Source organism: Myotis yumanensis, unplaced genomic scaffold (genome assembly GCF_028538775.1).
Source record: "Myotis yumanensis isolate MYYU_CA2020_CCGP unplaced genomic scaffold, mMyoYum1.0.hap1 SCAF_2, whole genome shotgun sequence".
In the NCBI taxonomy this organism is placed as follows: Eukaryota; Metazoa; Chordata; class Mammalia; order Chiroptera; family Vespertilionidae; genus Myotis; species Myotis yumanensis.
The window spans coordinates 27,395,170-27,453,660 of record NW_027223753.1 but is presented as its reverse complement, the minus strand read 5'-3'; the positions used below and the strand labels follow the sequence as shown (position 1 = coordinate 27,453,660).

The 58,491-nt window shown below is 44.5% G+C and overlaps 3 protein-coding genes and 1 non-coding gene across 9 annotated transcripts; 2 read left to right on the top strand and 2 right to left on the bottom strand.

Moving 5' to 3' along the window:
• Window positions 1-227: 227 nt before the first annotated feature.
• LOC139004558 (U6 spliceosomal RNA) lies at window positions 228-329 on the bottom strand. Its single transcript, XR_011470435.1, has one exon. It is a non-coding gene; the product is annotated as a U6 spliceosomal RNA (small nuclear RNA).
• Window positions 330-2,323: 1,994 nt separating this feature from the next.
• Window positions 2,324-15,661, top strand: AKR1A1 (aldo-keto reductase family 1 member A1). Of its 2 annotated transcripts, none has more exons than XM_070404865.1 (10): window positions 2,324-2,551; window positions 4,881-4,952; window positions 9,962-10,051; window positions 12,347-12,466; window positions 12,651-12,802; window positions 13,429-13,624; window positions 13,927-14,126; window positions 14,599-14,671; window positions 14,811-14,897; window positions 15,518-15,661. In XM_070404865.1, exons 3-10 carry the CDS (start codon window positions 9,968-9,970, stop codon window positions 15,581-15,583), a joined length of 978 nt encoding a protein of 325 aa, XP_070260966.1. In that variant the 5' UTR covers window positions 2,324-2,551; window positions 4,881-4,952; window positions 9,962-9,967; the 3' UTR covers window positions 15,584-15,661. The 2 variants fall into 2 exon arrangements, with proteins under 2 accessions (XP_070260966.1, XP_070260967.1); XM_070404866.1 differs by lacking the exon at window positions 2,324-2,551 and adding an exon at window positions 3,478-3,602.
• An 8,928-nt stretch (window positions 15,662-24,589) lies between these two features.
• On the top strand, window positions 24,590-52,112 carry NASP (nuclear autoantigenic sperm protein). 2 transcript variants are annotated; one of them, XM_070404863.1, is made up of 15 exons: window positions 24,590-24,765; window positions 33,172-33,222; window positions 35,127-35,237; window positions 40,213-40,293; window positions 41,067-41,176; window positions 42,018-43,010; window positions 46,679-46,758; window positions 47,013-47,098; window positions 47,413-47,486; window positions 48,261-48,449; window positions 48,557-48,723; window positions 50,046-50,102; window positions 50,205-50,282; window positions 51,309-51,437; window positions 51,926-52,112. In XM_070404863.1, exons 1-15 carry the CDS (start codon window positions 24,707-24,709, stop codon window positions 52,004-52,006), a joined length of 2,346 nt encoding a protein of 781 aa, XP_070260964.1. In that variant the 5' UTR covers window positions 24,590-24,706; the 3' UTR covers window positions 52,007-52,112. The 2 variants fall into 2 exon arrangements, with proteins under 2 accessions (XP_070260964.1, XP_070260965.1); XM_070404864.1 differs by lacking the exon at window positions 42,018-43,010 and having other exon boundaries at window positions 24,594-24,765.
• A 1,473-nt stretch (window positions 52,113-53,585) lies between these two features.
• Window positions 53,586-57,949, bottom strand: CCDC17 (coiled-coil domain containing 17). Of its 4 annotated transcripts, XM_070404860.1 has the most exons (13): window positions 57,560-57,949; window positions 57,400-57,477; window positions 57,074-57,296; window positions 56,823-56,985; window positions 56,522-56,605; window positions 56,315-56,433; window positions 55,924-56,040; window positions 55,543-55,688; window positions 55,346-55,443; window positions 55,001-55,204; window positions 54,645-54,855; window positions 54,465-54,575; window positions 53,586-54,200 (listed from the first exon to the last, which is right to left on the bottom strand). In XM_070404860.1, the coding sequence occupies exons 1-13, from the start codon at window positions 57,731-57,733 to the stop codon at window positions 54,042-54,044; spliced, it is 1,887 nt and encodes a 628-aa protein (XP_070260961.1). In that variant the 5' UTR covers window positions 57,734-57,949; the 3' UTR covers window positions 53,586-54,041. The 4 variants fall into 4 exon arrangements, with proteins under 4 accessions (XP_070260961.1, XP_070260959.1, XP_070260963.1 ...); XM_070404858.1 differs by having other exon boundaries at window positions 54,465-54,855; XM_070404862.1 differs by lacking the exon at window positions 55,001-55,204 and having other exon boundaries at window positions 54,465-54,855.
• Between the last annotated feature and the right edge of the window lie 542 nt (window positions 57,950-58,491).

Sequence of the window (58,491 nt, the reverse complement as noted above, 5' to 3'; positions counted from 1 at the left end):
CTTAATTACTCCTCCAACTATCATCCATTTTGCTATAGCAGAATTCTTAAAAGGATTACCTATATCACTTTGTCTACTTCCTTACATCCAATTCTTTTCTCAGTTCACTCTAATCATTTTTTGTCTATACCATTTTACCTAAGTCTCTATTGTCAAGATCATTAATGGCTGCCATTATGCCAAATCCATAGCAAGCCTCAGTCATCATCTTGTTTCTTTTTCACTAATAAAATATGGAATGCTTCACAAATTTGCATGTCATCCTTGCACAGGGGCCATGCTAATCTCTATTGTTCCAATTTTAGTATATGTGCTGCCGAAGGGAGCACCTCAGTCATCATCTTAAATGACCTCTCAGCAGCATTTATCTTGGTTGCTCATTCTCTCCTTAAAATGCTTCCTTTAGCCTTAGCCGGTTTGGCTCAGTGGATAGAGCGTTGGTGTGCGAACTGAAAGGTCCCAGGTTCAATTCTGGTCAAGGGCACATGCCCGGGTTGTGGGATCAATCCCAGGGGACTTGCAGGAGGCAGCCAGTCAATGATTCCCTCTCATCGTTGATGTTTCTATCTCTCTCTCCCTCTCCCTTCTTCTCTTAAATCAATAAAAATATATTTGTAAAAAAATGCTTCCTTTAGCCCTGGCCGGTTTGGCTCAGTGGATAGAGCGTCGGTCTGCGAACTTAAGGGTCCCAGGTTCGATTCCAGTCAAGGGCATATGCCCAGGTTACAAGCTCAATCCCCAGTAAGGAGCGTGAAGGAGGCAATCAATGATTCCCTCTCATCATTGATGTTTCTATCTGTCTCTCTCCCTCTCCCTTCCTCTCTGAAATCATTAAAAAATATTTTTTTAAAAAATACTTTCTTTACCTGGCTTCTGGATTTGACACTCTCCTGAATTTTCTTTCATTTTATTGGTTGCTCCTTCTGTGAATCCTCTGAATTCTAAACGTTGCAGGGTGCTCCAGAACAGAATCCTTGGTCCTCATTTCTCTAATGTCTCACTTATTCCCTAGGTAAGTTCTTCCAGTTTCAGGACCTTAAACATTTATACAGCCCCGACCTCACCACTGTGCTCCAGGCTCATACTAGTGTATCTAACAGCCTACTTGGCTCTCTTTTATGTCTTGTAGGCATTTAAAAAAATATTTTTTTATTGATTTCAGAGAGGGAGAGGTAGAGAAAGACAGAGAGAGAGAAATATCAATTATGAGAGAGAATCATTGATTGGCTGCCTCTTGCACACCCTACACTGGGTACCCAGCCCACAATCCGGGCATGTGCCCTGACCAGGAATTGAACCTGACCTCCTGGATCACAGGTGTAGGCTCAACCACTGAGCCATGCCAGCCAGCTTATGTCTTCTCTTTTCATTGTAATGTATAAAAACAAGGTGCAAAACTACTATTCTCTTGAGTTTTACCTCAATGTTATGCTTCCCACAGGTTGGCTCATATAACCCACAAAAAATCTTTACAGGTTTGAAAGTTTCTTACATTGACACATACAAATGCAAGACACCTCTCAGCCTAAAAAGCAGGCTCTATTTCAAATTTCAAATCTGTAACTTAACAGCGGTGTGACTTTGGGCAAGCTATTTTACCTTGCTGAATCTGTCCCATCTGTAAGACAGCGAATACTTCTCACAGGCTTCAAGTATTCTGGTAATATCTGTTATCCTCACCTGGATGGTAATTACATTCCCCAAAAAATCAGAGCTGCGAATTTAAGATTTGTACATTTTTTGTACGTATGCTATAATACATACTTCAATAAAGACTTACAAGAAGTAAAATAAAGAACATTCCCCACCCAGGGTTGTTATAAAGATTCGATAAAATCACGCTTATAAAGTCTAGCACAGTGCCTGGCACCTAAATGCGTGGCTAGGATCCAAGTCCAGCAGGAACCACGGACTCCACAGCTCCCAATTCTCCGTTTGCCGGACCAAATACCGGGCTCAGCTTAAGAACGTTCTGGGAACCCGGCCAACCTGACTGTAGGGGAGAACGGAGCGAGAGTCAGATTAATGAATCAGGAAGGTGACCTGACACCAGAAGGAAGCGGCACTCGGGACCCTCCTTCCTCGGGCAGGAGTCCGAGCGGCGCAGAGCCGCGGCGCCCTGGCGCGCGGTGCACTGTGGGCCAGCAGAGGCGCGGCCTGGTCCCGCCCAGACCTCCCACGTGACCACAGCGCAGGTTTCCCTCTGCCCGCGCCTCCTCCAAACCCGCGTGGCCAATTGTATCTGAGCTTCGGCCAATCCGACCCTCCGCACCCCGAGGAGGCGATGGCGCGGGCTCCCAGCTCTCCGCCCCCAAGTCCCTCCTGGGGGCTGGGGCGGGGTCCACCGCCGTTAGAGAGGCCGAATGCCCAGCCCTCGCCCCTCCTCTGGGAGGAGTTCGGTCAGACTGGGACCGGGTCCCTGCCTTCTCCATCAGGCGGACTTCTCTTGCAGCCCTCCAGTCCCGGAAGCCGAGGCTCATTGGATCCCTAGCTGGGCCCAGGACGGAGCCGAGGTTATACCACCTTCTTCCCGCTCAGCGCTCGTGCGAGGGTGAGCTGAGGCCCCATCTTCCATACGGAGGAGTTGGCCTTGACCCTTCACTGCCGAGGTGTCCGCCGCCGGACAGAGTGGAGAGCGCGGGTTCTGGGGGCGGCCAGCCTTGGTTTCAGATCTGAACTCTTCCTCTTACTCGCTGTGCGGTCTAGAATACGTTCTGTTTCTCTGGACCTCATTTTCCTCCGTGGTAAAACGAGTTCCTACATCAGAACTGTAGGGAGAATTAAATGAGATAAAGCTTTTAAAGAGTTCGGGGCATATTAGGTGCTCAGTAAGTTTTGGTTGCCATCTTCCATTTTGTTTGCTTACTAACACGATTTTTTCTAGGAGATCTGGCCTTTCTATGAAATTGTAGACATGCTTCTCAAAAGTAGCAGAGGAGGGGTTACAGTTTGCTTGCTTAGGCACCTGCCTTGGGTTTGGGGAAGCCAGGGCGGGCTTTTTGGTTGCCTCGGAGCTCTGCTGCAGTGAGACGCCAATCTGAACCTTCACCGGATGGGGCTGTGATGAACTCTTCCCTTCAGTTTGACCGTACGCAGGGCTGCAGGACCTGCATTAGCAGAGGCTTTATGGTTCTGATCAGGCCTCTTATTTTCCCCAAGGTCTCAGTTGTTTTTGTTTTGTACAGGAGTAATCTTGATAGCATTCTCTCTGGAGCCCTTGAGATTTTATTGGGGGGTGGGAAACAGAGATAGTAAAGTTCTTTGATATTTGCCAGAGATGATTCTTTCCAGGTTACCCAAGAAGGGCAAGGAAGAAGGCAGTGACTTTCTCAAATACCCAGCTGTCAAGATCTCTCCCCTTTGCCTCTGTATGTATGTGTTTAGTGTGTGTGTGTGTGCGTGTGTGTGTGTGTGTGTGTGTGTGTATGGCGGGCAGTCTAGGAGTGAGGGGTTCAGACAGATGACAGGCGCTGACCTCAAGGAGTACCCAGGTTTGTGGGGAGAAACTTACATGAACAGACAGCTGTGTGCATTAGCTGTCAGTACATGGAAGGAGCCAGAAGTTTAAAGTGCTAGCTGAAGGATGAGCAGCAATTAGCCAGGTAAGATTGGGACTTGGGGAAGGGAAGTATGCAGAGACCTGGAGTCAAGTAAGTGGTGGCTCACTCTGCAAACTCAGAAACATGGAGTCCGAAATGAGGAGGAAAAATGAGGACTGTGGGAGCCAGGTTAGGAAGGGTATACAGTACTAAGGAGCCTGGACTTTGTCCTGGGTAGGAGAGAGCTGCTGGAAGAGTTTGAACCTGGGAGTCACATGGTCAGATGAAGTGAATGGATTGTGGGGAGAGGGGCCACACTGGAAGCAGCGAGATCCCTGGTGCAGGTAGGGGTGGTCAGAACTAGAGCAGTGGCAGCAGAGGTAACTATGGATAGACTGGCGAAAGGTTTAGGAAATGTATTTAAAGTTTGTTGTTTTTTTCACATCAAGAAGTATGTGAAGTATTATTGTAGTTTAAGGTTTTACATTATAGTTTAGAGCAAATAATATCTTCCTTTATATATACAAGTGCTAACAGGTTTTTTTTAACCCGACCACATAGACCAAATCTTGGTCACCATTACATATATTTGCTGGCTTATTAGAAGTACAGGAGAAGATATGTTCTCTTCTTTGTCGCCCATCAAAATCATAATCTGATAATACTCAAAAATACTTCAAATGAACTGAAATACTTTATTTAGGTGGCTTTTTAAAGACCCAGTGAATTAAATGAGATAAAGCTTTTAAAGAGTTTGGCACACATATTAAATGCTAAATAAGTTTTAGTTGCCATCTTCTATTTTGTTTGCTCACTAACACGATTTTTTTCCAGGAGATCTGGCCTTTCTATGAAATTGTAGACATGCTTCTCAAAAGTAGCATGTTGCCAGGTTTGTTTTCTCACTAAGGGCCTGAGTCCCTGTTGAGAAAAAAATATACAGAAAGATCATGGGGAAGGCACTGTGTAAAGTGCTTTAGATATAGTATCTCTTCACAAGATGGGGCTGAGATTCAAACCCAGGTCTGTGGAACCCCAGACCTTGAATTGTTTCCTCTGTGCTCTGCTGCTGGATTTGACAAGTACAGTTTGGACATGTTGAGTCTCAGATACCGGTAGGACACACTTGTGGAGATGAACAGAGGGAGTTGAATATACAGTACTGGGGTGGGAAGAATGAGTACTTAAGTTGATAGCTGAAGACATGAGCTCTACTAGGGAGTGAGAAGGGGACTGGGGACACAATCTCAAGGGACACCAACATTTATGGGAGGCTGAGGAGAGGCCCATAAATGGAACACTCATCCAAATACTGCTTCCTCTTTTTCCTGTGTTTTCTAGTTCCCCACATCCAGCCAGCAACTGTAGAGCCCTCCTTTGAGAAGGGAAGACTGAACCCCAGTGTGAAAGAACGTAAGTTCGAATAAAACCTGACTCCCAATGCTACCCTCTTCCACATCTCCTCATACATACACAGCTCCTCTCTCTTGAACATTTAGAACCTCTCCCAATATAACATGAGGGTTTCTGGGTGCTGCCGAGGTCCAGTGAGGCAGTTCCTGACAGGCTCAGAGCCTGTTAATGCAGGGCTAGGCTGGGAAGCTGTTGCCTCAGGCAGAAGATGAGGAAGTCTAGAACTGGAAGAGGATGACTTCCTGTCCTAGAGAAAAACATCTGTCTTCTGCTGGGGCCCCTCTACTTATTTCTTTGTAGTTCTTGTTCTTTGCAGATCTTTGTTAGGTCTTCCTACCTCCATTATCTACCCCCACTCCACTCGCAAGCCTCAGAGCTTTTGGTTTTCAGTTTCACCAACAAAAGAAGCAAGCATCAAGTTTCTTCTTCCTTTTACCCTTAAGCATGGTTTTTGTTCAAGCTCTCAGCCCAGTTGTAATTTCAGAGCCCTCCCCTGTGTGCTGGGAAATCTTAGAGAGGCCAACAGGTCACTTGTTTGGGGATCAAGCCCAGCAAATCAGCCACAGACTCCGATGTTAAATGGAAGGCTAGTTCCTCCTGTGAACTCCAGGCGTACTTGCCTGATCCCTGGAAAGTTTGGTAACAGAGAATTGCTCTCAGCAATCTCTGGTTTGCTTCCCAGATTGACCATTCTTGTTTTAGCAGAAAGAAACGATCTCCATAACTGGTTGTGCTAGACCAGTGATGGCGAACCTATGACACATGTGTCAGAGGTGACACGCGAACTCATTTTTTTGGTTGATTTTTCTTTTGTTAAATGGCATTTAAATATATAAAATAAGTATCAAAAATATAAATCTTTGTTTAACTATGGTTGCAAATATAAAAAAATTCCTATATGTGACACGGCACCAGAGTTAAGTTAGGGTTTTTCAAAATGCTGACACGCTGAGCTCAAAAGGTTCGCCATCACTGTGCTAGACCATCACTTCTCAACCTGTGGGTCGCGACCCCTTTGGTGGTCGAACAACCCTTTCACAGGGGTCACCTAAGACCATCCTGCATATCAGATATTTACATTACGATTCATAACAGTAGCAACATTACAGTTATGAAGTAGCAATGAAAATAATTTTATGGTTGGGTCACTACATGAGGAACTGTATTTAAAGTGCCAGAAGGTTGGGAACCACTGTGCTAGACGGACTGTAAAATTCTTCCTGAGTCAGAAGTATTAGGAAAGACAATTTAGGTATGTAGGTTGTACACACAACATCCCTTATTACCTGCTTTACCATAATCTTTTTTAAAAAAATGTTTTTATTGCCCTTGCTGGTTTGGCTCAGTGGATAGAGCGTCAGCCTGTGGACTGAAGGGTCCCAAGTTTGATTCCGGTCAAGGGCACGTGCCCGGGTTGCGGTCTCAATCCTCAGTAGGGGATGTGCAGGAGGCAGGCAATCAGTGATTCTCTCTCATCATTGATGTTTCTATCTCTCTCTCCTTCTCCCTTCCTCTCTGAAGTCAATAAAAATAAAATTAAAAAAAAAGAAAGAAAGCAAAAAAATAAATATAGGCACTTCTCTATGAGTGTAAACTTTTTTCTTTGTATAAGCTTATATCAGTTAACTTTTAAGATTCTCGTTTACAATATTTTAAATTGAAATGTGTCAATTTAAGTGGTCATTTTAAACTATATTTTTACTGATTTCAGAGAGGAAGGGAGAGGGAGAGAGAGAGAAACATCAATGATGAGAGAGAATCATTTTTTTAAAATTTTGTTTTATTCCTTGAAGTATTACAAAGAGTATTACATATGTCTCCTTTTTCCCCCCCTTGACATTCTCCTGGCCTCCCCTACCCCCCAGTGTCTTGTGTCCATTGGTTATTCTTATATGCATGCATACAAGTCCTTCGGTTGATGAGAGAGAATCATTGATTGGCTGCTTCCTGCTCACCCTATACTGGGGATTGAACCCACAACTCAGGCATGTGCCCCTTGACTGGAATTGAACCTGGGACCCTTCAGTCCACAGGCCGACGCTCTTCCCACTGAGCCAAACTGGCTATGGCAGAAGTGCCTATATTTTTAAAAAATGTTTTTATTGATTTCAGAGAGAGGAAGGGAGAGGGAAAGAGAGATAGAAACATAATGATGAGAGAGCATCATTGATCTGCTGTCTCCTGCACACCCCCTACTAGGGATTGAGCCTGCAACCTGAGCACGTGCCCTGACCAAGAATTGAACTAGTGACCTCTTGGTTCATGGGTCGACACTCAACCTCCAAGCCACACCAGCTGGGCAACAATAATATTCTTGATGTCCTTTCAGAACTTGGAAACAAAGGTTATATTTAAAGGTATTGCTGACAATGAAATCAATCCTGAGAGAGTGATACTTATAGTACTGATGAGATCAAATGAAAAGCTTTCTACCTTATTTACTTTGGGGGTAAGCATTCTTTCTCCTTCCCCTTTCACTTGGATGACTCCCGTTCATTAGGACTTGACTCAGCACCTCCAAGAAGCCATCCTAGCCAGCGTACTCTTTTCTTATAGCACTTGTGCAGATTTTGGTCATATTTCTTATATATTGCACCCATATTATCTGCCCTCCCCCCTCCTCCACCAGACAAAAAGCTCCAAGAGGGTAGGGACTCTATTTGAATATCTGAGTCTAGCACAAGGCCTAGAATATTCATCATTTGCTGACTGAATGAGTATTCATTCTAGAGCCATTTGGAAACTTCTGATTTTCATAGCTCTTCAAAGGGGTTGCTCCAATCACCCACCTGCTTTTGTTCAGTTGGAAATTTTCTTGCATCTGAAATTTTTTGCTGTCTGCTGCACTGAAATCCTGTGTCTAATTCACCTTCCTGGAAAGACTCTTCCCCTTGACTCCAGGGAAAATTCAACTCATTCTTAAAAGCCCATGTCAGTATTCCCTGGTTCTTGCCCTGCAGAAGTCACTTGCTTTCTGTAGCACATTGTATGTACATTGTCTACTGTCAGCACATATATTTTTATATATATACTAGCGGCCCGGTGCACAAAAATTTGTGCACTCAGGGGTAGGGGGAGTCCCTCAGCCCGGCCTGTGCCCTCTCGCAGTCTGGGACCTCTCGGGGGTGACCACTTGCTGGCTTAGGCCTGCTCCCTGGGGGATTGGGCCTAAGATGGCAATCAGACATCCCTCTGGCAGCCCAGCAGCCCTCGGGGGATGTCCATTTGCCAGTGGGGAGCAGACCTAAGCTGCAGTCGGACATCCTTAGCACTGCTGAGGAGGCGGGAGAGGCTCCCACCACCACCGCTGTACTGGCAGCCATCAGCCTGGCTTGTGGCTGAGCAGAGCTCCCCCTGTGGGAGCGCACTGACCACCAGCGGGCAGCTCCTGCATTGAGCGTCTGCCCCCTGGTGGTCAGTGTGTGTCATAGTGACCAGTGATTCCCAGTCCTTCTGCTGTTAGGGTCAGTTTGCATATTATCCTTTTACTATATAGGATAGAGGCCTGGTGCACGGGTGGGGGCCAGCTGGTTTGCCCTGAAGGGTGATCCGGATCAGGGTGGGGGTCCCACTTGGGTGCCTGGCCAGCCTGGGTGAGGGGCTGATGGCTGTCTGCAGCTGGTCACACCCCCTTCAGGGTGGGGGTCCCCACTGGGGTGCCTGGCCAGTCTGGGTGAGGGGCTGAGGACCATTTTCAGGCTGGCGGGTGACTGAAGCTCTCGGCCTCTTTTTTTTTATTTTTATATTTTTTATTCTGGGATTTATTTACCTTCTATAGCTGTCACTGGAGCTGAGAGCCAGCTCCAGCTCTGAGGCTGTTGCCGGCTGAAAGCAGGTATCTAGGTTTGTTTAGCTTCTGTAATTGAAACTCTGTTGCCATCACTGGTGCTCTAAGCTCTGAGCCCGCTGCTGGCTGAAAGCAGGTATCTGGGGTTTGTTTAGCTTCTATAATTGCAACATTGTTGCTTAGACTGGAGCTCAGACCTGGGCCGCGGCAGGTGGGTAACCTTGGCTTCCTCCATCACTGGAGCAAACAAGCCTCATGTTCGCTTCAGCTGCATGGCTGCCGGCCGCCATCTTTGTTGGCAGTTAATTTGCATATCCTGCTGATTCGCCAATGGGAAGTGTATCGGAGGTATGGTTAATTACCATGTTTGTCTATTATTAGATAGGATGTTTTATTGATTTTTTACAGAGTGGAAGGGAGAGGGATAGAGAGTTAGAAACATCGATGAGAGAGAAACATCGATCAGCTGCCTCCTGCACACCCCCTACTGGGGATGTGCCCGCAACCAAGGTACATGCCCTTGACCGGAATCGAACCTGGGACCCTTGAGTCCACAGGCTGACGCTCTATCCGCTGAGCCAAACCGGTTAGGGCAGCACATATATTTTATAGGTCTGTGTTTACCTGCCTTTTCCCATCAGTTCTTGGATCCTTGGCTCTGCCACTTAGCTGTTGATTTGGGGCAAATAACTTGATCTCTCTATGCCTGTTTTTTCATCTATAAGATATACTTCCCTTGTAAGAGCCCACTCAGGCCTAGCAGCATGGCATATCAGACCTCTGTGAGAGGAACTCAGAGAGTCTCTGTCATTCTGACAAACTCCTGGGAATGTTCATTTCATCCTCAGAGAAGTAACCCTTTCCTGAGCCTGTTCTGTCACCCCATCTCATATTGACTCATAATGGCTTGCCTGTCTTACACTGGCTTGAGACCTTATGTAGTCAAGGCTGGGCACTTCTGGAGAGCCATCCTGCCTTTCTTTTTAGGTATTGGAGCTCTTTAACACAGACCTTTAGCCTGGTGAAAGGAAGGGCGGCCAGGCTGGTGGTCTGGTTAATGTTTGTTCAGGAGCTACTGGCTTTGGTTGCTTCTGGGCGTATACACACAATTACAAGTTTGTTCTCTCACCTCTGTGCCTCCTTTGTCACCCATGATTTACAGGAGTCTTGAAGCCCAAGCAGCACTGATCCCCACATCATTCTCTTCCCATTTCTGTTTCAGGAGGCAATGGCGGCTTCCTGTGTCCTCCTGCACACTGGGCAGAAGATGCCCCTGATTGGACTGGGCACCTGGAAGAGCAATCCTGGCCAGGTGAGGGATGGGGGAAGAGGAGGAGGGCTTCCTGCACCCCTGCTAGGGAAAAGGCAGTATTTGGGAGAGAGTCCCTGCATTTTCCCTAGCAGCCCCATGCCTATATTCCACTTAAAGTGGAATGAGCCTGGAGGGCAATGGGAAAGAACCCTTTCCCTAACTGGATCGACACTGAGTCCTTTGGCAGATGTGGGAACCCTCTGTATCTGGCCCGTTGCTGACCCCTAATATGGCATCACCTTGTGCTGTGATCTGATCATCATTGGGCTCCTTGAGGGCTGGGCCTCTCTCATTCCAGAGGTAGTCACACAGAAGGTATCAGTCAGGGTTTGAAGAATAACTAGGTCAAGACCAAGGGTTAACAAACTTTTTTTGTTAATCCTCACCCTAGGGGAAAGAGAGAGAGAGAGAGAATTTTTTAAAAAATATATATATATTTATATTGATTTCAGAGAGGGAGAGAGAGATAGAAACATCAATTATGAGAGAGAATCACTGATCGGCTGCCTCCTGCACACCCCACAATGGGGATTGAGCCCGCAACCCAGGCATGTGCTCTTGGCCAGAATTGAACCTGGGACCTTTTAGTCTGCAGGCTGATGCTCTATCCACTGAAACAAACTGGCTAGGGCCCGAGGATATTTTTCCATTGATTTTCAGAGAGAGGGTAGAAGGGAGGGGAAGAGATAAAGAAAAACATCAATGTAAGAGAGACACATCGATTGGTTTCCTCCTGCACGCAACCCAACCAAGGCTGGGGAGCCAAACCTGCTAGGGTGCAAACTTTTTCTTTAAAAAAAAAAAATATTTTTTTTTAAATTTTTTTAAATTTTTGTTGTTGTTGTTGATTTCAGAGAGGCAGGGAGAGGGAGAGAGAGATAGAAACATCATTGATGAGAAGGAATCATTGATTGGCTGCCTCCTGCACACCCCACACTGGGAACTGAGCCTGCAACCTGGGCATGTGCCCTGACCAGGAATTGAACCGTCACCTCCTGGTTCATAGGTTGATGCTCAAACACTGAGCCATGCTGGCCAGGGCAAACATTTTCTTGATGAACCAGATAGTTAACAATTTAGATTTTGCTGGACAGATTGCAAAATGGAGGTGATTATGTACTTATGTAACCATTTAAAAATATAAAAATTGTTCATAGCTCAGGGCTGACAACAAAAGGCCGCTATGAGCTGGAGTTTAATGACCCCAGATGTAAACCCTTCCTGCCACGGGGGGCTTGGGAATGAAGACCCACTTTCCTAGGATCGACAGCTAGAAATTCAGCATCCACCTAGTGTTGGGCATCTCCCCAGCACTATGCCATTGTTCCTTGGTCATCTGAGTCAGAGTTTGGAGAAGTTTGAGGATTAAGTTTGGGAGGGGCTCGGGCAGCGAGAACAGCCTCTTCTTCTGAGATTTTGGCTAGTGTTTGTGGTGCGGTAGGGTGACTCTGCCTTCTTCCCCCTTTGATTTCCTTCCTACAGTTGCCTAGGACTGTGGAGCTGGGGTCTTTATGCTCCAGGCAGGCACTGACATGGCAGGACAAGTCCAGCAGCTAGATGAAGGCAAGGGGTGGAGGTCAGAGCCAGGGCCAACAAGGAGGCGGGCAGAATGAAGCAGCAGGGGTAGGGCCTGGGCTTGGGGAATATGTCTGGATAGTAAGAGCTGCACCTAGATGGGGATCTTGAATGCCAAGGACCTGGCATCTGGTTCTGCTTCTGATGCCATGTTTCTAGTCGAGTTTTTAGCAGATTAACTGGACCTGGCCTCCTACTTGATACCACCTTTTTTCTCTTCTGGCAGGAGACTCTGGGCCAAGCTTCCATCTCACATCTCTATTTCCTTAATTTTCTCCCCCCTCACCTCTTTTGCTTGCCTCATTCCCCAGAGCGTGCTTGGTTATATGGCTCCCTGAGCGTCTCTCTCAAAATGGCCTTGGCCTAGGAATATTCCCTAACCAGCTCCTCAGGGTAGAGAACCTGTCTCCATGATCTATACTTCTGACCTCTGTCAATGTATTCGTCTTCTGAGCAGGTAGCTAGGAACACGTTAGTTTTGTGCTGGGCACTGCTGAGATTGTTGGGTAGGAAGGAGCTTTGGAGGTTAGTGGGATGGGGAAAAGGGTTTGAGGGTCTGGTCCCTTCCCCTAGACTAGAACCACCTTCCATCGTCTCTCCCCCACTGCATGGATGACTGCAGTGGTATGTTCCTGCCCCCTCCCGCCACCAGTGACCTTCCAAAGGGCAGTTTCTGGCCCAGACTAACAGCTGAATCCCTCTGCTTCTCTCACCTGGCAGGTAAAAGCAGCTGTGAAGTATGCCCTGAGCGTAGGCTACCGCCACATTGATTGTGCTGCTATCTACGGCAATGAGACTGAGATTGGGGAGGCCTTGAAGGAGACTGTGGGGCCCGGCAAGGTGAGGACTAGGGCTACAGAGGGATGGGATGAGAGATCTAAGAGGTGGGGGGTGGGGAGTGGACTGGGGCCTGGCTGGAGGAGACTGGCATCAGCTCCCTTCTAATTCCTCTCCCAGAGGTGAGGGTGGGTAAGACTGGGTGCCCATTGGCTCTTCTCATGATGGGCCCTGCTTCCTGCACCAGGCGATGTCTCGAGAGGAGCTGTTTGTGACTTCCAAGCTGTGGAACACTAAGCACCACCCCAAGGATGTGGAGCCTGCCCTCCGGAAGACACTGGCTGACCTCCAGCTGGAGTATTTGGACCTGTACCTGATACACTGGCCTTATGCCTTTGAGTGAGCTTTGCCAGTGTCTTTATCCAGGGAATTAGGGGTTGGGGGAGTCAGTCATGTTAGTAACTTATCGGAAGTCACAGTAGCGGAGCAGGATAGGAACACTGTCTGTGTGGTGAGCTGAGGAACTTGGCATGGGAACTCAGCCCTTTCTGCTTCGGCAGCCAGGAATTCAGCTACAGAAAAAGGAGTGCAGCCTCACATGGCTTCTATCTTAGGGTATGCCTGAGGGGTTCTGCTCCCTGTATTCATTCAGAAAAGGTACTAGCTCCTGCTGAACTAGGCCCAGGTTGAAGTAAATAGTAAGTTCTCGCCGAGGGTATGAGAGGGACTACCATCTGCTCTGTGCCCTGTGCCAGAAGAAGGCTGCAAGATCATGCAACTCTTTGAGGAGGAAGGCAATAAGGAAGCCTTCCTAGAGAAGAGGAGATATAATCTGCCCCTGGGATGAAGAAGAGGGGAAATGGCCATTCCATATAGGGTAAACACCTGGGTCACGATCTGGAAGGGTGTGAAACCATGCTTTCCCCTTTCTGGGCTTGGAGTATGGGACATAGAGTGGCTGGATGGGCAGGTAAGGCAGAAGCCTGGCATTTGTGCCCACTCTTAAGAAGCTGTCTTTCACTCAGGCGGGGAGATGACCCTTTCCCTAAGAATGCTGATGGGACTATCCGCTATGACTTCATTGACTACAAGGAGACCTGGAAGGCTCTGGAGGCACTGGTGGCTAAGGGGCTGGTGCGGGCGCTGGGCCTGTCCAACTTCAGCAGTCGGCAGATTGATGATCTTCTCAGTGTGGCCTCTGTGCGCCCAGCTGTCCTGCAGGTGAGCACAGCATAGCAGGTCAGTTGTTTGGGGATGAGGTGTATGTGCAAGAGCATGAGTGAGCAGATAATGGGTCTACTTCATGGAGATGGCTAGCAAGTTGTCAGAAATGTTGGTGTAGGACTCCTCTACATAAAGAAGGACATTGAAGTGTGGGACAAGAATGAAATGGACAGTGGAAAACAGTGATAAAAGAGGACTGAAGGGAAGTAGCGGGGTCAGCAGTGCAGGTTGGTCCGGATGGCACAGCCAGGCAAGCTGGATGTCGCCACCCCATGGTGATAGGTTATTTCTTGGCTCAGGTGGAATGCCACCCATACCTGGCTCAGCACGAGCTGGTTGCTCACTGCCAAGCACGCGGCCTGGAAGTGACTGCTTACAGCCCTCTGGGCTCCTCTGATCGTGCTTGGCGTGATCCTAACGAGCCTGTCCTGCTTGAGGAGCCAGTGGTCCTGGCACTGGCTGAAAAGTATGGCCGGTCTCCAGCCCAGATCTTGCTCAGGTGAGGGCGATCTTGGGGAAAGAAGGTCAGGTCAGAGAAAGGGCTCCTGGGTTGGGAGGTAAGGGTTTCAGCGGTTCTCAACCTGTGGGTCCCGACCCCTTTGGCGGTCGAACGACCCTTTCACAGGGGTCGCCTAAGACCATCCTGCATATCAGATATTTACATTACGATTCATAACAGTAGCAACATTACAGTTATGAAGTAGCAATGAAAATAATTTTATGGTTGGGTCACAACATGAGGAACTGTATTTAAAGGGCCAGAAGGTTGAGAACCACTGGTTTAGGGGTTCCTTATCCAAGTGCCTAGATGAGGCTGAGACTCTTGCCATGTGATCTGGGAGAGGCCACTCTGAATCATGTTCCCCATTCCAGCGAGGCTCAGGAGCTTAAAGAAAAGGCTGCATGGAAGACAAAACAATGCTTATGAGTACTGACTCCTCTTCCTCATCTGCCTTAATCCCCCATCGCAGGTGGCAGGTCCAACGAAAAGTGATCTCCATCCCTAAGAGTATCACGCCTTCCCGTATCCTTGAGAACATCCAGGTACTTGGGGATGGGTCCTGTCTTTAGGCCATTGGGACACAGTCTGGCCCCAACTCTGCCAGGCTAAGAAGGCAGTGTTCTGGAACCCCGACTTTCACTCACAAAGCTGGCTTTCCTGACCTCTACTACCCATCCCCAGGTTTTTGACTTCAGCTTTACTCCAGAAGAGATGAAGCAGCTAGACTCCCTGAATAAAAATTGGCGATACATCGTGCCCATGCTTACAGTGAGTATGTTTCACACCCTCAGAGCCGGTGAATGTTAGATTTGGAGCAGGATTCTGACCCAAGCCTGGCCTCAACATTGCTGATCAGAGAGAGGCAGAATGGTTGTTGGTAGGATGACTGCCCTGGACATAGTGGGCTCTTTTTGTTCAGTTTGGGGGGAAATAGTGGCTCAGGGATAAGAAATATAACAAGTGAGGCCCAGTCTTGCTTTTCTGTATCTTGTAAGCTAGACTTTATTTAACTTCTCCAAGCCTAAGCTTTCTATTTTCAAAATGATTCTAGTTCCTGACACATAGAAAAATCTTAGTAAATGATATAAATGAGGGGAGCCTACAAGGCATGCTCGGCCTTCTTAGAGGGCTTGAAGTTGGATTGAAGCCTATTGCACATAAGGAAATAAATAGTTCCTTCCCAGCTGAGACTGCAAACTTTATGTACCAGCTTATGGGTTTAGTGGGAATGCTGTTGATACTGTGGCATTCTATGAGGCTGGGGCCCTGTTATTGCCATTTGGCATCATGCTGTACACAAGTGAGGGTCAGGAAGTTTTGGGAAAAGATGCCCTGCGTCTTTGAAATATTATCTCCTAATAGGGTCATATGTCTGTCTCTTTTTTCAGGTGGATGGGAAGAGGGTCCCAAGAGATGCCGGACACCCTCTATACCCCTTTAATGACCCGTACTGAAACCACAGCTTCCTTTCCATCTCCAGCTGTGAGGTACTGCTACCCCCAGAAAGATTTAATAAAGCCATTAAACATCTACACTGCTTATTGTGTGATTTGGCTGGTAGGACCTGGGATGGAACCGCTTCCCTTGGGGATATTGAGTACTACCTGCCAGGAGCCCAAACTCCCTTATCATTCTTCATTCTGGAGGAATCAAGATGGAACTGAATTCAATTTGTGCTTTTCTGAATTAGGTACATTAGTGAACTGGTCCGCCATCTACAGGCAGCTCTGAGCACTGCATGCTACCACCCAGTGGCCCCCAGCTTTCTTACTGAGAATCCATAAAATTGGTCACCTTGGGGTGGAATCTAATGAACAAAATAAACTGATTAAAAAAAAAAAAAAAATTGGTCACCTTGGTATTGGTAACAAGGCAGTGAGAGTTCTGTGCATTGTTGACCCTGAGTCTTGAGTTCCCACCCCATTCCCTACCCTGGTCAGTGCCCAGGCTTAGGAATATGAAGAGCCAACTTAATAGCTTGCAAAATTATGGAAAGGGGACGCGGGCTTTTTCTGTCACACAGGACAATCTGTGTGGGACAATCTATGTGCATAGGACAATCTGTGTGCATAGCCTACCGAAGGGGCAGAGTCAGCCCCAAAGCTTGTCACTCTGCACCTAAAGTCCTATTTTTCATACTTAATAGTCCCATTAAAGGGCACTGGGATTTTTAGGAGGATTTTATGAAAATCCCTGTAGCCCTAGCTGTTTTGGCTCAGTGCATAGAGCCTTGGCCTGTGGACTGAAGGGTCCCGGGTTTGATTCCGGGCAAGGGCATGTATCTTAGTTGCAGACTTAATCCCCAGTTGGGGGCATGCAAGAGGCAGCTGATTGATGTTTTTCTCTTGTCAATGTTTTGTTTTTGTTTTTTTAATATATTTTATTGATTTTTCACAGAGAGGAATGGAGAGGGATAGAGAGTTAGAAAAATCGATCAGCTGCTTCCTGCACACTCCCTACTGGGTATGTGCCCGCAACCAAGGTACATGCCCTTGACTGGAATCGAACCTGGGACCCTTGAGTCCGCAGGCCAATGTTCTATCCACTGAGCCAAACCGGCCAGGGCTCTTGTCAATGTTTTTATCTCTATCCCTATCTCCCTTCCTCTCTCTAAAATAAATAAAAATATATTTGAAGCCCTAGCCGGTTTTGCTCAGTGGCCTGCGGACTGAAGGATCCCAGGTTCCATTCTGGTCAAGGGCACATGCCTGGTTTGTGTGCTTGATCCCCAGTAGGGGGCGTGCAGGAGGCAGCCAATCAATCTCTCATCATTGATGTTTCTATCTCTCCCTCTCCCTTCCTCTCTGAAATCAATAAAAATATATTTAATTCACCATAGCTAAGATTTGGAAATAGCCTAAGTGCCCATCAGCAGATGAGTGGATTAGAAAACTGTGGTACATCTATACAATGGAATACTATGCTATGGTAAAAAAGAAGGAACTCTTGCCTTTTGCAACAGCATGGATGGAACTGGAGAGCATTATGCTAAGTGAAATAAGCCAGTCAGAGAAAGATAAATACCACATGATCTCACTCATTTGTGGATTATAGAGAACAACATAGACTGATAAACAGGGACAGATCCAAAGACAGAGCAACAGCGATCAGACTATCACTCCCCAGAGGGAAAGTAGGGGAGGGAAGGGGTAAGGGGAAGAGATCAACCAAAGGACTTGTATGCGTGCATATAAGCCAAACCAATGGACATGGACAACAGGGGGATGAGAACATGAGTGGGTGGGGGTATGGGGGTTAATGGGGGGGGAAAAGGACACATTTGTAATGCCTTAAGTAATAAAGAATTTAAATATATATATATATATTTAAAATACATATATTAAAAAGAAAAGAAAATCCTTATAAACTCCAGTCACACAAAACTCATTTTGGGTTTCTAGTCAAAACACTGTTCTTCACTGAACAAATAATTATTGGGTACTTATGTGGGTTAGGTACAATGCTAGACCCTGGGGATATAGGTATAACCATGACACATGGTCTCTGTAGTCTACTTCAGAAAAGACTTTAAAGTAATTGCATAATTAGTTTAATTACAGTTGGAAGAAGTGCTGTACAAAAATACAGTGAGAAGCCTGTTTTTATCATGTGAGATCTGAAGGATGAATAGAGATTAATTAGTTAAATGATGTGAGAGTAGGAATAGTGTTCTGTGCAAATTGGGTAGCTTGGGGGAAAGGCCTTGAAACTGGAAGAAGTGGGAAAACTTAAAGAAGGCTTCTGTGAAAGAAACTGAAGGTGAGCAAAGGTAGGATGACACAAAGTAATGCTGGAATTAGGCAGAGGCTGGTGAGTGAGGGTTTTTTTAATCCTGAATGCTGCGGGAAGCCATGGAAGAGTTTTGAGGGAATAACATGGCGTGATTTATGTCTTTGAAACAACCCTGGTGCAGTGGTTAAGTAAATGGAGGGAGGCGTTTTGAAGTTAGTCTTTTGTCTCTGGCCCTTACTACCTAGAATATTGTACCCCTTGGCCCATTCTATGGGCTAACACCTATTACTTAAATGTTCAGTTTAGCTGTCACTTCTCTAGGACATCTTTCCTGACCTCACCCTTCCCAGATGGCTTACTATGTGATACCATGGCTCCCTTACACTTTCATGATCCACATTTCCATGATTATGAGGTAAACTATGATGTGTATTAGTTTGTTGGGCTGCTGGAACAGTGCCACAGAATGGGTGGCTTAAACAACAGAAACTTATTTTCACACAGTTCTGAAAGCTAGAAGTGGAAGATAAGGTATTAGCTGACTTGGTTCCTTCTGAGGGACATGAGGGAAGGAAATGTTCTAGGCCTCTGTATTTCGCTTATAGACAGCCATCTTCTCCCTGTCTTTACATTGTCTTCCCTGTGTATGCATCTGGTAAGAACACCAGTCATTGGAAAAGGGCCCACTCCAAATACAATCACATTCTGAGGACTAGCATATAAATTGAGAGGGGAGGACAATTCAGCTCATATAAGGAAGCAAAAAGTTATAACATGATGCCAAGCTGGTGTTGCTCAGTGGTTGAGGGTCGACCCAGGAACCAAGAGGTCGCCAGTTCAATTCCCAGTCAGGGCACATGCCTGGGTTGCGGTCTTGATCACCACTATGGGGCGTGCAGGAGGCAGCCAATCAATGATTCTCTCTCAATGATGTTTCTATCTCTATCCTTCTCCCTTCCTCTCTCTCAAAATCGATTAAAAATATATTTTTTAAAAAGTTATAATATGAAATTATTCATTCGCCCTGGCTGGTGCTGTTCAGTGGTTAGATTGCCCATACACTGAAGGGTCTCAGGTTTCCATTCTGGTCAAGGGCATGCACCTGAGTTGCAGGTTCAATTGCAGTCCTGGTCAGGGCACGTGCAGCATGCAACTAATGTGTCTCTCACGTTAATGTTTTTCTCTCTCTTTCTCCCCCTTCCTCCCTCCCTTCCACTCTCTCTAAAAAGAAATGAAAAAATATCCTCGGATGAGGATTTTTAAAAATTCACTAAAACTAACTACTTAAAAATGGTTCTTGATTCAGATATCTCATCCTCATTAACAGCATTGCTGTATAGACATCTTTGTCTAATCATTGGACTGTACGTTGCACATTCACTATAAAGTGAAATTGCAGATCTTAAAAAAAGATGCAATACTTTATGAAGCAATTAAAATGTGATGTTGCAAAGTGAGGACCTGAAAGTTAAACTTAAGAAAATGGAAGAGAGCCGAAACCGGTTTGGCTCAGTGGACAGAGCGTCGGCCTGCGGACTGAAAGGTCCCAGGTTCGATTCTGGTCAAGGGCATGTACCTGGGTTGCGGGCACATCCCCAGTGGGACATGTGCAGGAGGCATCCCCAGTGGGACATGTGCAGGAGGCATCCCCAGTGGGACATGTGCAGGAGGCAACTGATTGATGTTTCTCTCTCATCGATGTTTCTAACTCTCTATCTCTCTCCCTTCCTCTCTGTAAAAAATCAATAAAATATATTAAAAAAAAAAGAAAGAAACTGTTTTGTAGACTGCAAAGGAGGAGGGGCTGTCTCACACTCAAGTAGGAAAAGGGAGACCTTCCGACATTCTTCAAGAGAGAGATTGTGAGCTGTAGTCAAAGGCTGACAAATTTTAAAAAGGCTACTTGAGAAGGGGGACTGATAGCACACATTGGAAAAAAGTCACAGTATTTGTTTGGGAAAAGATGATCTATGAAGGACTCCTGTTTCCCTCTGAAACAATGACAAGCAATGCTCTATATTTTTAAAATCAAAGTATAGTTAACATACAATATATTAGTTACAGGTGTACAACAGTGATTTGACATTTATGTACCTTATGAAGTGATCACTGCAATAAGTCTAATAACCATTTGTTACCATGCAAAGTTATTACAATATTATTGACTATATTCCCTATGTTATACATTACATCCCCATGACTTATTTATTTATTTATTTAAATCCTCACTGGAGGATATGTCTTTACTGATTTGAGAGAGAGAGAGATTGATTGGTTGTCTCCCACATGCACCCTGATCAGGGCCGGGGATCAAGCCTGCGACCGAGGTATGTGTCCTTGACCAGAATTTAATCCCGGACCCTTCAGTCTGCAGGCTGATGCTCTATTCTCTGAGCCAAAACGGCTAGGGCCACACACAATTCTTGAGCCTTTTGTGGTTTTTGTATTGCTAATCTGGTTGCTTCATGGCTTTCCCCATTAGGATTCTTTTTTCTTAGTCTGCTGGGTCAGTTACTACTTGTCCATCTCTTCTCCAGCTTTTAAAATTTTGTTGCTGTTGCTTCTTCCTTCTCTTTGATCTTGTGAGTTTTACCTTTAAAAAAAATTCCTTTATTTTTATGTAGACAGGTTTCAAAAGGAAATGGAATAGCCCTAGCCAGTTTGGCTCAGTGGATAGAGTGTCAGCCTGCAGACTGAAGGTTCCCAGGTTCGATTCCAGCCAAGGGCACATACCAGGGTTTGGGCTTGATCCCTAGTGGGGATGTGCAGGAGGCAGCCCATCAGTGAGTCTCTCTTATCATTGATGTTTCCATCTCTCCCTCTCCATTCCTCTCTGAAATCAATAAATATATATATATATATATATATATATATATATATATATATATATATTTTAAAAAGGGAATGGGTGTAAATGTATTTGTTCACCCCATACATTTAACAGGAAGTCCTCTCTAAATATTGCTAAATAGAACTTTAATTTTCCTCCCAAGATAAAGTCCCATTTACCCTCATTACTTACAATGAAATACTGGTTTGTATTTTTTTAAAAATATATTTTATTGATTTTCCACAGAAAGGAAGGGAGAGAGACAGAGAGTCAGAAACATCGATGAGAGAGAAACATCAATCAGCTGCCTCCTGCACACTCCCCACTGGAGATGTTCCCGCAACCAAGGCACACGCCCTTGACCGGAACCGAACCTGGGACCCCTCAGTCCACAGGCCGACGCTCTATCCACTGATCCAAACCGGCTACGGCTGTATTTTATCTTTAAAATTGATCTTAGAGGAAGGGAAGGAGAGAGACAGAGAGAGAGAAAGAGAGAGAGAGACATCGATCAGTTGCCGCCCACATACATGTGCCCTGATGGGGGATGGAACCTGGTATGTTCCCGGACCAGGAATTGATCCCATCACCTTTGGTATTTGGGACAATGCTCCAATCAACTGAGCTACACTAGCCAGGGCTATTAGCTTTTATTTTAAATAGATATACTTTGAAAATTTTCCAGTTCTAATTATGATTACACTATTATTGCTTTAATCATTCATTCAGCAAGTTTACTTTGAACAAGTAGTATGCGTCAAGCACTATTGTATGCATTGGGGATTTAGGTGTAAACAAAACAGAAAAGGTCACATGGAGCCTACATATTTAGAAGGGTGAGAGATTAAAAAAAACAATAACAAGTAAATTAACTTTAGATTTTTTTTTTATATATATTTTATTGATTTTCCACAGAGAGGAAGGGAGAGAGATAGAGAGCTAGAAACATCGATGAGAGAGAGACATCGATCAGCTGCCTCCTGCACATCTCCCACTGGAGATGTGCCCGCAACCCAGGTACATGCCCTTGACCGGAATCAAACCTGGGACCTTTCAGTCCGCAGGCCGACGCTCTATCCACTGAGCCAAACCGGTTTTGGCATAACTTTAGATTTTGATAAGTATAATGGAAGACATAAACAAAGGGAAGCTAATATTGATTAGGTGAGTAGGGAGGCCTGATTTCAATCAAAATTAGCTTCCCGCCCTGACTGGTTTGGCTCAGTGGATGGAGTGTCCGCCTGCGGACTGAGGGTCCCGGTTTCAATTCCGGTCATGGGCATGTACCTTCGTTGCGGGCACATTCCCGGTGGGGAGTGTGCAGGAGGCAGCTGATCGATATTTCTAACTCTCTATCCCTCTCCCTTCCTCTCTGTAGAGAATCAATAAAATATATGTATAAAAAAATTAGCTTCCCTTTGTTTGAAATGAGGCCTAACAGATGAATTCGAGGCTATCACTCAAAATATTGGGAGAAGACCGTTCTAGGTAGTGAGGCAGCAAGTGCAAAGGTCCCTGGATATGAAAAAGGGCTTGGGAATTCTGAGGAACAGAAAGGAGACCAGCATGGTAAGAATATGGTTGTGGATGAAAAGGGGCCACATGCTAACCTGATGAGGTAAGGCCTTCATGGTGGCCTTGCAAACTCAGAGACCTAAAGTAACCATAAAGGATGGTCTGAAATTAAACTTTTTAACTGAAAGCAGTTTATGGAAGGTAGTCATGTCCTAGGCTAGAATCTTCCCTGAAAAAAGTCAATCTTTTCCTTAACCTATTGCCCTTTGGAATGTCAGTGTAACTCCCCTTTTTCTAGGCCCCTCAGGGCACAACCAGTGCACCCAGGGTAGAGACCATAAATCCTTTCATTGTTATTATTACCCCGTTAATTGTTGACTGTTAGCTATCCTGTACCCACCTATGTAAAAGATGTGTCTATCATTTTACTTTTCATCCAATCCCAGAGGTTTCCCTGCTTTGCTTTCTCCTATCGCCCAAATCTACCACCAATGCATTTGATGTAATCCAATTATATATTCTCTTTTGATTGTAATGTCATCAATTGGCTGCCTCCTGCATATCTCCTACTGGGGATTGAACCTGAAACCCAGGCATGTGCCCTGACTGGGAATCCAATCGTGACCTCCTGATTCATGAGTCCATGCTCAACCACTGAGCCATATCTGCCAGACCAGGCACATAATTCTTACAATAATCTTAAGGGGTGGATACTAATGTGTCCTCATTTTACATTTAATCTTTAAAATTTTTTAAAATTGATTTCAGAGAGGAAGGGAGAGGGAGAGCGAGACGGAAACATCAATGATGAGAATCATCCATCAGCTGCCTCCTGCAAACCCTGCACTGGGGATGGAGCCACAATCCAGGCATGTGCCCTGAGGAGAATCGAACCTTGACCTCCTGCTTCATAGGCCCACGCTCAACCACTGAGCCACACAACCAGACAGGCACATTTAATCTTTTTAAAAATGTATTTTTATTGATTTTTAGAGAGAGAGGAAGGGAGAGGGTTAGAGAAGCATTCATGTGAAAGCAAAATATCCATGGGTGGCTTCCTACATGCCTCCAACCTTGTGATCCAGCTTTGAGAGAGAGAGAGAGAGAGAGAGAGAGAGAGAGAAACCATCGGCTGGCTGCCCCCGGCATGTGCCCTGACCAGGGATTGGACCCACAACCCGGGTTTGTACCCTGACCGGGAATCGATCCCACCACCTTCTGGTGTACCTGACGATGTTCCAACCAACTGACTCATACCGGCCTGGGCTACATTTAATCTTAAAAGGTCACACGACTTGGCTCAGTTCACCCAGCTAATAACGGAAGAGCCCATGTCTCTTTACCCATCAGGAATCTTTACCAGTGTGCCTGAACCTGGACGTAAATAAAATCCTATTCTGATCACTGTAGGCAAGGCTAAGGTGGCACGCAATGGATGATGCTCCAGGTGTGGGTAAGTGCAGCCATTTCAGTTTGCCAGTAATCTTTCCAATCAGTTGCAGAAAATGAAGCGCACTCCTTTCCTGAACCAACTTGGCTTGCAACTTTCTGAGCAAGTGCCCCCTTTCCTGAACTGTGGTTTCCATTTCTACCAAATGTAGTTGATAACACCGATCTGACTAGTAGTGTTGTTAAGATTACGTATGTATGACTGCTAAACGCTTTCTTTAAGTATCTAAGCACAGTACCCTCGCTTGTAGCAGGCAAACAAATCTTAGCGCTGAACGGAGGGGACAGAGCTGGGACCACTAAGCTAGTTAGATTTGGAGTCTGGGTCGGGCCTCAGCTGATGGCGGCAGCCGATTGGGCCAGCCGGAGGGGGCGGGCCCGGAGGGTGGGGCCAGCCGTGCGCCACTGCATAACTGAGCTTTGAATCGGGCGCGGTGGTTTCCGCGGTAGCCAATCCTAGACGAGCATTTCCTTCGGTCAGCTGTTGCTGAGGCTCCCAGCCACGCGTCTCACGCCGAGATCAGTTTTAGCCGTTGCTGCTGTACCCGTGCTCGGCTCTTGCGTGTCCATCCGTTACGACTGCGAGGATAAAGTCTCAGAACCTCCCGCATTATCCGGGCCGGAAATAGACCCTAGGCTCTTCACTCCAAATATGCCGAGCAGCACCAGCGTCCCTTTCTGTGGAAGCCGCTGGCTACCGCCCACTCAGGAGTTGTAGTGCCAAGATTCCAGTTCTTATGCGACTTGCTAGAGAAGCTGGAAGTTGCTTTTTGGGGCGAAAACAGTTCAGGGAGAAAAGGTACACCGAGAGTCAGAAGCGAGAATGGGGGTGTCCTTGGGCTAGACTGGGCTGGATTCTGGTCCTTTAAACTAGAGGGGGAGGATCCGGAAGTGGATGGGCGGGGCGAAGGGCCCTGATATATGAGAGGGCCCAGCCGCGCGGGGTCTCCAATCTGCCATTTTCTGTCCCTGTGTGAGTCTTTGGCGTCCCAAATTCGCTGTTCTCTCACAGGCTGTATTTCGTCCGCTGGACCGCCACCTCAGGGGAACGATGGACGCAGAGTCCACAGCCACTGCCGCCATCTCTGCGGAGCTGGTTTCTGCCGACAAGTAAGCGGGACCGCGGAAAGCTTGAGGCATTGGCCAGTTCGCGCGGAGCGGGGGGGAGACTGGGGCTCCCCGGGAGGGGAGACCAGTGAGTTGGAGGGCTTGCCTCCTAGTGAACAACCGTCGCTGTTTGGGGAGGCCTGGACGCTGGAGAAGCCCACCTCTGGCATAAAGTCTCGCGCGTTAGCAGTTACGCCGGTTGGCTGGCGCCCCCTGCCCCGCTTTTCGCGGCCGCCATCTTGCCGGGGGCAGCGGCGTCTGTCTGCATCGCCAGCCCCTCTCCTTCCTCCCCCGGCCCGGGGCTCTCGGCGGGGAGGCGGGGCCCAGCGCACCCTTGAGCCTTCACGGCGCTGCAGCTTACTGCCCCCGCACTCCTGGCGCGCGCCTCCGGTAGGATCCCCAAACAACCTGAGAGAATATAACCAATAGAGATTTGGCGCCAAAAAAAAAAAGAAAAGCCCTGCAGGAGAAGCTGGACCGGTGGGGCCGGTGGGCGGGGCCTCAGGGGCGGGATCCCGCGCCCGTGTTCGCCGGCCTCCGCCGGCGCTGGAGCAGGGGGCGGGGCCCTGAGGAGGCGGGAAAACTTCCATTGTTTGGGGCTGCGCGGCCGGAGCCTGTGATTTCCGCTGTGGGGCACCGGGAGGCTGGTTCCCCGCGGTCTCCTCGCTCACCTCGTGCCCTCCTACCTGCAGCGAGCCGGTTCTGGGCCTGTGGTGGAGGGCATCGTGGTTCTTTGGACTGTGGGAGTGTCGGCGAGAGACGCTGTTTCTGGGGCTTCTCGGGGATGTGAAGCATCTTCACCGAGAGCTGCCGGGAGCTTTGCTCGCTGGCGGCGGTGTTGGGTTGGTAGGTGAATGCGCAGTAGGAATGCACCGAAGGACGAGGGGATGATGGAAGACACGATTGCTCTGAAGGTGGCACCATGCTGCTCAGGCCTGAGATATTTCTTGAATAGTGAGGAAACGTGTTTTTAATGGTTTTTATTTATTTGTTTATTTCAGAGAGGGAGAGAAATAATGGAAACATCAATCATGAGAGAGAACCATTGGTCAGGGAATCGAACCCTGACCTCTTGGTTTATAGGTCGACGCTCAATAGTGAAAACATTTCATTAAAGAGAACAAGTGCTCTTTCCCATCTAGTATGTCCAACTGCGCAATCTTTCCTTTTTCTCAGGGGCTTTGTTATTTTTTTCTTGGTGCATTTTTTATTAACTTTTCTTGGTGCACTGTACTGAGAGAGGTTGCTGTGAGGTTTTTATGAATTTATGGAGCCTTACACTTTGTGTTAGTACACTGACAGTTATCAGAGGTTTACTTATCTCTACCTATGCTACCTATCACTTTTCGGGTCTTTGAATGTTTATATTTGATCCACATGAGTATACTATGAAGTAGTTCTCCTGTAGGTGAGAAAAGTCAAGATCAGAATGCAGAAATTAGTAACTGGTAGAGTCTGCATTAAACCCAAGTTCTTTTTCTTGTGTGTGTGTGTTATTTTTATAGCAAAGGTGGAGATTTATTGAAGAACAAGTACAGACTCCCAAGTGGGGAGGGGGAAAGAGTCCCATAAACCCAAGTTTTTATTTCGTCATTACCTACCCAAAAGCTTATCTGAGAGGAAATGAAATTGCACGTAAACCTAATTAGCTAGTCTGAAAGAACAATAAAAGGCAGCATTCAGAAGTTACATCTTGGTTGAGACTATTCAGAGGTCAAGCCCCTAAGGCGCTTTAAGGGGAGGGTAAAGAAAATGCTTCTGAGTTTAGATTTGAATAAGAATGCACATTGTAATTCCAGCATAACCACTGAAAGGATAAGAATATAACTTCCAAACCGGTAGAGAGGAAAGGTGGAATGAGAAATAAACCTCAGTGCAGGGTTGATTTTATTTTTTTGGATACCAGCTTCATTGCTTAAGCCTTAAGCAGTGATGTTGGGCCACAATTTTGTCTTCCGTAAAAAGCTTCAATTTGGCTTCTCTTCCTCTTGCCATTTAAACAACATGGCTAATGGTAATAATTGTCTAAATGCTAAATCAGTCCTCATTATAGTTATTTTTTAAATTAGTTTTTACGGCTTTATGTTAGAAAACATAAAGCATATAAGAGTCTGTACTGTAGTGGTGAGAAGGAATGAGAAAGTTAAAAGAAGTCTTAGGTGGAGTCATTGAATTTTGACTTCCCTGTCATAATTCCTGAGCTGCTTATCCAGGTAGTTTAGCTCAGTAATAAAGTTCTGGCATTTACATGCTAATTGGCAAAATCACTTGCCCTAATCCTACCATAGTGATTCAGAATTGCTCCTTTATTTTTTCAATTGATTTTAGAGAGGAGCGGGGGAGGAGGGAAGAATGAGATAAATATCCATCAAACCTACAACCTGGGTATGTGCTTCACCAGGAATCAACTTCAAGCAACTTAGCGAAACCATCCAGGACCATTCCTTATTTTAACAAATACTGATTTAGGTGCCAGACCTTGTGCTTGGTGCTAGGCTACAGCTAGGATAAAATACACATGGTTTCTTTCCTTAGAATTAAGTCCTGTATCAGGGGTGGGCAACCTTTTTGTGAGTGCGTGCCAAAACCAACAAAATCTCTGACTCAAAATTCTTCTGCGTGCCAACCCTAATTTTTTGAGAACATGTTACGCCTACTTGATATTTCTTAAGGTGTACGAATGTGAAGAACCTTGAAGAAATAATAAAATTCATTTGAGCGACAAAAACACAGTATATGATGATGAAAAATACATTTATTTTTTAATGTATACATGTACACTGATAGTCCGACAGAAAATTTTATGACTCTGTTAGATATTATCAGTGGGACTTTTTGCTGCTGCATCACTGATGACAGATTTTACATCAGGTTTATATTTCGTGACCTTCAGAGATATGCACGAGCTACTACTTTCATCCATCAGGCTACTCCTATTACGAGACTTAACAGAATTCATCACTGAGAACAATGTGGATGAAAACATGGAGAGTAACGCTGTTGCAAATTTTTTCAACAAAAAAATTTTCTGGAATGGCATTCCAAGTCCTCAATAGTTCGTTTTCGACACTATTGAAATTGCTCTTCCCCTCTCTCGTCAATCCATGTCTATGGTCTTTAAGATAACTTATTATGTAAAATTAGTTATTTATCTAAGATGCACTTACACTGAATTTATCTGAAAAATAAAGTCGATATTAAGAAAAAAATTGTAAATGGAAGATTATAAGAGAGGGTTTCACGTGCCAGCAAAAGTTACTGGCATACCTTGTTTGGCACGTGTGCCAGGGGTTGCCCACACCTGTCCTATATTCTGGGGAATACAGCAAGTCAATAGGAAATTGGAATACAGTATGAATTAGAGAGAGATAAGAATGTGAGAGACACAGTCATCTGTTGCACACGTGCCAGACTTGGGGCTGGAATGAAAACTGTGACCCTTTGTGAAGACAGATACTCTAACCACTGAGAAACACCTGACAGGACATGGGTGTTTTTTTTTTTTTTTGGTGAGAGCACTAAAAAATGTAACAGGCACTGCATATGCTATGTCTGTTAGTCCTATGTTTGCTCTGAATTGCCTTTTGAATGTTATTTGTGCTCCGCAAACACCTCAAATCAACAGGTATTAATGCATAAACCCCCAGTTTTCACTAATGAATCCTGTTTTTATACCTTATTTTAGTTGGATAATACTGTTTCCAACCTCAGAAATAAAAATATTCTGGACTTCCTCTTTTCTAATTTCTAAGTAGTCACCAATATTTAGCAATTTGGTATTTTGTTGCAGGGCTTAGGCATATGGACAGATAGGGAAAAATGAAATGGGCAGGATTACAGTGAACTCTTCCTTAAAGAAGAGGTTGCTGTTTAAGTAAAGCTGTTTGCATGAGAATGTAGGGCATATTGGTGGATAATTTTGATTTTTGATGGACCATTGAAGTTTAAAAAAAATAACCTTTCTGATTCAAAATCCAGAATGGAGGTATATAGTGAGATTTCCCTCCAACCCTTACTCCCTAATCACACAGAGTCAACCAGTGTTAGAGATTTATTACATATTCCTCAATGATACCTTATGCATACATATATATATGAATAAATTGTAATTACTTTATATTGCTGTATACTTGACACTTTGGTATATGGACAACAATGCCCCAACCATCAGAGCCACACTGGCCAGAGCATTTCCTTAATTTTTTTAATGGCTTCATTGTATTCTATTCTCATAACAAGTTCACTGTGGCTGGACAATTGAGTTGTTTCAGTATTTAGTTATTATAAACAGTGCTATAGTGAATAACATTGTAATGAACTGTACTGGTATAGGATTAGGCACAAGTATCTTTATGATTGTTTGTATAGAAAATAATATAATAATTAATAAATCCTATATAATAAAGAGCTAATATGCAAATAGTTAGACTCAGACACTCAACACTGGGGAGAGAGGGATGGGGACCAGCCAGGCTGTGGCCTGGGAGAGAGACAAGCTGCCCGCCCTGCAGTCCCCTACGGCTGGCGTAGGCGAAGCCAGCCTGGGTCCCGGTTGCGGAGCGAGGCAGAGGTGGTTTGGGGCAGGCAGGCAGTCAGGTGAGTGGTTAGGAGCCAGCGGTCCCGGATTGGAGAGAGTGCAGGCCAGGCTGAGGGACAACACCCCTCCCACCCCCCTGCGGGTACATGAATTTCGTGCACCGGTCCTCTATTAATAATATAAAGTAATAATCCCTATTTGAAGGATTAGTCCCCTGCTCCTCACTGGTGATGGAACCTGTAACCCAGGCGTGTTTCCTGACCGAATTGAACCATGACCTCCTGGTTCATAGGCTGATGCTCAACCACTGAACCACAGCGTCTGGGCCTGTGATTCTCTTAAGGAGCCTGAACATGTTTTCAAATGTTTGAGCTATTCATGTTTTCTGTGAATGTGTTTGTATCCTTTAATCTTGGGCTTTTTTTCCATGTTGATTGCTGAGATTCTGTATATATATGCTAAGTTGACCTTTTAAAAAAAGTTTTTATTTATTTTGAGGGAGAGATAGAAACATCAGTCAGCTGCCTCATGCATGCACTATCAGCTGCCTATTGGGATCAAGCCAGAAACCCAGGGCATGAACCCTGACCAGGAATCGAACCAGTAGCCTCTAGGTGCATGGGCTGTTGCTCAACCACTGAGCCACACCTGTGCTAAGTTGACCTTTTGTAAAATTAACTAGGTGGAATAGAATTAATCTTTCATGGTTTCTGAGTTTAAAAAGGCCTTCTCCAGGTGCATCACAAAGTATTTCAACCATAATTTTCTCTAGTACTTTGCTGGATTTATATTTTACGTGATGATTTTTCAAGAGAATCAGACATCAGATTTCTTTGTGATATCTTCATAGTTTTAAACGTAGAACTATTATAATTAACATAAAAAACACTGGATAACCTGTCTCTCTGACCTGGATAGGACATGCACATGTCTGTCTGTCTGTCTGTCTGTCTCTCTCATAATAAAGGGCTAATGGCTAATATGTCCCCTCCGGGGTTTGACCGGGAGTTCGATCACTCGCTGTGATGTGTGCTCACCACCAGGGGGCGGCGTGGAATGAAGGAAGACCCAAGCAGGCCCTGATCGCCAGCCAGGCCTAGGGACCCTACCCATGCACGAATTTTGTGCACTGGACCTCTAGTCAGTTTATAATTTTTGTTCTGATTCAATCAATGATTCTTAGAGTGAGAGTCTAAAACCAAGGAGTATAGGGAAGTTGTTAGAAATGCAAATCCTGGGCCTCATCGTAGACCTGCTGAATCAGTCTGGCTGGGTGGCCCAGTTAGTTGGAGTATAGTTCATTACACTGAAAGGTTGTGGGTTTGATTCTCGGTCAGGGACATACCTAGAATGTGGGTGTCCTGGGTCTGTGTATGTACTGGAGGCAACAGATCAATGTTTCTCTCTGTCCTCCTCCTCTCCCTTCCTCTCTCTCGCCAAATTAGGACTCAACAAATGAATGTTCTGGGAAACTGCTTCTTTATTTAAAAACACAACAAACAACTTATCTTTAGTGAGCAGTTTTGTAGAATGTGAGGCTTGCCAAGAATGCATATATCACATTATAACAAATACTGCACTCTCTTTCATCTGATTGTAAACTCGAATCTACTATGTGGCTGTCTTATTTATAGTATGCCTCATACCTAGCAAATAAATGTTTAACAGAGATTTGAATGAGTAGGATTAAATTTGATAGGCTGCAGTGGCTCAGTGGTTGAGTGTCAACCTATGAACCAGGAGGTCACCATTCAATTCCCAGTTGGGGAACGTACCAGGTTGCAGGCTCCCCAGTGTGGGGTGTGCAGGAGGCAGCAAATCAATATTCTTATATGGTTGATGTTTCTATCTCTCTCTCCCTCTCTGAACTCAAAAATACTTACATAAAACCAATAGGAATATATTAAAATAAAAAAGATTTTAGTATCATGCTGAGCTTTTTAAAAATAATTTTTACTGATTTCAGAGAGGAAGGGAGAGGGAGAGAGAGATAGAAACATCAACGATAAGAGAGAATCGTTGATCGGCTGCCCCCTGCATGCCCCCCACCGAGGACCGAGCCCTCAAACCAGCCATGTGCCCCCAGTCAGAATCAAACCCGGGATGCCTCAGATAGGCCGAAGATCTATCCACTGAGCCAGACCAACCCACCAGGGCCCATGCTGGGCTTTTAATGGTAGCTCATATGACTATATTAAATTATACTAGAGGCCCAATGCACAAATTCATTTACAGGTGGGGCAGATTGGGGCCAGGCCTTTTCAGGAGGAGGAGATGGTGGGAGGTTGGCCAGCCAGCCTGCCCCATCAGGGCCAGGCCAGCACGGAGGAGGTGCCGCAGGCAATTGGCTGGCAGGCCTAATTGCGGGGGGGGGGGGGGGGGCGGGGGGGGAGGGCTGTGGAGGATCTGTGTCTGTGGGCGATGGGCCGGCTGCCCCCCAAATGGGGTGGAGGGCTGAGCAGGGGTCAGCAGCCAGGAGAGGGGCCATGGGAGGTTGGCTGCCCAGCCCCACTCCCAATTGGTGTTAGGGGGCAATTGGGGTGGAGCTGGCTGGGGAGGGACCGCAGACAGATTGGGGTGGTGGGTGCTGATCAGGGGTGGGGCCGGCTGTGGGGAGGGGCCATGGGTGGTTGGCTGACAGGCCTTGCCCCTGATCAGAGTGGTGGGGCAGATCAGGATGGAGCTGGCTGTGGGGAGGGGCTGTGGGCGGATCAGAGTGGTGACCAGTCATTCTGGTCACTGGCTTTTTATATATAGATTTGTTTCTGTTAGCTTTCTTAAATAGAGAAACATCAATTTGTTGGCCCACCTATTTATGCATTCATTGGTTGATTGTATTTTTTAAATGTTTTTATTTAGCCCTAACTGGTTTGGCTCAGTGGATAGAGCGTTGTCCTGTGGACTGAAGGGTCCCGGTTTTTTTTTTTTTTTTTTTTTTTTTTTTTTTTTTTTTTTTTTTCAGTTGATCAGCATAGCGAGGTTCTCCAGCCAGGTTCTGTCGGGTCCCGGTTTGATTCTGGTCAAGGGCATGTACCTTGGTTGCGGGCACATCCCCAGTAGGGGGTGTGCAGGAGGCAGCTGATTGATGTTTCTCTCTCATCGATGTTTCTAACTCTCTATTCCCTCTCCTTTCTTCTCTGTAAAAAATCAATTAAAAAATATTTTGAAAAATGTTTTTATTTATTTTAGAGAAAAAGGGAGAAAAATATTATTAAGCTGTCTCCTGCATGCTCCCCTGCTGGGGTGATCTAGCCCCAAACTCAGGCATGTGCCCTGACCAAGAATCAAACCAGTAACCTGGTGCATGGGTCATTGGTTAATTATTTTTTATAGAAAGTCTAGTTTATCAATTTCCCTTTTATTGTTATTTTTTTAAGCTGTGACATTTTATTTTTTAAACCTCACCTGAGGATATTCTTAGAGGAAGGGAGCGACAGAAACATTGATCAGTTCCCTTATGAAAGTGTTCCAACCCAGGGATCAAACCTACAACTCAGGTATGTGCCCTGACTGGGGAACCCAACCAGCAACCTTTTAGTGCAGAGGATGACACTTAACCAACTGAGCCACACTGGCCGGGCCATTGGTTGCTTCTTGTGTGTGCCCTGACCAAAGATGAAACCCACAATCTTAGTATATTAGGATGGTGCTCTAGCCAACTGAGCTACCTGGCCAGGGCCTACATACATATTTCTTTTCTTTAAGTTATATTTTTATTGTTTTCAGAGAGGAAGGTTGCCTCCTGCATGACTCCTACTGGGGTTTAATCCTGAAACCCAGGCATGACCAGAATCAAACCTGGGACCCTCAGTCTGTGGGCTGACTGCTCTTATCCACGTATTTACCTTTCCCTCCTTATTTTTTCATTACAGAATTGAAGATGATGCTCCTGCTCCTTCTACCTCTGCAGATAAAGTGGGGAGGTAAGATTATTTACCTGGTACAGTTAGGTTTGTATCTAATTAAATTCATTATTGTGGGGTTTTTTGCAACTTACACATACTTTATTTAGTGGTTTGAAAGCCTTCTTAATAGTATGTATGATGTTTTACATAGTTGATCTCAACTTTGTTCACATTGATGTCAGTTGTGTTTGGGTTTTTATGTTCTAGGCTCTGCTCAGTTGCTGCTGTTGCTATTTGTTTCAGGATCTAGGGTGGATACTCTCACATAAAATCCTATTTTTAATTCCTTCTCTGGCTGTTCTTTTATGGATTCTTAGCTTTGTGTAATTATACCTACAATGGAACCTGTCCTAAAGTCACCAAGATACTCCAACATCACATGAGAGGAAGGAAGAGGAGAGAGATAGATACATCAATGATGAGAGAATCATTGATCAGTTACCTCCTGCATACCCCCTACTGGGGATTGAGCCCGTAACCCGGGCATGTGCCCTTGAACGGAATCAAACCCAGGACCTTCCAGTCCGCAGGCCAACGCTCTATCCATGGAGCCAAACTAGCGAGGGCTATATGTGCATATTCTAATTATCCTAGTTAACAAGAGATGTCCAAGGCCAGCCACAATATATACTAATGAACTATATAATACTGCGTAGGTACACAGGGAATGTTCTTGACATCTAAAATTCCTACGAGCTTAAAAGGGCTTCCCCTTCCTGGTCCAGGCAGCCATGGGGAGGAGTCAGTTTCATTATGTTTAATAGGTAACAAATAAGACCAAATATTAAGGTACTTACTTGTAAATCAGACTATGGTGTCTAGACAATGATGTGGTTTTTTGCATTTGAATAAAATACTAGGATTGAAAGTTTAGTTATGCTTCTTATTCCTTATACAACATGACTAACAAAAGTTAACCTATTCTTTTTTTTATTTCTGCTGATACAGATTTCTTTGTTGTAAGGTTACTATTTTCTATTTTGTTGTCATTTTAGTTTAAAAGTTTTAAATTTTATTTTGAGCCCACATCTACTTCCATATAACTTCCCCATCTTGATGAGACCATGATTCTTAAGCAGAGGTAATAAGTGTAAAGCTTATCCAAAAGGTAGGTGCCTGAGTTGCATCCCTAGAGATTTTATTTGTTTAGCTTCAAAACACATTGTAGGAAAGGAGTGACCAAGGACCAATAGTATTTTAGGGTCTTGGTGGATGCATTCGTGGGGGAGGAGGTCTCATTCCAGGAGGAGACATGTCTGTTGGTGTCCCTTACGCAGGGGTGGGGTGAAGGGATGGGGCTAGCCTAATTGATGGGCTCATGGGTGGTCTCATACCAGGAAGAGTAGCCATAATGCCTGGAGGGGGGTGTTGCCCAGCCCACAAATGTGTGGGTAGTCCCCTGGACCCATGGCTACTGAGTTGGGGTTCCAGCAACGCTGGCAGTGGCTGCAAAAGGTGTGACAATACCTTTTCCCTGTGGAGTCATTATCTGCTTGGAGGGTCCTCAATCACTTTGGCAGGGCCTGCTAGTTCAAAAATTGGACCGCTAGCTGGAACACAGCAGCCAAGCCAACTCCAGGGCCTCCTACAGCTCCTGCAATGCCAGTATCTTTTGGGGAGGCTTCCCTCCACAATCATGGAAACCAAATTTATTTGTTGGTAGTGAGTAGATAAACCTTTCAGAGGAAATATCCTAGTCGAATTCTGAGAGTGTTGCCTCAGAATCTTACCAGAATGTTTTTTCCCATTTAAGGAAAACTTTTAAGATAACTTTTGCTTTTGTAGTGATAAATGTGAGTTAGCTTAGCCTTGCAGAGTAGTTCACAGGCTTAAAGAAATTACTATGGTTTAAATGTAGAAGGTTTTTAAGAAATATTGACTTTAAAAGTATTTAACACATAAAAAAATTTTTTTTCTGGCAGTTTGGATGTGGATAGTGAAGCCAAGAAGCTATTGGGCTTAGGACAGAAGCATCTGGTGATGGGGGATATTCCAGCAGCTGTCAATGCTTTCCAGGAAGCAGCTAGTCTTTTGTAAGTACTGTGTTTTGCTAAAATGTAATCCTATGTTTCTAATAAACTTGAGTCATAAGAAGTTGTTTTATGAGAAAAATCAAGTGTAAGAGTTTAAAAAGATTATTTTTCATGTACAAATTCTATAAATACAAAATCTACATATAACTGAGCAATTGTAGCCTTTGATTTTCCTGAGTAAGGTAATCTGTTTTCTAGTCACTGCTAATTAGGGTGCCCAACTTGTCCTGGTTGATTGCAGGACTTTTCCATTTTTAGCATTGGAAATTCTTTTTTTTTTTTTTTAATATATTTTATTGATTTTTCACAGAGGGGAAGGGAGAGGGATAGAGAGTTAGAAACATCAATGAGAGAGAAACATCGATCAGCTGCCTCCTGCACGCCCCCTACTGGGGATGTGCCCACAACCAAGGTACATGCCCTTGACTGGAATCGAACCTGGGACCCTCCAGTCCACAGGCTGACACTCTATCCACTGAGCCAAACCGGTTAGGGCTTAGCATTGGAAATTCTGTATCTGGATAAACTCAATCCCAAGTAAACCATGATGGTTGGTCACCCTACCATTAATATTATTATTAGCACAGTATTTTTCATACTCATCACTTTGTTATCTGTTCTGTTAGCAAGTTGGTAATTACCACCAGGTGATCATATCTGTCTTCTATAATAATAAAAAGGTAATATGCTAATTAGACTGGACATCCTTCCTGGTGAAACTGGGGCGAGGAAGGAAGCCAGCCCAAGTCCCAAGTGCCTGAGGGAAGCTGGTGTCTGTAGCCAGGGGAAGGAAGGCCTACTCTTGCATGAATTTTCATGCATTGGGCCTCTAGTGTATCTGTAGGTATCTTGGGGAAACAGGTTAGCTTGATTGAAGCACTAGTTGCCTCTAAGATACCATTAACAGTAGCAATGGAAGTCTGTCAGCTTTCTTAATTAGCTTATTGTTAACACTAGTGGCCCAGTGCAGAGATTCGTCCACATTGAAAGAAAATTAGTTAGAAGAAATATTTTAATAATCGCTATTCACCTTTTCCCTTTAATAGAAGTGTCAACCAAATTCACTATTGACAATGACAGATCAAAATACACACGTGCAATTGGTGCCAGCGAGAGCTTTATATGTATTGCGCACGCACGATTCAACTTAGCCTTTTATAGATATAGAATAAACTTGCTTAATTAGACCTGCTTCCATATATTTTAAATATGATGTTACATGCAAGGAACATTAATATTCCAAGAATAAAAAGATTTTAAGTATAATAATATTACCAAAACTGTATTGACATAGTATATCACAAAAGTTATAGGAAATATAAAAAATATGCAAATAACAGTATTACTTCTATTATATTCTAGTATATTTCCCCCCCTCTGGCTCTATTTTTGTTCATCAGTTTATGTTGTTCATTATATTCCACAAATGAGTGAATGATACGATATTTATCTTTCTCTGACTGGCTTATTTTGCTTAGCATGATGCTTTCTAAATTTTTTTAAGTCCAGTTGCTTTTTTTTTTTTTTTTAATATATTTTTATTGATTTGAGAGAGATAGAAACATCATTGATGAGAGAATCATTGATAGGCTCCCTCCTGCATGCTCCACACTGGGGAACGAGCCTGCAACCTGGGCATATGCTCCAACCAGGAACCAAGCCAGTGACCTCTTTGTTCCTGGGTTGACACTTGGTTCCTGGGTTGACACTTAACTGCTCAACCTGGCAGGGCTTAGCATGATGCTTTTAAAGTCTATTTTGTCGAATATGAGTATTGCTGCTCCAGCCTTTTTATTTTTTTTTTAAATTTCTTTTCCATTGACATGGAAAAATTTTTCCCATCTCTTCACTTTCATCCTGTATGTATCTTTTGGTTTGAGGTGGATCTCTTACAGACAGCATATAGTTGGGTCATGTTTTTGTATCCATTCACCCACCCTATACCTTTTGATGGGAGCATTTAATCCATTTACAATTAGGGTTATTATTGATAGGTACTTATTTATTGCCATTTTAATTCTGTATGGCTAGGTTTTTCTCTCTTTTCTTCTCAGCAATCCCTTAAGCATTTCTTGTAATGCCGGCTTGGTGGTAATGAACTCCTGTAGCCTTTCTTTTTTTTTTTTTTGTCTGGGAAACTCTTTATTTAACCATCTGTTTTGAATTATAGATAGCCTTGCTGGATACAGTAATCTTGGTCTCAGATCCTTGCTTTCCATTACCTTGAGTACTATATGCCATTCCCTTCTGGCCTTTAGAGTTTCTGATGAGAAATCAGTTGTAAGCCTTATGGGAGCTCCTTTGTGGGTAACAGTTTTCTTTTCTCTTTCTGCCTTTTCTCTTTGGCCCTAACTGGTTTGGCTCAGTGGATAGAGCGTCAGCCTGCAGACTGAAAGGTCTCAGGTTTGATTCTGGCCAAGGGCATGAACCTTGGTTGTGGGCACGTACCTTGGTTGTGGGCACATCCCCAGTAGGGAGTGTGCAGGAGGCAGCTGATCAATGTTTCTCTCTCATTGATGTTTCTAACTCTCTATCCCGCTCTCTTCCTCTCTGTAAAAAAAAAAATTAATAAAATATATTTTTAAAAAAAGATTCTCTCTTTGTTTTTAATTTTTGGCATTTTAATTAGGATGTGTCTGGGCTTGGTTCTGTTTGGGTTCTTCTTGTTTGGGGTTCTCTGTGCCTCCTGAGCTTGTGTGACTTTTTCCTTTTCCAGGTTAGGGAAGTTTCCTACCATTATTTCTTCAAACACCTTCTCTATTCCTTTCTATTCTAATATTGTTACGTTTCACATTGTCCCACAGCTTCCTTAAGCTGTCATCCTGTTTTTTAATTGTTTTTTCTTTTTGGTTCTCTGATTGAGTGATATTTTCAACTCTGTCTTCTAATTCACTGATCGATCCTCAGCTTCCCCTAATCTTCTGTGTATTCCTTCCAATGTGTTCTTTATTTGTGTTATGTCATTCTTTATCTCAGACTGTTCTTTTTTCATAGTTACTATACCTTTTTTCATGCTGTTGAGCATTTTTAACATCATTACTCTATACTGTTTCAGATAAATTTCTTATCTCTGCTTCATTTATCTCTTCTGGAGAATTCATTCGCTGGTTCTTTCATTTGGGGGTTGTTTCTTTGTTTCCTCATTTTGGTTGTTTGGGTTTGTGACTATGTTACAGGTAGATCCTCTGTACCTCTCAATCTCTAGTGCAGGATAGTCTTAAAGGCTGTTTCTGACTAATTGGATCAGGCAAAGACTCAAAGCCTCCATAGACCGCCCCTGTCTACAGACTTGAATTGCCCCCAGGCAATCGTCCTCAGGTGTGGCAAGAGTTTTTTCAACAGGGTGGGGCAGTTGTTTATGCCTGGAGGCTAATAGTTCATTTTAGTTTCTTCAGTGGCCTCAGGGCAAGCTGTTTTCCAATAGGGTGTGTCCACTGTCTTCCCCTCAGGTAATGCAGATGTCTATGTGGGAAAGATGTCCTCTGCTTTGTGAGGGAATGATTCATCCCAGGAAACTTGGGGTGTCTGCCTTCTGAGCTCTATCCCCCAAGTCCCCAGTCCTGGATTCTGCTCTCACAGGTCCAGTCCACTTCACCCTCCCTCTGCTGGAGCACAAGGTGGGTGGCTCCACAGGGAATTTTTGTGCGTTGACCCCTTTAAGAGGGTGCCCAAACTTTCAGCTGCCACTCCCTGGCAGACAGCAACCCACTGCTTTTCATAGCTAGATGTTATGTGGGTACCCTCCTCAGTTTGGTGCTCTCTGCTGGGCAGCCCAGCTTGGGGATTAGATCCCTGAGTTCTCAGTGGCACCCCGCCCCTGCAGCTGAGATCTCTCTCCGGGACTTCAGTTGCTATCTGTGGGTGCCCAGCTAGCCCTTTCTCGGTGCTGCCCCTTCTACCATTCTCCACCTTCGGTCCTTGGGTATCAGGGTTCTCTCCTTCGATTTTTCCATTGATTATTCAGTAAATCTTCCCGAATTTCAGTTGTAATTCAAGCTTGCTCCTGGGAGTATGTCTGTGCAGCATTCTCCTACTCTCTCTTTCTTCTTCTTCAATTAGACCTGCTTTCTGATGTAGCTAAACTTTTTTCCAGCCCAGTGAAGCATCCCAACTACGCTTTCAGGTAATTGTCAGCAACACGGCAGTAAATATCAACACAAAGCAGATTATTATTATAGGTCATACAGGAAGAAAAAAGGTAAAATATTAACTGCAGCAGTGTTTGACTGTATTCTGCGCAGTGAGAAAACATGAAGTCATTTTCAAGGTCCACCATTTCTTCTTTGCAGTTGGGTCAAGTTTCTAAACTTTCTAAATCTCCGTTTTCTGGCTAATGAATAGAAAATAGGATTCTACCGAGTCTCCTATCTACCTACTCCAGGACTTCTGTGAGGATCAAATGAGATGAGGAACGGGAAAACGTTTCACATACATTGGTTAAAGTGTGAAATGAAACAGACTATCCTTAAACTTGACTTTCTTCACAGTACTTCCTAATTAGATTTTTTTCTTCTGCTTTTCCTGATTAGTTTCTTTAGTTACTCTTATTAGACTCTCAATGCTGGTAGTTGGCCTAACTATATCATTATGCTTTTCCATGGGCCTCACTTATCCTTTAGGTCCCAGCCAACTAGTAGTTAGTCCTCTAACTAACTACTTTGGCCCATTTTGACACCGGTCTTATAGCAGAAGAAATCCCTAATGATGTAGTTTAGGTCTTAGATTATATGTGTTAACTGTAGTAAATTGATGTCATTTAGAATATATAATATATGTATAGCTGAAGAACGGGCAACATTAATTTTATGCCCTGTTTGTTAGGTCAAGGTCCCTTTGACCTTGACTGGAAAGCAAAAGAAGGAAGTACTGGTTTCCTGTAAGTGTGTTACTGGAAGAATGTCATAACTAAAGAACTAGAAATAAATGTTTTAGAGTAGGTGTTAATTCAGATCTTTGATGTTTATTCTCTTTATAGAGGTAAAAAGTATGGAGAGACAGCTAATGAGTGTGGAGAAGCTTTCTTTTTCTATGGGAAATCTCTTCTGGAGTTGGCAAGGTATGTCTTTGAAGTCACAATTTATAAGTAGAATGTTTTGTATCATCACAATGGTCTATTTAAAAACTTTAGTTTCTTTGTTTGCTAAGATTGTTTACTAGCTTGAGATTTCACATGAACTAAGTGAGACTAATTTTACTAAGAAATATGAAATTAGGGAGAGCATGGAAGTTTTTTGAAAGGCACTTCATGCAAAGAGTAAAATTATACATAAGTTTTGACTTTGGGGTCAGAAAACACTAGCAAATGAATATGTCTAACAAATAAAACTTATAAGTAGTCTTAATTATTGTAAAGTTGTTGTGTGGTTTCCACCAGAAATTATTCACCAGGATAAAATACATTGAGGGCACATGAAACTAGCAAATTATCTATGATCTATTTAATATCAGTTCTAGTAAGTTTTCTAATTTTATAGAGCATTCTGGTGATTTTCGTAATAATCTTGCCAGAATGGTTTTTTGTTCTTTCCCCCCATTTAAGGAAATGTCAGTGGGTGTGAAGCTTGGGAAATATGGCCCTATTATAAGGGAAATATATACTGATCTTGTTCTTTTATAAGAGTCACCAATACTTTTTAGTACCTGAAGGTTATACTTATTCCTTCACTGTTCTCCCAGCCTTAATTTATAGAAGTTTTATAGGAACACCTACTTTATATTCTCTGCATTTGCTTACTCTTCTGTTGCTTTTATAATATAGGATTACAATTTCTGTCGTAAATTGTTACGTTCTAGTCATCATGCCTTTAGTACTTTTTCCTTTTCTCCTAGAATGGAGAATGGTGTTTTGGGAAATGCCCTGGAAGGTGTGCATGTGGAAGAGGAAGAAGGAGAAAAAACAGAAGAAGAATCGCTGGTGGAAAATAATGATAACATAGATGGTATGTGGAGGTGCATGTGGCATTCAAGAGATACAACATATATTTCTTGTGCACAAGTGACGGAGATAGTCTCTTCCTATCCAGGATCATCTATAAGATGCCTAGGTGATAACCTGCATCGGGTGGAGACTTCAGTGGAAGTAGCTGATTACAAAAAGTGACTAGGTTTTTTGTTTGGTTGTTTTTTAAGAGGATAACTTGCCAAAACCGGTTTGGCTCAGTGGATAGAGCGTCGGCCTGCGGACTGAAGGGTCCCAGGTTCGATTCCGGTCAAGGGCATGTACCTGGGTTGCGGGCACATCCCCAGTGGGAGATGTGCAGGAGGCAGCTGATCGATGTTTCTCTCTCATCGATGTTTCTAACTCTCTATCCCTCTCCCTTCCTCTCTGTAAGAAATCAATAAAATATATTTAAAAAAAAAAAAAAAAAAAAGAGGATAACTTATTTTTTAAAAAACTCTGTGCCACTCAGTTATTTTAATAGCAGTGCTTTCAGAGCCCTTTTACATTTTTTGTGTGTAAGAAATTCAAATGTTAATTTCTAAGCCGAGTTTGGCCAATCAGATGGAGGTCTATAATGTAAAGCTTGGCATCTCCACTAATTGATATTCAGAATGCTCAAGCTAATTTAGGGAGCTTGGGTTTCTTTCGCAATAAGTTGCACTGCTAGATGGGACTTTACCTTTGCTTTTCTTAAAGGGGCAGATAATTTGTAGGCCATCCGCTAAAACTTAAGCCAGGCTGTTTGAAGGGTTTAAAGGGAATGTGTTTTTAGTTTCCATTTATGCCTTTAACATTAAACTCGAAGACATGTTTATGCTTCATGTTCTTTAACCATGTAGAGGAAGCAAGGGAAGAGTTGAGAGAACAGGTTTATGACGCCATGGGAGAAAAAGAAGCAAAAAAACCAGAAGACAAGTCTTTGGTAAAGCCTGAAATTGATAAAGAACAGGAGACTGAAATGGAGAAGGGTGAAAGAGAAGATATGGATATAAGTGAGCCTGCAGAGTTACTACAGGAAAAAGTTGAATCAACTCCAGATCATTTAACTGAAACCACTGAAGAGGCAAAAGGAGTAGCAGTATCAGAAGGACTGATTGAAGCTGAGGTCATTGCTGGGAAGCCAGAAAACGAAGCACCTGATGTTGAGAAAGGAAAATCAGTTTCTGTAACTGATGTCCAAGAAGAGTACAGCGAAAAAGGGGGTCAGGAGAAACAGGAAGAAGTAATTGTGAACATAGAGGAGAAGCCAAAAGAAGCTTCAGAAGAGCAGCCTACTGTGACTCTAGAAAAGCAGGCCACTGCAGTGGAGGTAGAAGCAGAGCCTATAGATACAGCAGTCGAGCCAGTGGATGTGGGTGGGGATGAGCCAAAGGAGCAGGTAGCTGCCTCTAAAAATGATCCAGGAAAAGCTGTTCCTGAGCAGTTGGTAGGGCAAGAAATGCCTCCTGCTGAAGAGTCACCAGAGTTGACAACAGAGGCTGCAAAAGATGGATCACAAGTCTCTGAGAATCCTGGGCAGGAGGTCAAAGTTCTCCCTAAGGATGGTACAGTCAGTGGACTGTCAGCTGCAGGAGATGAGACTCCTGAACCAGAGACTAATGCAGAAGGATTAACAGAAAGAAATGATGGCACAGGACTAGAAGAGGGCAGGGCAAAGTTGGTTCCTAACCAGGAGGAGACTAAGCTATCTCTAGAAGAGTCTGGGGCAGCTGGAGATGGGTTTGAGACCAAGGTAGCCCAGGGGGGTACTGAGAAATCCCCTGAAGACAAAGTTAAGATAACTGCTAATGAAGAAACACAAGAGAGAGAAGAACAGATGAAAGAGGGTGAAGGTAACCGGGATATGCAAGACCTGCAGTGGGTGGAGTACATTCTGGATTTGACTCACTAATCATGGGTAAAAGTCAGTCTTCCATTCAGGATTTTCCGTCTGCCTTTGGATTAGGAAAGGGCTAAATGAAAATGGGAGTAGTTTAAAAAGGTTGTGATAAGTTGAGCAAGTTAAATCAAAAGCAAGACTTCTTTAGCTGGCTTATAAACTAACGCTTTTACTAACTGCAAAATAGGCCTTCTTTGATTTCTGAGGCTTGGCTAGCTATTAGTAACTTGTACCATACTAGCCAGTAAAGCTGGATGGGGGTGGGGTCAGTAGGGAAATAGTGGGCTAGGCTGGCAGAGAATGCTGAATGGATGTTCACTTGCATGCCCCTGAATTGTTTTACTTGCTGTTCACATGGTTCCTTTTTTCTGCTTTAGGAAGCAGGATTAGAGCAGTAGAATCCACTGAACCTGGTACACTTAAACAGGCATGCCATTTAAATTCAAGTTCACTCTTGAAGGCTATATTATCAGAGTGAAAGAATTCTGGTAACCCTCTTTAAGTCTTCAGAAGTATTTAAAGGCTATTCACATTAGTTAAAATTAGACCCTTCCAAAAGATAACAAAAACTTTATTGGCCGCCTTGCTACTTTCTCCCCTCGTGCTTGCTTTGGTTGCCAATCTGAAATTTTTGTTACTTAAACATTATAAAGTGGGTGCTTTATATAGTATTATTTAGTCTACTTTGGATTCAACTTAACCAACATGTATAAGCCTCTAATTAGTAATTATATAATTGGCACATCTGAATTAAGTTGTACTATGATTTGAGGATTCTGCTGTCTATAAGGTTCATCTAACGTTGGTATTAATAACCACAAATGTATACCAATTAATCATATAATTGACAGACTAAGATTTTTAAAGACCCATTATCAATATTTGTAGCTCATTCTGATAAACTTGTACCTATGTGCAGGTCCTTGCACTCCAGCCAGCACAGGCATGGTAATCAGAAGTGAATTTGGCTCTAAATGGTAGCACCATTGGACTGTTCATGGGCTTTTAGAAATTTGTTTAGGTAAAGCACAGAACTGAACTTCTCAATTTTTAAAAACTCCCATGTCTTGATCTTTAACGATAGTGAGCAAGAATAGTAAAAGCTCTGCTGGCTCTTACAGTTGGACTTTGAGTTATAAGCTACAGTAGAGATGTCATATTTCTCCACAGTTTGTTCAAAAACTATTCAGTTGGATCATCAGTAACATGTGTTGTTAGAGCTCTCCCATACATACATATCTCTTATTCTGTAATAATGCTATGTAATAAGTAGTATTACTCAAGTTGTAGTGATGAGGAAATTGAGGCTTAGGGTTACATTAATTGACTAGGGTCAACCAGTAAGTCCTAGTACTGGAATCCAACCCTAGATCTAACTTGAATATATTGTTCTTCCTAAGCAGCCTCACTCTGAGGAAAGTAACTTTTATCTTCTACCTTAACCACCTCATCAGAAATTTATGTGACAACACAATCGCAGAAATCTTGTGGTTTTCTCTTAAAACTCTATTTCTTACCACCTCTTAAGCTGTGCATATCCCTAATGAAGAATATTGGTCTGGTATTATTTCTAGTGTCATGCTAGATATGATTGGTAAGTTAATAGAATTTTAATATTGGAGGCATAAAGCTTGGCCACACTCAGTTGGACTATACTAGTCAATCTGTAGTGGTTATCCTGTGAGAAGGCTAGAATAGCTCGAAAATCATATTGCCTTTACTTTGCTTTTAGCTACAAGATCAGAAAAATGGTATAAAATAGTGTCTCCCCTTTTCTCAGAAAGATGATAGGCATACCACAGGATTCCATTTTTAGAGAATCTTGGAAAATATGTTAACAGCTCTCTGGACATCAGGGCATTTCTATTAATACCTGAGTATTGGTTCCCAGGTTGGAAAGTATCTTAAAGTAGTGGCTTTCTTATTAACCTAGCTTCCTCTCCATCATTCCATGAGGGTAGTACAGATTCCTTGAGAAAAACCTGTATTTTTCTCACCTATGTAAGAATTGTAATTTAAAAATTTGATATAAAACTCCAAAAAATTAGGTATATTTTACCAAATTAGATGTCATCTTCTAACATTCTAGTATGAGTAGGAACAGATACCCGATCATTAAGAACAGATAGAATAACAAATATTTTGTCAATTTTTTCTGCAAATTGAGAAGATAAAGTCTGGTAAGAGGCTACATAGATCCTTACAACCTGTCATTACATAATCTATTAGAAGACAGCATTGTCAAGTCAATAAGACCACTCATCTAGTTTAACATGAGGGAACTAAGTACACAAACCACTTAGAAATTTGGTATGGAAAAATATGCTATATGGTAATGGGTATTTGTATTTCAAAAGTACTAAATTAGCCCTGACCAGGTAGATCAGTTAGTTAGAGTATCATCCCAATATGCTGAGGTTGCAGGTTCAATTCCTGGTTAGGGAACATAAGAAGCAGCAAATGAATAGATAAATAAGTGAAACAACAAATCAGTCTTTCCCTTCCTCTCTCTAAAATCAATTCATTTCTATATTTACATTCTCACAGTAGGTTGTTAGGAGACAATATTTGAGCTCTTTTACTGGTGTTAACAATATTAGTGAAAGATATAAAAGGTGGTAGCACATTATACACAATTTATGAATTGTTCGTTACCCCGAAAAGCCCATTTTAATCACATGGCATTCTGAACTTTACATACTGTGTAGAGCTAATTATTAATAGTCCTTTTAGGTTATTGACTTGTGAGTGTATGTCAATAAGGTAAAATATGGTGTCATTATGGCTGCAGATTTTAACATGTTGCTGGAGTGAAATAACTGGTTATAGGACTTTTCACTCAAATTCTGTACATGCTAAAGCTGGCTGGAGTCTGTGACATGCTCACTGGTGAGAGTTGGTAAAGGCTATGCTTTTCTCTCCACAGCTCCATTGTGGAAAAGCTAGTCTGTTCAGGATTCTTGCTCTGAATGAAGTAGAGAATTTTAACTTTTAGTACTTTCTCAGCTTTTTCGTAGTATTATCTAAAAAGGAGCTTAAAGATGCCAAGAACACTGGCTAAAGATGCCTCCAAATTGCTTCTGGCTGAGTATATGGGAAGTTGTTGACATTGAACAAGAGGCAGTAACTAAACTGTCTTCATCTGAATGATCTAAATCAGGGGTGGGAAACCTTTTCTCTTTTTTCCTGCCAAGGGCCATTATAACATCATTTGCTTAATATAATTCACTTAATATAAATTTATGTTGCTATGAAAAACTTATTTATTGAGTTTCCAGGCCTGCCTGCAATTACCTTAGGAAGGCCAGACGAAGTGATTTCTGAGGCATTATACGGGCTCACAGGCCGGACATTCCTCACCCCTGATCTAGATTAACTTTTAGAAGATAAACACTTAGCATTTGATTGTTAAAGGTCTGAATTATAGACACTACAAGATAAGACTTGAATTAGACTAATCCCTGGCCTTATTTATATCAGCCAGTTCAAATGTTGGTTGGTTTGCCTTAGCATCGGGCCTGTCCTACCCCAGAATATAGGTTATTTCACAGATGCTTATTGGAATCTGACTAGTCAAAAGATACCTTAGTATTCTCAAAACTGAGGAATTTTTGCTTGCAGAAACTGAGGGCTCAGAAGAAGAGGATAAAGAAAATGACAAGGCTGAAGAAACACCAAATGATTTAGTTCTTGAAAACAAGGTAATCATTTGCTCAATATATTTTGCTTCCTTATTTTAGGGCTGTAGTTTTATTAGTATGTGTGTGACTATTCATGTCTAGACATCCATTTGATCTCATTGTTAAGACCCACTGCAGGTTTTAGGGAAAAGTCTGAATTTTGAATCCTATGTCAGGTTTTTTTTAAGCCATACTAAATTATCTATTTAGGTTTGTAATCTAAAGATGCCTGTCTTGTACTTCTGCCTAATACCAATGATTTGGATATACTTTAGTCACTTCAAGAAAATGAAGAGGAGGAGATTGGGAACCTAGAGCTTGCCTGGGATATGCTGGATTTAGCAAAGATCATTTTTAAAAGGTAAAACTCTTGGCGCTTCTAGGCTAGCGGTTCTCAACCTGTGGGTCACGACCATCGGAAAACACATATAGCATATCAGATATTTACATTACGATTCATAACAGTAGCAAAATTACAGTTATGAAGTAGTAATGAAAATAATTTTATGGTTGGGGGTCACCACAACATGAGGAACTGTATTAAAGGGTCGCGGCATTAGGAAGGTTGAGAACCACTGTTCTAGGCTCAGATTGGGAGGTTGGTGGTTGCAAATAGAACCTAGTTATGGTTGGACAAATGCTGTTAAGGTTTCTGACCATATTTCCCTGTTTTAGGCAAGAAACGAAAGAAGCTCAGCTTTATGCAGCACAGGCACATCTTAAACTTGGAGAAGTTAGTGTTGAATCTGGTAATACATCTTTCATTTTACTCTTCCCCTAATGTACTCCCACCCAGTCTTTTTCAAATTCCTTTATTTATTTTTTAAAATATATTTTATTGATTTTTTTTTTTTTTTTTTTACATAGAGGAAGGGAGAGGGATAGAGAATTAGAAACATCGATGAGAGAGAAACATCAATCAGCTGCCTCCTGCACACCCCCCACTGGGAATGTGCCCGCAACCAAGGTACATGCCCTTGACTGGAATCGAACCTGGGACCCTTCAGTCCACAGGCTGACACCCTATCCACTGAGCCAAATGGGTCAGGGCTCAAATTCCTTTAAATCAAGCTTGATCATAAATTATGGGCGGTTGGCTTTAAAAGGACAGTAGGTTTGGGTCCCTATAGTCCAGGGGTCCTCAAACTTTTTAAACGGGGCCAGTTCACTGTCCCTCAGACTATTGGAGGGCCGACTATAGTTTTAAAAAAACTATGAACAAGTTCCTATGCACACTGCACATATCTTATTTTGAAGTAAAAAAACAAAACGGGAACAAATACAATATTTGTTTTTGCATGTGGCCCACGGGCCGTGGTTTGAGGAACCCTGCTATAGTCCCTAGAACAGTGAATAGTCTTTCCTAAAAGTCACTCTAACTGAAAGTCTTAGTCATTTTGATGTTTTTTTATAATCAAGGATCATGAAATGTAAATTGGGGAGCATTCCCCCAGAATAGTCTAAAATTTAGAAGTACTATAGTATTAAATGCAAATGCTTGCTATTGTTTTTCTCTTCATTAGAGAATTATGTCCAAGCTGTGGAGGAATTCCAGGCTTGCCTAAACCTGCAAGAGCAGTACCTAGAAGCCCATGACCGTCTCCTTGCAGAGACCCACTACCAGTTGGGCTTGGCCTATGGGTACAACTCTCAGTATGATGAGGCAGTGGCACAGTTTGGCAAATCTATTGAAGTCATTGAGAAGAGAATGGGTGAGTGAGCATCAGTTGTTTTCACAATGATTTTGATGGATCCAGTTATTGACAAGGTAAAAGTGAATCTTTTTGTGGTAATTTACTGACCACTTCAACCTTTGTAGCTGTACTTGATGAGCAGATGAAGGAGGCTGAAGGATCACGTACTGAATATGAGAAAGAAATTGAGGAGCTGAAGGAACTGCTACCTGAAATTAGAGAGAAGATAGAAGATGCAAAGGAGTCCCAGCATAGTGGAAATGTAGCTGAATTGGCTCTGAAAGCAACTCTGGTTGGTTTGGTTTCCTTTTCAAGTTTTGATAATAACATGTTCAATATTGTTGAAGGCATTGTGGTATTAGTGTTCTGTTGGCTAGGAATCTTAGGTATAACATGGTTTCCAGGGAGTTGGAAGTCAGAAGGAACGTGAGAACTCATCTAGATATTCCTATCAGATAGTATAATGCTTAAGACAATACACTTCGGATTGCGTTTGACTCCTATCTTTGCTGTTTACTATATATGACCATGAGCGTGTTTACTTTTCTTTGCCTTAGTTGTCTGATCTGTAAAATGGGGATGAAAATAGTACCTGTACGTTAAGACATTTCTAATGGTGTAAGACAAATAGTATTTGTTTAATAACTGTAAACGGTTGTGTCCATCTCTGAGAATTCCTCTGTATTGATTAGTGAGGTGTTTGAAAGCTTTTAACCCCAGATTGCCTGGCTCTGCCTTTTGGTGCTAGGGTGTCAGGATGATAGGATATGGAGGATTTGGTTTAATTTTTTTTTCTTTTTTAATATATTTTTATTGATTTCAGAGAGGAAGGGAGAGGAAGAGAGAGATAGAAACATCAATGATGAGAAGAAATCATTGCTCAGCTGCCTCCTACACGTTGGACCCAGCACGCAACCCAGGCATGTGCCCTTGACTGGAATCAAACCCGGGACCCTTCGGTCTGCAGGCCAACGCTCTATCCACTGAGCCAAACCGGCAGGGCAGGTTTAATTTCTTTAGTTAGGCCTCATCCGAGGATATTTTTTTCCTCTTTCATTTTTTTAAAATACGTTTTTTATTGATTTCAGAGAGGAAGGGTGAGAGATAGAAACAGCAATGATGAGAGAGAATCTTTGATCTGCTGCCTGCTGCACACCCCACACTGGGGATCGAACTGTGACCTTCTGGTTCATAGTTCGATGCTCAATCACTGAGCCACGCCAGCTGGGCTCCCCATTCATTTTTAGAGAGAGAGAAACATTGATGTGAGAGAGATACATTGATCTGTTGCCTACTGCACACTCCCCTGCAACCCAGGTATATGCCCTTGCCTGGGAATGGAAACCCAGACTCTTGGGTCCACAGGCTGATACTCTAATCAGTGTGCCAAACTGGCCAAGGCTGGGTTTAATTTCAACACTCTGTCTGTATACCCCAGGTTGGGTCTGGCAGGTAACAGGCATAGGTAGAGAGGGTAGACAGTGTTGCTGCTATATGGGGCCACTATTATTTGAGGTCTTAATCAGTTGCTTTGATGGTGGGTACCTGTTGTAGGACTGTGGGTGACCTGATGGCTTCTATCCTGGGACCCACTGCAGTTTGTCATCTTCACAGGTAGAGAGCGCTACTTCAGGTTTCACTCCTAGTGTCGGAGGCTCTTCAGTCTCCATGGTGAGTATTCAGGTTTTTTGTTTTGTCTCTTTAATATTAGACCTCATTCTTTGTCTCATGTGGCTAGCTATTCATTGCTAACAAAGGCTTCCTTTTTGTCAGATTGCCAGTAGAAAATCAACAGATGGTGCTTCCTCATCAAATTGTGTGACTGATATTTCCCACCTTGTCAGAAAGAAGGTAAATTTACATGTGATCATTTCTTTTCTTTTTTCCCAAATACACAAGGAATACCTTTCCTGGTGCAAAGATATTTGCAAAGGTGGTAAGGATTTGCAAGTAAAGATAGTTTTCATCCCTACCCAGGTAGCTCAGTTGGTTAGTGTCGTTCCACTGTGCCAGGGTTGCTAGTTCAATCCCTAGTCAGGGCACTTACAAGAATCAACCAAGGGATGAATAAATAAGTAAATAGAAATAGATGTTTCTCTCTTCCTCTCCCACTCTCTCTTCCTCTCTCTAAATAAAGTCAGTTTTTAAAAGATACTTTTCCCTTGCATACCTCTTAAAGCAAAACTCACCTGGCCCAAGGACTCATCCGGAAAGCTATTGAGGAGGATTGGTCAGATTGGCTTCTGTTAGTAAGCTGGCAGGTTTTCTTTCAAGTCATTTAGTAGCAGACCTTCTGATGAACTCCTGTGAGTCTGCCTTTTGCCTTTGGTTGCAATAGTTTTCTCTTGTGAGAGAGTCTAAAGCAGCCGTGGGCAAACTACGGCCCATGGGCCGAACTCGGCCCGTTTGAAATGAATAAAACTAAAAAAAAAAAGACCGTACCCTTTTATGTAATGATGTTTACTTTGAATTTATATGAGTTCACACAAACACTCCATCCATGCTTTTGTTCTGGCCCTCCGGTCCAGTTTAAGAACCCATTGTGGCCCTCGAGTCAAAAAGTTTGCCCACCCCTGGTCTAAATCCTGCTTTATTTCCTGACTCAAATTTAGTATATGAAACTTGTGATTTGGTTACTGTTCAGATCTACTACTCACACCCAACACCCACCCCACCCTTCCATTAGAGAGGCTGAATTGGTATGTTGGGATAGACTAATTTATTCTGCTTCGCCTCCTGTGGGTTGAGAAAGACCCTAAGAGGTATGACTCCTGTTCAGGCTCTTTGCATACGACAGGGAGAGGGAGGGGTGTTAAAGAAGTGTCATTTTAAAAACATTAAACACGTTTGTTGAAGACTTTACAATTATATTTTTAGCGGAAACCGGAGGAAGAGAGTCCCCGGAAAGATGATGCAAAGAAAGCCAAACAAGAGCCGGAGGTGAATGGAGGCAGTGGGGATGCAGTCTCCAGTGGAAAAGAAGTTTCTGAAAACATGGAGGAGGAGGTGGGCAGTTAAAGCAGGGCTTGGACTCTTGCCTCATTTCCCCTTGTTCTCAGGGCCTGGGGAAACCAGTCCTCCCAAGTGCATGTTCCCCACCTTGAGCCTGTTTGGATTGCTTGAGTGTAACCTTCATAAAAACAATGAGGTTATTCAGGAAACAGTTTGGTATGGACTATCTAGGACATCTCACTGGCCAATGGAACCTATATACACACCACGAGTCCTGCTCTGTGAATGTATGAGAAGGCTTAATTGTCAAGACCTTGGGTCACTTCTGCTTGCTTCTTTCCATGTAATGTATGAACATTGGCTCTGTCAGCCCTATTACAGAGTGTTTAAGAAATTGGATTTATACTTTGGTCATTGCCCTTTTAGTACGGGAGTAAGGTAGAGTTTAGGGGACTTGTTTTGACTGAGGCCTACTCAGTTGTATAAAATGGAATGGCTTGAACAAGGGTGACTTATGCCCAGGCTCCCTGTTTATCTTCCAGGCTGAGAATCAGGCTGACAGCCGGGCAGCAATGGAGGGGACAGTGGAGGCTGCAGCTACAGTTGAAAGCACTGCATGTTAAGAGGGAACAGAGCCTTCCTCCCAAGGGAAAGTGTTTTTGTATATAATGTATTTTTTCACTTTTGGGGGATTTTGTATAACTTCAATAAAGATTGTATGCAAAGGTTGAGGCTTTGATGGCTTTTTTCTTACATACTTACTGAATCTGTGCCTTGAAGCACATTGGTTTATATAGTGACTAAAAGTACTTCTCCCCCCCACCCCTTTCTGTTGAATGTTCTAATCCAAATTTCTATTTAATGTAGATGTGATCAAATCAAGTGTGGCTGCTGGCCATTGGTGCTATATTTTTTCCATTTTAAATACTTGATAGAACGCAGCTGTCTTGCAAACTTTTGGTGGTGCTGTCCCTGAATGGGGGCTACAAAAACAAGACTTGGTGACAATCTTACTCTTTGGTGCTTATACTGTGTGATGGGCTCTGTGAGCTGATAACAGCCCCTAAGCCAGGCCTTGGGTGGTACCTGTCTTTAATTATTCCCCTACTCCAACTAGGGCCATGATCCTGTCCTGGGAAAAAAACTTTGAGGGAAATTTGGGGGCATGGCTCTTGAGGAAAACTGGTATGCTGCTTGTAGAGAATTAAGCTTTCTGGACTGAAAGTGGCTAAGGGACTGACCATGATGGACACTTTGGGTGTGGTTGGAAGAATCTGGGGAGGCTGGCTGGTTGAGATGTTATTTTCTGTACAGAAAGGTTGAACTATATCAACACTTGGAATTGTTACCCATCTGCAGTTTTGACTTCTCAAATAAAGACTCCTGGAAAAAAACAAAACACTCCTGGTCTGGACTTGTGTTTAAAGATTTTAGAGTGGGATCCTGGGATTTCTGGAGCATTTCTGTGTGGAATTATAGTTGAAAGGCAGTAACTCTACTAGGGGATCTAGTACCAAAATCCCATTTAGGTCCTCAGCGATGTCCAAGGCACAGTGGTAGTGTGAGACTGGCAGAGCTGCATTTGACTCTGACCCTGACTCTTAGTTTAAAAACCTGCTTTGCATTGGGCACTATTTATCTCCAGATTATAATAAAGAGCTAATATGCAAATGGTCGTTGTGCCCTTGCGCCCTTGCATCAGGGCTGGGGGACCTGAGGCTGTGGCGCCCCGCCCCTCGAGGGCCCCCACCCCCTGCCTTATGGGGCTTGGTGGGGGTGGGGCCGGCCGGGTATGAGTCTCCTGTGATTTCAAGGCATGCGTGGGTGGGTGAGGACTTGACTCTGGGTCCCACAGTGCACCCCAGATTCTGACAGGAAGGAGATTTTCATATACATTTTACTAATTTTCTTTCATCTTAGACACTTCCATTATAGAGAAAGGGCAAATAGCAATATTAAAATACTTCCTCTAATCCCTTTTGATGTGCACAAATTTCGTGCACTGGGCCACTAGTATATGGCTACAAGATCTTCCTGTTGAGAACCTGCAAGGCTTCCTGGGGGATGTCCTGAGAAAACTTGGATTTGAATGAAGTGTGCCAATAAAACTGATTTTTAGCAAAAACAAACAAAAGCTTTGATTAAAGAGTGCTCCTTTAGTCACCTCTCAAAGAACTTCCTGTATACCAGGTGATACTGCAAATACCTGACAATATTTAATCCTCTCATCAATCTGTTTTACAAAGGGAAAACAGGTAAAGAAAAGCCAAATAGTTTTAGCCTTAAGGTGGTAAAGCTATGGTTGGAGCTCACATTTTGTGCGCATCTGCTTTTTGCTTCTAGACCAGCCGTGGGCAAACTATGGCCCGGATCTGGCCCATTTGAAATGAATGAAACTTAAAAAAAAAAGACCGTACCCTTTTATGTAATGATGTTTACTTTGAATTTATATGAGTTCACACGAACACTCCATCCATGCTTTTGTTCCGGCCCTCCGGTCCAGTTTAAGAACCCATTTGTGGCCTTCGAGTCAAAAAGTTTGCCCACCCCTGTTCTAGACCCTCCGTCAGAACAGTAGTAAAGCTGTAGGTCTGGGAATAGGCCTCAATTAGGATCTAGTCCTGTACATGTTGAGCTATTCATACCCACATTCTGGACTCAGAAAGCCAGTGGGGATGGGTCAAAGCTGGTGGGGCCCAAACCTTCATCTCTACCCTTGACTCTGCTGTCAAGGGGCTCTTCTGCAGGAGGAGGGGGGTCAACAAAGCCAGCTGTTGGTGCAAGGGAGTTGGCTTCCAGTGAAGCTGAGCTGGGCACCTGTAGAAGAGAAGACAGATGTTTAGCAGGTTTAGAGGTTAGGAGCACAGGTTCTGGAGTTGGACTGGGCTACCTTAGAGTCTCAACTGAACCAAGTTAACCCCACTGTGCTCCGATTTCCTTATCTGTTTACATTCTACTTACCTGTTGGATGTGTGAGGGTCACAAGCCACAGGAAGCATTTGGCACATAGTGGTCAACAAAGACTGGCTGTTACCACACCAACCATACCCATGGTGTCCCTAGCTCTAGTTGAGCCCTCACCAGAGGTGGATACTGGTACTCGTGGGCACTGGCTGGATTGATCTCTGCCAGTGTTTGTACATCTGCATCTCTTGCATTCACCAGTCGCAGAAAGAGCTCAGCCTGACCTACCTGGGGAGAGGTGAAATGATACTGTATCCATACCTTTGAGTTGACCCACTCTCCATCTTCCACACTCACCTGGGGAATTCCATTCAGCTGCCCAAGGCTAAGGCTGGGATCCCGAGGAAGGACCCGAAGTGGGAGACGCCAACGGCCACTAAGTACCCTCTGATCCCGGTCAAAGAGCACCAGTGAGGCCCAGGCCTTTGGTTGTGGTGCCCTAGCCCCTGCCAGCCCCTGCCAGGCTTGTAACTCACAGAGCAGGGATAGTGATGGTGAGGGTGGGAGTCTAAAACAATGAAATTAAAAAGAGGTGTCAGAAGCCAGAATTGGTTCTACTCCCTTCCTAGAACTTGGCCTTCAGAGCCAGTAGCCCTGTATAAAATGAGAAAACTTAGGGCAAGGGACACCAGTCATCATTTCCACCTACTGACCTGGGTACAGGCTGCCTGCTGGCAAGGATGGCACAGTTGCCCATGGGCCCAGGAGCTGGAGGAGGGGGCAAACAAAGGGCTGGGGGCAAAGCTGTGGTCCCTCCTATATCATGTCCATCTCGGGCCAAGACAGTCATTAGTTGCACCCAAGTCCAAGAAGCCTCAAGGCCCCGCAGGAAGTCATAGAAGATGACCAGGCCAGCCCTGGGAACACAGGTCTCTGAGCCTCCACACACACTCCTCACCACCCCTCCACCCTCCTAGCCGTTCCCCAACACTAGCTGGACCATCACCAGCAGTGCTGACCAAGTCACAGAGGATGCCAAAGGAGGGAGCAGGCCTCACCCAGGGTCGTAGGGAGCAGGGCCCAGAACATCAGCTGGGGGCAGGACAAAGTGTGGATCCAGGCCCACGTTCCTGCTCATGGCTCCAGGAAGCTGTGGCTGTGGGGAAGAGTTGAGTACTCTAGAAAGCTTCCTGGGTACTTACGCTTCCCCACTACCCAGAGCAGAGCTGCCCCCACCCAACCCCTGGGTCCTCACAGTCTTTTCTGTGCCACCCAAGAATAGGATGCCTGTGGAGTGTGGAAGTGGTGGCAGTGGGGGAGCCACCGGTGGTGGGAGGCATGGGGGATCTTCCTTTCTCAGGCGCAGGCTGGGATTGGCCACAAATTGTGGCTCTCGGGACCCTAGATGCAGAAGAAGAGTAGGGAGCTCCTGAGCAGGAAGCAACAAGTAACTGGACTGAGACACCCCTGCCTGAGAACCAACACCCTCTCCCCCTCCCCCTCTCTCCCCTTCTCCCCCCCACACACCTGGAGATGCACATGGACACAGACAGATGGGGCACAAACACACTTTCATTCCCCATGCATAGCCTAACACCTTCCTCTAAGCCTGGGGTGGACTGGGATGCTCACTGACCCCAGGGTGCTCGGCCTGCACCCCTCTGCATCTGCAAAGCCAGAATTTCTGCCTCCAGACGCTGGTTTTCAGTCTCCACTGCTAGAAGTTTCCCAGATGTGGAACCTGCCCGCCTTCCTGTGATGAACAAGTCTGACCTGTCACTTTTGACCGCTGGTGACCATCTTAATCCAGTTCTGAGCAGCTCTCAGCCCTTAGGCCTCCCCGGATCGGGTGGACTTCTTGGCTAACATCCTAGTCACTGCCTCAAAGGCCACCCAGGTTTTCTATCTCAGAGCTTTTGCTTAGGTGGTTCCCATGCCAAATATTCCCTCCCTCACCGCCCTTTTCTCCTTCCAAGACTAAGACCACCGCTTCCGTGAGACCCTCCTGGCTGGCCCCTCCTGTTCACCCCTGTGGGTACGTGACCGTCGAAGCTCCAGAGCATATGTCTCCACTTGCAGCTGCCATATCTGGCCCAGAACGCCGGGGTCCCGACCCCCACCTCGAATGTAGGCCTCACGCAGGGCCCTAGTGAGAAGGGGACGAGAAGGCAACAACATCTTTACAAGACTGCTCAGTGCTTCGCCCAATGCCCGTCCCCGGGCCCAGATCTCACCCAATCTCAGCAGCCAGAGTCCCTGGGTTGGACGGTAGCACTGGCCAACAGAGTTCTGCCCCTTGCAAGGAGTTCTGCTCAGTCCTGGAGTTGGGGGCGATCCACAGAGAGACGTTGTTATTGATCCTCACCTGCGGCCGATCGCCCCATCCCGAACTCACACGGGCTTTCTTCCATTGCTTCCGAACCTACGTTTTGTCCGCGTTGCCTCCCCCTTCCCCCCACGCCCCCTTCAGCTCCCCAGACCCGGGACTGCTAGCTGACCCATGCGGCGCTCAGGGCTCCTGCGCGCCGATCTCACCGGGGCTCCGACTGTAGCTGCTGAACGCGCGTTCCTAGCACCTCCAGAGCTCCCCTGGTCCGCCCGGCCTCCGCCCGGAGTTCTACAAGCTCCCGCTCCAGGCCTAATAGGCGTGATATACCGCCCCGGTTGCGGGCCAAACCTTGGAGGCGCCGGTTCAGTTCTAAGGGACCGAGTGAGAATGGGTTCAAGCAACCTCAGACCAAGGGGCGAGTACTTTGTCCCCCTCCCTGCAATCCCTTTCGCCTCACCTTCGCCGCGCAGCTCCAGGGCCAGGCTCTGTGCCTCTGTCTCTGCCGCGCGTATTGTGTGAGTCCGTTGCAGGGCCCGCAGCCGCTCGCTGGGGCTCCCAGCAGCCGCAGAGTTGGGGCCCTGGGTGGGAGCCTTTGGACGCCCCCAGGGCTCCACGGACTGCCTGGGAATTGCTGTTATCCAGGGTTGCATTTCCTCCAAGGACAGCCGCAGACCCTGCACCTAGAGATAACAGTAACCCGCGACCCCCATGTAGGGGTAATCTGACCCTTGATCTTTTGGGTAGGATGCTCAGTTTTGAGCCAGTGGGTAGTGCCCAGTGTACCTCTTCTGTTAGCTTCCTTAAAGCTGATTTGCTGGCTTCCTGCTCTGGGAAGCCCTGGTGTTCTTGTGACGCCGCAACCTGGATACAGCATGTGGGATGAGGAATCCTGAGGGTCAGGGTGGCTTCAATACCCAGCCATGGCCATGGAGGAGGCCCTTACCATGGGACCTTGTGGTTCCGAGGCTTTTGAGGGCTGTGCTCCAAGTGTCACCTCCCGTGTCAAACGGCCAATGCAGAAGCGCTGAGTGTGAGTGGCCAACAGGGCCCAGGAGCGGAAAACCATGTCACAGGATCCACAGGGCAGGAGCCCTGGCTCCCCAGAGTGGGAGGCCATGGGATGGAACCCCTTCCTTGATACCAAGCCAAGACCTGCAGAGGACAGGACAGAGAGCAGGGGAAAGGGAGAAGAGGATGAAACAGAAAGTCAGAGCAGAGAGGAAAGGCCAGGTTTATTGGGTCCACAGTATCAAGTTTGTTTGGGGAGGAGCCTTAGCTCCCTGGGCAGCAAGGACAGGCCTGGGCAGGTCTGGAGTACGGGCGGGAAGGCTTGGTCATCTTTGGGAGGAGGCCCTGGCTTGAAAAAATGTCACAAAGTCTGCTCCACCTCATTGCATGAGATGAGACGGGCAAGTGTCTAATACTATACGTTGGTTTTTCTGCCGGTATTAATAAAACAAAGGGGAATGAACATCTGCCTCCTGGACTCACTGAGCCCTTTTATAAAAAATAAGTTTGTTCATTGATTTCAGAGAGGGAGAGAGATAAAAATATCAATGATGAGAATCATTGATTGGCTGCCTCCTGCCCACCCCCCAACTGGAGATCCTGTCCAGCCCACCACTGGGGATCAAGCTCATAACCGGGGCATGTACACTTGACTGGAATCAAACCGGGGACCCTTTAGTCTGCAGGGGACACTATCCACTGAGCCAAAGTGGCTAGGGCTTACTGAGACCTTTTAACACACTCCATCATTGGTTAATCTAATGGCCTCTGGCAGGGAAGTGTTATCTTATTCATTTTTGTTTGCTTAAGTGGATGTAACTAAAGTTAGTGTCATTCTCCATTCTTGAAACACCGGAGAGTAGGTAG

Excerpts from the sequence above, each read along its gene's own strand:
- AKR1A1 (XM_070404865.1), top strand. The coding sequence starts at position 9,968 with ATGGCGGCTTCCTGTGTCCTCCTGCACACTGGGCAGAAGATGCCCCTG. Across the intron at positions 12,467-12,650 it reads AGACTGTGGGGCCCGGCAAG|GCGATGTCTCGAGAGGAGCT; the intron begins GTGAGGACTAGG and ends TTCCTGCACCAG. Across the intron at positions 14,127-14,598 it reads CCAGCCCAGATCTTGCTCAG|GTGGCAGGTCCAACGAAAAG; the intron begins GTGAGGGCGATC and ends CCCCCATCGCAG.
- NASP (XM_070404863.1), top strand. The coding sequence starts at position 24,707 with ATGGACGCAGAGTCCACAGCCACTGCCGCCATCTCTGCGGAGCTGGTT. Across the intron at positions 24,766-33,171 it reads GAGCTGGTTTCTGCCGACAA|AATTGAAGATGATGCTCCTG; the intron begins GTAAGCGGGACC and ends TTTTCATTACAG. Across the intron at positions 41,177-42,017 it reads AAATAATGATAACATAGATG|AGGAAGCAAGGGAAGAGTTG; the intron begins GTATGTGGAGGT and ends TTAACCATGTAG.
- CCDC17 (XM_070404858.1), bottom strand. The coding sequence starts at position 57,733 with ATGGCCTCCCACTCTGGGGAGCCAGGGCTCCTGCCCTGTGGATCCTGT. Across the intron at positions 55,444-55,542 it reads TGGGTGGCACAGAAAAGACT|CCACAGCTTCCTGGAGCCAT; the intron begins GTGAGGACCCAG and ends TCTTCCCCACAG. Across the intron at positions 55,205-55,345 it reads CCTGCTCCCTACGACCCTGG|GGCTGGCCTGGTCATCTTCT; the intron begins GTGAGGCCTGCT and ends CTGTGTTCCCAG.